The following is a 72089-nucleotide window of genomic DNA, read 5'->3' on the forward strand; positions in this document are numbered from 1 at the left end:
GCACATCGTATCTCTTATCATATCATACCATATAGAATTTTGGGCACACAGCTCATCATAATGGTATGTAAAGATTTGGGCACACAGCACATCATATATTTTATGCATAAATTGGGCACACAGCTCATCACATATATCATGCATAAATTGGCACATAACTCATCATAAATAATACACACCATAGCATAAGGGTTTTCATCATGTATAGATCATAAGTGTGCATAATTAAACATAGAAGCATAGAAATCTCATAATCATGGCATATAATATACATGGAAAACATAATTAGGTTTCTAACCCTAATGTCTTATAGTGGCCAAACCATATAGATTGGGTTTTTTTTTTGGTAAAAACTCCATACCAACATGTGAACCCTAAGTAAGCATCATTTCTTATACCATAAGAAACACCATGAGCAAGTTTAGGTAGAGTTCTAGGATTCTTAAGCTTACAACTTATCATGGCCGAAACTTGTCAAGCATACATTGGGTTAAAAACTATCATTCAAGCTTGTGAACCCTAAACAACTTCCATAGCAAACATATCAAGGAATGACATGAGCATAGTTGAGTTAGGTTCTAAGTTTCCTAGGCCCTTAAACATGAAGTGGCCGAGAGTTATAGGACTTAAAATTAAGGTTCAAGTGTCCTAAAAGCATGAGAACCTTAAACAACTTTCATAGCAAATATTTCAAGGAATAACATGAGCATAGTTGAGTTAGGTTCTAAGTTTCCTAAGCCCTTAATCATGAAGTGGCCGAAACTTGTAGGGCTTAAAACTAGGGTTCACGTGTCCTAAAAGCATGAGAACCTTAAACAACTTTCATAGCAAATATTTCAAGAAACAACATGAGCATAGTTGAGTTAGGTTCTAAGTTTCCTAAGCCCTTGAACATGATGTGGCCGAATGTTATAGGACTTAAAACTAAGGTTCAAGTGTCCTAAAAGCATGAGAACCTTAAACAACTTTCATAGCAAATATTTCAAGGAATAACATGAGCATAGTTGAGTTAGGTTCTAAGTTTCCTAAGCCCTTGAACATGATGTGGCCGAATGTTATAGGACTTAAAACTAAGGTTCAAGTGTCCTAAAAGCATGAGAACCTTAAACAACTTTCATAGCAAATATTTCAAGGAATAACATGAGCATAGTTGAGTTAGGTTCTAAGTTTCCTAAGCCCTTGAACATGATGTGGCCGAATGTTATAGAGCATGTAATTTAATTTCCATGCAACAACAAACATAAGAACATTAAGTTAGTTTCATAACATTTCATCAAGGAGGTCATGAGCATCTTAGACTTGTTTTAAATTCTCCTAAGCTTCAAAACTAAACATGGCCGAACCTTCATGGACATGAAATAGAGTTCAACTTAACATACAATCATGGGCATATCATAATAGTTTCATATCTTATCTTAGGGAGATCATGGCATGCTTAGTTTTAAATTAAAGCTCTCCTAGGCCCTTAGTTCTACCATGGCCAAATACTCATGAATCTAAGTTCTACCAAACATTTTAACATAGAGACATGATATAAATCCTTATCATAAAATACATGTTACAAGAAGAATATCGAGCATATCAAATTTAGATCTTTTCATTCCCTAGGTCCTTCCTTTGGTTTTATCTTGGTTGGAATTCTTCATGATGTTTTCTTAGATTTTTTTTATGTAACCGAATCTTCATAGAACAACAAGAGATATTGTACCACAGGTGAGGGGAACTTACATCCTTTCGCTTGTGGTTTTCCTTAGAGAGAAAAGTGTTCTAGGTGTCAAGGAAGGAGGAAGCTTCTTCTTCTTGTACCTCCTTTTGTTTTCCTTTGCTTGTAAGGGCTAGAACTTGAAGGTTTCTTCTCGGGAATTAGCTTTCTTGGAGAAGAACTTAACTTAGCTATTGGAATGAGGAGAGGGAAGTTTTCTTGGTTCGGTGAAGAATGAAGAAGGAAGAAGGAGGAAGAAGAAAAAGAATTTAATCCCTTGTTTTTCTTCTCTAACCTATTTATCCCTTTGCCAAATGAAACATGTCCTCATTCATTCCCTCATCTCCTCTTTTCCCCCACTCCTTTAATTCTCACGAAAATAGAGAGAGGGAGGGAAGTAGACAATCCCTCTTTTGCTTGCTCCTTTTCTTAACCAAGAGGGAAAGGAAGGTAAGCAACTTGGTTTTCTCTTGCTCTTTTTTTCTTTGTTTTCTTTTCTTCTTTAACTAAATTTTTCATTCCTTTCTATCCAATTATTTCTCCTTATCCTAATGGTTAACATTCATCACTTTATCTCCATCCATTGTGGGAGGTTCAAGGTTCAATCCTTGACCTCACCTCTTCTTATTCTATATTTTCTTTTTGTTTTTATTTTCCTTTTTCTCTTATTCTTTTCTTTTCTTTATGCTCTAAGGAAAATAATATTCATATACCTATCGAATAATTTCGTGGGTGTTACAGTCACATTGGTATAAGCTCTTACATGACTATTATCTACTCTTATTCAATTCATCCTTTGCAAGATAATCCAAGTGAATCCCTTTCTAAGTATTCTTGTTCATAGATTTCAGCACTAAAGTACATCTGGCCAATTCCAGATTCTACATCCGTTAGACATGCATGCTTTAAATCATGGTAATCTTAAAAGGAGAGGGAAAATCAATTTTCTATGAAAGAGAGAGAACTTCCCTTGAACTCTTACAGATCAGAAAATTTCAACTGGATAATTATTAAATGAAGAATTCCCTGAGTTTGAGTATGGAATTGATTTCTTAATACAAGAATAACACTAAATTCTGGATATCTGGTTACTCAGATTCTAGTTTCAGAAATTGGAATTCAAAATAGTTTTTCCTTGAATCATGAAGAGTTAAGCTTAGGAGAGGGTTTCATATATCACTACGTTGACATGAACACAAATCTAATTTGGCACTAACAGATTCTGTTTTGACAAGTTCTATTGACATAATTTTGTTCTCTAGAAATTAGATTCAATTTTGACAAATTTCAGAATTAAAAACATATAAAGTTCACCATCCCTTGATTTCTTAGTATCTTCACCAATTGGCACATATGCATCGAAACCTTCATTTATGAAATTCTTCTTGTGACTGAATCTGTCACAGATTCTAGCAATTTCAGAGTTTCAGAAATCACAAATCAGTACCATCCAAATTGTAGAAGACATGGAAATAAATGAACTCAATTTGTTACTGTGAATGCCAGAGCTCCTCTATTTTTTCTCACTATTTTGAGAGCTGGTGATAAAAAAATTGATACACATTTGATACTGTAGGACCGTTGGGCCGGCTAGGAGGGGGTTGTTGGATATCCTGCTGACACAAAAAGGAAAACAAACCCTCCTCGAACTCTTTAGGCTAACACTTGCATAATTAAGTTAAGCAGATAAATTAAAAGCATAAAGAAAAGCGAGGCACAAAAGATTTACTTGGTTACAACCGATGTGGTTGTTAATCCAAGGAAGATTAAGCTCAATAAAACTCCTTCAGGCGGAGAAGCCTCGTACAGCGTTGAAGTGCAGAAAATAGAAGCTTAGACTAAAAGAGAGTGTGCAAGCACTGGATTTACAATCAGTGAGTTCTGTTTAAGCTTCTGGACCAAGGCTATATTTATAGCCTTGGTCGGGGCGCCTGGATGGGTTCCGGGCGCCCTGGGGGGGATCAAATTTATCCCCCAACGGTTGGATCGAGTCAAAGCTCGATCCTGTGAAAAAGTCCCTTCCGGGCGCCCCGGACAGCTCCGGGCGCCTCGGATAGTTCCGAGCGCCCCGGAGCCAAAAGTCAACCCAGTTGACTTTTGGTCCGTGCTCTCTTCTCTGGTTCAGCTCGCCTCTGGTCCGGGTCTTTCTGCTCCGGCTCCGCTTGCTTGGGTGATCTCTGACATCCGGAATAGGGCTCACCCGAACCCATCTTCCGGTCTTCTCGAGCGTGCTTCCCTCCGGCTTCTCGTCCCTCGGAATTACCGCGTGTCCCTTCTCGTCCACCAGCGTACTCATCCGCAGACTTCGTCCCTCGGTCGCACCCCGTGCCGACCTTCGCGCTAGCTGCGTCTCTTGCTCCCCGAGCAATCTTCCGCTCCGGCTTTCGTACCTCGGAACCACCGCGCGCACTTCCTTCTCGTCCGCCGGTGTACTCTTCCGCAGCACCTCGTCCCTCGGACGCACAGCGTGCCGTCCTTCTCGCTAGCTGCGTCTTCCGCTCGAGTACCTGTGCTCCTAAGCTCCTGCACACTTAGACACAAGGTTAGAAACAACGCAGGACCTAACTTAACTTGTTGATCACACCAAAACAACCTTGGGGTTCCAACAATCTCCCCCTTTTTGGTGTGATCAACCCAAGTTAAGCTAGGGTCAACAATAGATACGAAATTAAACAGTTTATTGCAATAATATGCAACATGATAGAAAAAATTAAATTTCAAACATTCCAAATTTTAATTTTTAATTTTTTCTACCTCACCCTAGACTTATACTTTCCCTTCTCCCCCTTTGATCACAATCAAAATGGGGTACAAACGAAATCTAAGGGTTGACAAAAAAATTTTTTGAAACTATATTTCAATAATTTTCAGGGAAATATTTCTAAGTCAAGACAAATTTCTAAGTCATTCGATATCAAGATTAAGAAGTTTCTAAACAGAAAACTTTATGCAAGAAAATTTCAGAGAATTAATAACATAAAGAGAAATTTTCTATGCATTTATTTATTTATATATTTTATGCTTTAATCAGAAGGTTTAAATTTCCATTTTAATTTATCAGAAATTCTTAAGTCACACTTTTTCAGATTTAACGCAAAAAATATTAAACATGCAACAATTTGTATCATGTTAATTTCTATTATTTTTTGAATTTCAAGTTCACAAAAATATTTCGATAGCATAGATTCTAACTTGATAAAATTTTTCGATGCTATAAAAAATTCTTTCGACAATGTGCAAAGTTCGTTTGAAAGAATATTTTGTAATTTGCAAGAATTTTTTAATAAAAATTCTAATTTGCATAAATTTATTAATAATAGATTTCTTAATCCGAAACACTTTTTCGATGACTCATTTTTTGAATTGCGAAACTCTTTCGAGAAAGTAATTTGTAATTCGAAAAAATATTCGAAGAAAGTTTTTGACATCATTTCTAATTTGCATAATTCTTTCGAAAAAATATTTTGCAATTTACAAAAGTTTTTCGACAAAATTTCTAACTTGCAAAATTCTTTTGTTAAGATATTTTGAAATTCGAAGAACTCTTTCGATAATATTTCAAATTTGCAGGATAAGTTTAACAATTGATTTTCTAATATAAAAAACTCTTTCGATGATTCGCAAAAATTTTCAGGCAATTCTTCGATTGAATCATTCAATTGATCAGAGGTTCGAGTCCATACCTGACTTACCTTGTCAGTAATTGATTCTCCCCCTATCGAGTTGCTTTCTTCCGAAGATTCTCCCCCTTCATCGATCTCGGGATGTACTTCGGTTGTTGTAGTACTTACCTCGATTTCGGACTCTTCTGTCGGTGGCTCGGTGTCTATTGAGGTGTCAGCTTCTGAAGGTTCTTCGTAGAGCTGCAAGAACTTTTCCCAAAGTTCTTTTGCGCTTTCATAATCTGCGACCTTTTTGAAATCTTCCTTTGGTATTACATTCAGAAGATAATATTTTGCTCGCCCATTTGCCATAGACTCCTCACGTTGCTTTTCGCTCCAGAGGCGTAGATCGAGTCTTTCTCCGTTCGTGTTCTTTGGTTCTAAATAACCAAATTTCATTATTAAAGAAATATCAGAATCTGAGTTAAGGTATACCTCCATGTTTTGTTTCCAGATGGAAAACTCCCCCTCGAATGCAGGTGGGTAGTCGCTAGCTCCGGCCATCGTTTTGTTGCTTCAGACGGCGGTTAGTCCTTCTGAGGCGTACTCTGCTCTGATACCACTTGTAGGACCGTTGGGCCGGCTAGGAGGGGGTTGTTGGATATCCTGCTGACACAAAAAGGAAAACAAACCCTCCTCGAACTCTTTAGGCTAACACTTGCATAATTAAGTTAAGCAGATAAATTAAAAGCATAAAGAAAAGCGAGGCACAAAAGATTTACTTGGTTACAACCGATGTGGTTGTTAATCCAAGGAAGATTAAGCTCAATAAAACTCCTTCAGGCGGAGAAGCCTCGTACAGCGTTGAAGTGCAGAAAACAGAAGCTTAGACTAAAAGAGAGTGTGTAAGCACTGGATTTACAATCAGTGAGTTCTGTTTAAGCTTCTGGACCAAGGCTATATTTATAGCCTTGGTCGGGGCGCCTGGATGGGTTCCGGGCGCCCTGGGGGGGATCAAATTTATCCCCCAACGGTTGGATCGAGTCAAAGCTCGATCCTGTGAAAAAGTCCCTTCCGGGCGCCCCGGATGGTTCCGGGCGCCCCGGACAGCTCCGGGCGCCCCGGATAGTTCCGGGCGCCCCGGAGCCAAAAGTCAACCTAGTTGACTTTTGGTCCGTGCTCTCTTCTCTGGTTCAGCTCGCCTCTGGTCCGGGTCTTTCTGCTCCGGCTCCGCTTGCTTGGGTGATCTCTGACATCCGGAATAGGGCTCACCCGAACCCATCTTCCGGTCTTCTCGAGCGTGCTTCCCTCCGGCTTCTCGTCCCTCGGAATTACCGCGTGTCCCTTCTCGTCCACCAGCGTACTCATCCGCAGACTTCGTCCCTCGGTCGTACCCCGTGCCGACCTTCGCGCTAGCTGCGTCTCTTGCTCCCCGAGCAATCTTCCGCTCCGGCTTTCGTACCTCGGAACCACCGCGCGCACTTCCTTCTCGTCCGCCGGTGTACTCTTCCGCAGCACCTCGTCCCTCGGATGCACAGCGTGCCATCCTTCTCGCTAGCTGCGTCTTCCGCTCGAATACCTGTGCTCCTAAGCTCCTGCACACTTAGACACAAGGTTAGAAACAACGCAGGACCTAACTTAACTTGTTGATCACACCAAAACAACCTTGGGGTTCCAACAGATACAACACCTAAAACTGAATTCACTGCATTACTGAACCTAACTTCCAATTACAACCTCCAAAACTTGTTTCTTCATTGCATTCAACTCCTGATTTTTGGTTAGTGAAAGTTGCCTTCACTTTGTAATTTGAAATCCCCACAGAACTGATACCAACAAATTAATTTCTAGCTCACTTTTCAATCTTACACTTTTTTTTCTGTTTCTGTTTTGAGTCTCTAGTTGTTGACTTTATCTTCATTTCTTACAATATAATGTTCCGAATTGAAGTATTCCATCAATTGAAGGGTGCTTACCACTTGAATTTTGAATGTTGATCCATAACAATCAGTTTCCAGTAATTCACAGTTTCTGAGTTTTCTCTTCACTTGTTCCTTATTTCAGCAATTCAAAAATTCAGATATATAGTTCATAGAGGTCACGGTAAGACATCATACCAGTTGTTACTAAAAGTACAAGAGTTCCACTTGAGTTTTTCAATGACTTAGTGCTGCTCCAAAATTTTGGTACTCATTTGATACACATGTAAAATGGAATTCTGTTTCCAGCTTTTCACCTCATTGTTTTAAGTACCAATTACCACTCTTTTCTTCAACTTTTCAGACTAAATGATGCTATGTTCAAGTGCTTCATTAGTGAAATGATACCCACCAATTGAATTTAGAATTCTGGTCCATTTTGATCAGATTTCAATATCAAGTTCTGTTTCAGTTCCGTTTCTGGCTTTCTTGCATTGTTTCAGTAATTCCTAGCTCTAAAATCTGTTATGAAGTTTTTAGAGGTTATGGAAGCAAGAATACCATTTGTTACAGCATAAAACAGAACTTTAACTTGAATTTCACATTGACTTAAAAGCTACTGCTGATTTTCGACACAACATTGATACTAAACTCTTCATGTCCATGTTACTGCAGCCTCAATTTTCTATAGATTCTTGTTTCTACATCTGCAAATTTCTGCCTTTTGCACTAAACCTCTTCTACTTCAGATTTCGGGTCCTTGTTGTAGGTGCAGCGGAGGCCGGCAAGAGGGGGGGTGAATTGCTGAAAAAAAAAATAAAACTACCCTCCTCGTTCTTTCAACTCAATTAATGCAATAGTAAATAAAATAAAGACAGAAATTAAAACAGAAACCGAATTTAACCTGGTTACAACCAAGAGGGTTGTTAATCCAGGGCAGTAAGAAAGCGCACTAAGAAAATTCTCGTTTGCTGAAGGCAGAGAAGCCTTTTACACTCTAATGGCTCAGAACTACTGCTAGGAAATGCTTACAGAGTTGAATGTAGAAGTTATTGTCAATTCCTAGCTCCAGAGGCCTTTAAATAGCCTCTGGAAATATGATCTCGAAGGTCCAAGGTGCCTCCAATAGGGGTCTAAGGCGCCTCCAAAGGGTGAGCGGATAAAACTTTATCCGTAGCTCGAAAGGGTCAGTTTGACCTGTTGAAGGCGCCTTCAACAAGGCTGAAGGCGCCTTCAAGCTGGAGGCGCCTTCAATAAGCCTGAAGGCGCCTCCAAGCTGGCAGATCAAATTCCAGCTTGCTTTCTTCAGCTTCCGACGCTCCGATCTTTTGAGTGATTGCGGCCAACCGGAATAGGGCTCACCCGAACCCAATTCCCGACCTTCTCCTCGAGCAGCCTTCCGTCCCAACTTAACATTCCTCGAACGCCGCACATGCTCTTCACACCCACCGGAGTACTCTTCCGCAGCTCTCTCGTCCTTCGGACGCACCGAGCCCGTCGGCTCCCTTCCCGTACCGTCCTTCTCGCTAGCTGCGTCTTCCGCTCGACTTCCTATGCTCCTAAGCTCCTGCACACTCAGACACAGGGATCAAACACAAAGCAGGACCTAACCAACTTTGTTGATCACATCAAAACTACCACTGGGTCTAACACTTGTAACTGTCCAGAACAAGCAATGTCCAACAAACCAAATTTTTTAAATTCACAATAGATTTTTCAGCATTAGGCTTCCACATGTTACTCCTAAAATTTCTGCTAAAAATAATGCTTTAGATTCAATCAATTCCATAAATTCAGTTCTTCATTAGCATTTAATTGTAGTACATGCAGATTTCAGCTTCATTTCTCATCTTTCTGCAGAATTAGCACATCCACATCTTCTTCCCACATATTTCTCCTAGAGTTTTGAATGTTTCAACATAGTATCAAGTCTTAAAATTCTAAGCAATTGGAGCTTACTCTTGACATGATAAAACTCAAGATATGGATACATTTAGCACAAAACATTTAGAGTCATTCATTAACAACCAAATTTTCAGAATTTTACACCATAAACATCTCCTAAAATCAACCCTTGCTCAACCATTGTCCAAACCTTGATCCATTTTTGGATTGTACAGAATTCATACACCTCCCCCACACTTTATCCTTTGTCCATCATTGAACAATCCAACTCATCAAGATAGTCAACCAAAACCCTCAATGCAATAGAGCTAGCAAAGGTAATCAAAGGTTAAAATACTAGAGGAAGATGTTTAAGAAAATTGTGGGAAGAAAGAATTAGAAATTATGATGAAACAAGAATGCCAAAATTCTTCATTTCCATGTATACATATGCTATTGTGACTTTGAAAAGAAACTAAGCAAGTTCTAGAGTTTCAATTGTTGTAAATGCATAGCACACAAAGAAAATACTAGAGTATAGGCTTAAAGTGGTCCTCACTAGGTAATATTCATGCAATCATGCTCAATTGATTAAAATGGAATCCACCACCACACTAACCAATATCATGCAAGAAAAAGCATCCAATCATGTCATATGACCTAAAATTGATGATCAAATTTAAGAAACTTTTACCATCTTAAAAATATTACTTAGAAAATTCCCATGGAGACTTTTATTCAAAATGACATGCTATATTCTAAACAAAATGCAATGTATGAAAGCAAACACAAATGTAAAATATAAAACTAAAGAAAATTGCCCACAAAGAATTTATTAACAAAGCACGAATTAAAATGCAAAAGGAAACAAAATTGGAACCAACTTCCCTTTAATTCCCGGTGGTTGAAGAAGATTTAGCAAAAGAATCCACGCCGGTAGAGGTGTCATTTGTAACACCCACGAAATATTTAAGCTATACATATGGGTATTCTCTTTTAGAATAAAAGGGAAATGGAAAATAGAACCAAAAAGAAATAAAAAAGAAGGAGAAGTTAAGGCTTGAACCATGAACCCCTCATAATAGATAAAGCTAAATTGGTGTATGATAACCACTAGAGTCATGAATGATATATGGATAGCAAATAATGGAAATTGTAATTAAAAGTAAGAGTATGATTAAGAAAGGGAGCAAGAGAAAATCAAATAGCTTTCCTCCTCTTCCTCTTGGTTAAGAAAAGAAGCAAGCAAAAGACAAAGACAAGTTGTCTTTTTTTTTCCTCCTTCCTTCTTGCTATTTTCATGGGAATCAAGAGGGTGAGAGAATAGAGGAGCCAAGGGGATGAATTGGGACATTTTTTCATCCTCATTGAGAATAAATAGGAATGAGAGAAGAGAAGGGAAAGAAAGTTTGGCTACTTCTTCCTCCTTCTTCTTCCTCCTCCTTCTTTCTCCTTCTTCCTTCTCCACCGAGACCTAAAGCTCTCCCCTCTCTCATTCTGAAATCCAAGCTAAGGTTTTCTTCCTAAGAAAACTAATTCACAAGAAGGAGTCCTCAAGATCTACTTCTTACAAGCAAGAGAAGAAAAAGGGAGAACTAGGAAGAGAAGTTTCTTCTTCCTCTTCACAAGAGTACTTTCTTTTAAGAAAAACTAAGCAAGAAGTTGTAAGTATCCCCTCACCTGTGGTACAAGTAGTTCATGTGTTCTTCCATGAGGTTAGATTGCTTAAAAACCTAGGGTTACTTCTTGAAACTTTCGGCCAAGACATGAATAAAAGACTTAGAGAAGTTTAAGACCTAACTAAGCATGCTCACTATGTTCTTATGATATGTACCCTAGGATAGGAGGTTAGTTAATGTTCTTATGCTTGTATGCTTACTTAAAACTTAGATTCATGTTATTAAACTTTCGGCCAAGGTATGAATAAAAGACCTAGGAAAGCTTAAGACCTAAACTAAACATGCTCACTATGTTCTTATGATATGTACCCTATCATAGGAGATTAGTTTGGTGTTCTTATGCTTGTATGTTGCTTAGAACTTAAATTCATGTTCATAAAGCTTTCGGCCATGATGGAAATAAATGCCTAGGAGAGGTTAAAAATTTAGTCTACCATGCTCATGACTTGCTTTATGATATGGTATGAAGAGTACTTAGTGTTTTCACACTTGTATGTTGATTGGAACCTAAATGCATGCCACCTTAGGGAATTAGGGTTTCGGCCATGATAGAAATGAAGACCTAGAAGTGTTTAAAATTTAATCTATCATTCTCATGACTTTCCTTATGAAATGGTATGAAGATTTCTTAGTGTTTCATGCTTGTATGTTGCTTGGAACCTAGATGTATTCCACCTTAGGGTTTCGGCCATGATGGGATTAAAGACCTAGGAGAGCTTAAAAACTTAGTCTAACATGCTCATGACTTTCCTTATGACATGATATGAAGCTAACTTAGGGTTCTCATGCTTGAATGTTGCTTGTAATCTAGATACATGTCTCTTTAGAGTTTAAGGGTTTCGACCATGATGAGTTTTAGGGTCTAAGAAAGCTTAAAAATCAAATCTAACATGCTCATGATTTTCCTTATGATATGATATGAAGTTAGCTTGATATTCTTATGCTTGTATGTTGTTTAGAACTTAGTTTCATGCTCCTCAAGTTTCGGCCATAACCAAGTTAAAAGACCTAGGAAGCTTAGAACCTAAACTAAACATGCTCATGATGTTCTTTGTGGTATATTATATGGAATTGGTTTAGGGTTCATATGTTTTTATGTTACTTGTAACCTAGATTCATGCTAGGCAAGTTTTGGCCATAACAAGGTTAAAAGACCTAGGAAGCTTAGAACCTAAACTAAACATGATCATGAGGTCCTTTATGATAAGTGTTGTGAAGTTGGTTTAGGGTTCATATGCTTTTATGTTGCTTGTAACCTAGGACAATATCTTGTATGTTTCGGCCCTCCATGGAATTAGGGTTAGAGATCCAATTATGATTTTACTATGTGTCTCACATGCTATGATATGAATTAGGAGATACTAGTTAATGTTTTCCATGCATGATTATGTTCCCTATGATATATTATATGCTCATTTATGTATACTTATGAACCATGCATGATAATGACTCTTATGATGTGTTATATGCTCAAGTAGGCATGCTTTATGATATGACAAGTAATATGCTCATTTATGTATGCTTATGAACCATGCATGATGATGACTCTTATGATGTGCTACATGCTCAAGTATGCATGCTTTATGATATGACAAGTAAAGGCCTAAGAGTTGTTTCCCTATTAGTTGAGACTAAGAGCACTCTTCATGATATGACAAAGATATGATATGCTATGTTATGACATGAACCATGATATGCTATTTTACTTTGTATGGCTTATACCAGGGATGGGCTCCTAAGCGCCCCTAGGTCGATGGTCTATGAAACGAGCATAGTAAAAAGGGATGGGCTCCTTAGTACGCCCCTAGGTCGACGGTCGTAGTACGGGCCTAGTTCCCTAGTAGGTTCGGGACTAGCTACCCCGTCCTAGGGATTGCGCGCATTTATGTTATGTGGTACATAGCCGGGCCCCCCTTATGTTGAGATTGTGTTTAAGTATTATATGATATGTTTTTAAAAGACATCTTACACATGACATGACGCATGTTTTCAAAAGACATCTGCATATACCTTTATGATACGATATGACATGATGCTCTTTTATGATATGATATGGTATGGCCTGATACTCTTTATTTTATGATATGATATGATATGTTATGATGCTCTTTTACAGGATATGATGTTTAGATGATTATGTCTCCATGCTACATGCTTATGTGATTATGCTATGATATATGGTTTTTGTGAGTAGGAAAGGATCTTACTAAGCCTGTATGCTTATAGCTTACTTTCCTTGTACCACAGATAAAGGTAAAGGATGGATAAACTAAAGGAGCAGCAGGAGGGGCAAGAGATGTGTGTGGTGGTGGCTCGGCTAAGAAAAAAAAAGAGACCTGCTTATGTTATTTTATGTTGACATGAACTATGTTTACTTATGTTAATGTTTTGCATGATTATTTAGCACTTATGCATGCTTATGTTAGAAATTGATATCATGACTTCTTAAGTTGAAAATTATGCTCACACGACTATAAATGTGTAGATAATTAATTATTGTGGTTAAAAGAAAAGAAATTAAAAATATACAAATACATACTTCCGCTGCTTAGAAATAGATTTATATGCATGTATGTTTCTCGTAAGTAACCCCGCCACCCAGCAGGTGGAGGGCGGACGTTACATCATTGTGGTTCTACTCAAATTCTTTTTATTCTTCATTTTTCCATTACAAATTCTTTCTGGAGGACGGAGGCGGTTCAGATCAAGTAACCATTTCAAAATCCTATGGCTACTTGCATGATCAAAGAAAAACACCTCCCGTGCACTCACATGATTAGGAGAAAATGAAATGCAATTAGTGTCTAAACCAAATGGATAAAAATGAGTATCACATGATATAAAGTCAAAAATAGGTACCTTAAAGAAGTTTCATGGAAAATCACAAGAAATACTAACCTTATCATGTTGAAAGGTACCTAGAGTGGTGTTTGTTACCTCTTCCTCGTCAAGTAATGGCGCAGGTTCTGGTTCAGGAGAACGTACAACCAAAGGTAGTGATTCTTAGGTACTTGGCTCCATAGCACAAGTCCCTACACTCTCTTCAACATCATCATCAAATCCAGGTGATCCTTGGGGTATTGCTTCCAATAAGCAATCCCCTACACTTAAGTTCTCTTCAGGTAAATTTTCAATTCCTGCATTTTCAACAACATCTAAAGCAACACTATTAGTAGAATCAGAAATTTGAACAACTACATCATCATCACAAATTAAACTAGAAAATTCTTGTGAAGAAATGGGAGTAGGGTCAGGCCTGACAGAATCTCTACTATCCATCTCCTCACTGGCGCTTTGTGTTTGTAACTGGTTGATGGATGATGCAATTTGATCCAATTGTAACTGTATATTTTGAATTTTTGAGAATTGTTGCTCTTGATGCTCACTCATTTATTGCATAATTTCATTGAATTTCCATGTTGACTCTATAAATTGTACTTGAGCATCCTCATACCTGAAATGTGAAAAATCCACCCTATTAGAATTATAGGTATTAGGAAATGACTCATACCTATTTTGCTGTTCCATAGGTGGGTTGTACTGATATTCAGGCTGATAGAACCCAGACTGAGGCTGATAGTAATAACTCTCCCTCCAATCTCTAAAATGTTGATAATATGGATCCATGGTCAAATAGATTTCCTGTTCTTACACTAAAATAATAGCAAATAAGATCAGAAGACTCAGGAACAAATAAAATCAAACGCATGGATATATGAACATGACAACAATCAAAACAATAAAATTTTTAAGTTTTCCAAAATAATGAACAATCCTAAAATTATCAAACACCGCTACAATTTCCCCGGCAACGACGCTAAAATTTGATGAAGCGCAGTCTGTCACACTCACAAATCAAATTAACAATTTATATCCATGAACCCCTTAACTACACAATGATGTTGTAATAACGAGCCCAATGTTAGAGTGTATACTAAAATCCTAGCTTTTATAAACATTTATTTTGAAATAAAGAATCACATTGGTTAAAAAAATGTCTACATTTATGCTAAGGGTAGTTGTTCAATTAATTTATATTGTAGATAACATGGTGTGGGGTGTCACACACAGAAGATCATGTTATCGGTTCTTTATAAATTATAAACAGTAGCTCGCAACTAAGATGGAAAGAAACAAACCATTGGAATAGTCGTAGTGTAATTAGGTGTTAGTTTATCTTGACTGATAAATTACACTAGTACACTTTGAGTGTACTGAGCAAGACCATTTAAGGTAAGTTCTTTTTGTACTGACTTGATAAAATAACAACACCTTAGTTATTATGGAAGTGTGCGCTCTTAATCCTAATATAATAACAAGAACATATATTTAGTATTCATTTCTTTAACTTATCAAAGGGTGATATTTAGCTCGATAAATCAATAGGCCCAATAAGTTGGGAAATGATATTACTTATAGTGTGTGTTGTTGATTATAGAAGGAAACTGTGTCCTAGTAATCTAGGTTGATAATGTCCCCAAGAGGAGCTCATAAAGATTGTCATGTTAAACCCTGCAGGTGGATTTAGTCCGACATAACGATAAGGTTGAGTAGTACTACTCTTGGACTAAGACATTAATTAAAATGAGTTGTTAGTAACTCAATTAGTTAGTGGACATCTGACATCTTAAATACAGGGAGACTAACACACTCATAATAAGAAGGAGCCCAAAATATAATTTGGGATTGGTGCGGTAGTTCAATAATAATTCTTTAGTAGTATGAATTATATTGATGAAATTAAATTGGGTGTTCGAGGCGAGCACGGGAAGCTTAATTTCATCGGGAGACCAAAACCAATTTATCCTCTCAGTCCCTATCATAGCCTCTTGTATATGGAGAATTATACCCACCTATACCCACCTTCTTACCCACTCTTTGGTGACCGGCCAAGCTAGCTTGGAGCCCAAGCTAGGGCCGGCCAAGACCCAAAGATTGAGCCAAATAGAGGGGCCGGCCAATGCTTGGAGCCTAAGCATGGTGTGGCCGGCCCTAAGCAAAATAAAAGGATTTTATTTTAAAATTTTTCTTATGTGGATTCCATGGTTTTAAAAGAAAGTTTAAAATTTAAATCTTTCCTTTTATAGCTTTATACAAAAGATTAACAAAAGATTTGATATCTTTCCTTATTTGTAGATTGATAGGGAGGTTTTAATTTTGATAAATTTTTTCTTTTTTGTAACCATGTTCATGATTTAAAAAGAGAGTTTTAAAATTAAATATTTCCTTTTATAAGTTTCTATAAAAGATTAAGAAAAGATTTGATATCTTTCCTTATTTGTAGATTGAAAGGGGATTTTAATTTTATTGATAACTTTCCTTTATGGAAATCATCCACATATTTTAAAAGAGAGATTTTAATTTAAAGAAATTTCCTTTTATAACCAACCATGAAGGGATAAATTATAAGAGAAATTTTATTTTTTAAAATTTCTGGAAACAAATAAGGAAGTTTTAATTTTGTTTAAAACTTAGCCTATTTTGGAAGCTCTTGAGGTGGCCGACCATATAATTCTAGAAAAGGAATTTGGTTTTAATTAAAATTTTCCTTTCCATGGCAAAGGAATTAAGGAAGTTTTTATTTAAATTTCTTTATTTGCCAAAACCAAGGATTATAAAAGAGGGGGTAGAGGTGCCTTCATGGGTGATAACTCTATTCTATTTTCCTCCCTCTCTTCCTTGGTGGTGGCCGACCCTAGAGATTCTTCTCCTTCTCTTCTCTTCTCTTCTTCTTTAGTGGCCGGTTTCATCCCTCTCTTGGAGCTCTTGTTGGGAGAGAAAGGAGGTTTTGTTTCTTGCATCCCTTGGAACTTGGTGGTGGTGGCCGGACCTCTACTTCTCTTGGAGAATTGGTGGTGACCGAATCTAGCTTGGAGAAGAAGGAGCTTGGTGGTTCTCATCTTGGAAGATTGTTGCCCACACAACGTCTGAGATTAGAAGAGGAATACGGTAGAAGATCAAGAGGTTATTTGCTTACAAAGGAAGGTATAACTAGTAATTGTTTTCCGCATCATACTAGTTTTTCTTTGTATGATTTCCAAACACAAGAGGCATATGATTCTAGAGTTTCATATTTGTTTCGAAGTTATGTTTCTTTTGTTTTGTTTTTCGGATTTGTGATTCGAATGTTCTTTTCGGTTAAACCTAATGTTATTTTAGGAAATTAAATATTGATTTTTTATTAAAGGCTTTGTCAAGGCAGTGGTGGATGATCTCATACCCAAGAAGGCCTAGTGCCTCACCATGTTTGACCTGGGAGCTGATTTTAGAAATAAATATTTAATCAACTTTATAACATAGGTGGATTTGGATCAATAGTGTTAAGTTCCGCTTGCGATCCAAATCTAAACCATTAAGAACAGATAATTTAAATTTTGAATCAATAATGTTAAGTTCCATTTGCGATTCCTAATTTAATTTCTAAAGAACATAATAAGTTGTTTAGGAAAGGTTCGACACTTGTACAAAATTTTTGTATAGTGGAACCGGTACGATCTTCCTAGGACCAACCAACAATTGGTATCAAAGCTAGGGTTTGCCTCTCTGTGTTTGGTTTTCAAATAGATTATGCACATGTCATACATAATTTAGGCAGGATAATAGTAGGATGTGTTAACTTTGTGGTTGTAGGCTCCAACTATTATGGCATATAGATATTGCGTGTGATTGTACCCTTGGACATGTCAAGGGCATTTTCTTGTGTGTGCATGATTATAATATTAAATACAGCAGGAGCTGTATTAGTTATTAGGATTTTACATTTTTGTTTCGATCTAGATTACATTTACATTCCTTTGTGGAATATAGGATCGATATAAGTAAAATTCTATTTTTATCGCGGATCATATCCTTGCGAAGCGTGGTGCTATTGGAGGACCAGAGGCGCAGCAGAAAAGGAAGCTCGATGGACCCGACGACATGGACCCGATGGCGGTGGCTAAAGATGGCAGTAGCCAGGGTTGGAACACACGAAGAATAGTGATGGAAGAAGCCATAATAGTTGGAAAATTAATTTCCATATTTATTGCTTTTATTTACTGTGATGTGCATGTGATGTATGCTAGCATAGGTTAAAATTCCTCACTTCAAAAACTAAGTGGGAGAGGGATTTTTAAATAAATTCCATGGTCTCCATTACTGGTTTGTAAGTGATGCAACAAGCTTGCGTGTTGGCTCTGAGTGCCTCCCTCTACAATGGATGAGTTTGTTGCAGATCACTAGATCAAACTTCCTTTATGGTTGGTTATAGGAAATTATTTAGGAGCATGTGATCTTCTCCAACTGAAGGGGCATAATTCTATTTAATGGACTAAGTATCAAGTAATGGTATACACTTAGACGCATTTAATAGTATCCTCCCCAACGGAGTCATTGCTATTGTTTTGCGGGACCAAAGGAATACCAACTATTAATTTGTCATAAAGCTAGGTGAAACCCTCCTCTTACAAATGTTTGAATTTGTATACGTCTACACTAACGTAGCATGCAAAAGTCACGGTGTTTGAGGTAATTTTGTCATAAAGTTAGGTTGACAAAATAAATTGGGTAAAACCTACTCTTACAAACAAATGAATTTGTATACGTCTACACTAACGTGGCATACAAAATTCATGGCATTTGAGGTAATTTAAGGATGACAAGATAATTAATGGGTAAGACCCTCCTCTTACAAATGTTTGATTTTGTATACGTCCACACTAACCTGGCATACAAAATTCACGGTGTTAGAGGTGTTGGTGAATTTAAATGATATTATTTTGAGGAATCAATATTATTTTAAATTCAAAAGTTTTGACCAAATATTTGATCAAAGGCAAACCAACTATTAATTTTATTTGTCATAAAGTTAGGTTGACAAGATAATAAAATTAATGGATAAATCACAAGGATTTTGAGGTGTTGGTCTTGACCAAATATTTTTGTGATTCTTAGGATTTCAAATGTTTGTCAATCCCCTAGCTGTTATACTATAGAATAGACTTAGTAGTCCCAATTATGATTGAAAACAAAACTTGGACATTAAGGTGGACTGTCCTCTCAGAACTAAAAACAATATAGGTGTATTTTATTCATTAGTTGTAGAAACATGTTTAGTGGTGTTATCTACCGGTACCTGGTGTGTAGATACAGGAGCCACTGATCATGTCTGCAATTCATTGTAGGGTTCCAGAAAACCTGACAACTATATGAAAGGGAAAATACCATCTACATGGGCACCGCTACAAAAGTAGCAATTATTGCAGTGGGAGATATTTATCCTCTGATAGGAATAAAATATGGATATTGAGAAATTATCTTTACGTACCAAGTTTAGAAAGAACTAAATTTTAATTTCCAAAACTATTAAGGATAGATATTCTGTCTATTTTGATGACAAAGTTGTTATCAAGAAAAATAGTGAAGTTATCTGTTCTGGTATGTTGGTTGACAATTTATAATCCAATAACTCCCACGATGCAACAAATGGAAATTAATAACACATTTTCTAACTTTAATAAGAGAAAGCAACCTTCAGAGATGAACCAATCATATCTTTGACATCTAAGGCTATGTTATATTAACTTAAATAGGATTCAAAGGATAATAGCCGATGAACTTTTGGGTTCATTGGTAGTGGAAATATTTCCAACCTGCGAGTCTTACTTGGAAGGAAAAATAACCAAGAAGCTTTTAAGCCTAAGGGGTATTGAGCCAAAGATATATTGGAATTGGTTCATTCTGATTTGTGTGGACCTTTGACTATCCAGGTAAGGTGTTTTCGAATATTTCGTCTATTTTATAGACAACTATTCAAGATACGGGTACATTTACTTGATGCGCCGCAAGTCTAAGTGTTTTGATAAGTTCAAAGAGTACTAGGCTGATGTGGAGTAACATTAAGGTAAAAGTATCAAGACACTGTAGTGAGATTGTAGTGGCAAGTACCTCTTAGGAGAGTTTAGGAGACACTTATCAAAAGTCAGGATTAAATCCCAACTGACTGCACCTGGTACACTCCAACAGAATGGTGTGACAGAAATAAGGTATAGAACTCTTATAGAAATAATTAGATCGATGATGAGTTATTACCGAAATCATTTTAAGGATGTACTCTGGAAACGGAAGTGAACATAGTACTTTCTAAATCAGAACCCTCTACATCCATAGAATTGTAGAATGAGCGTAAGCCTAGTCTAAAGCATATTCGGATTTGGGGTAGTCCAGCACATGTGCTGAAGGGAGACACTGATAAGTTGAAATTAAGAACAAGAGTTCACTTGTTTATGGGTTATCCTAGAGAAACGAAAGGAGGTTTATAGTCCTAAAAATCAGAAGGTCATTGCTAGCACCAATGCCCGATTTTTAGAAAATGACTATGTAATGAACCACAAGTCCATAAGTAAATTTGTTCTTAAGGAAATAATAAAGGACACGTCTAATCTAGTACCAACTGTACAAGATAAGATATCACAGGAAACTGCAACACGTATCACAAATGATACACAATAGGACAAAGTGTCTCGTCGTAGTGGGAGGGTTGTTAGGCAACCTAAAAGATTCATGTTCTGGGAGAGTTTTTGGACTTGATCCCTGGTGAACATGAACCTGATTCCCGGACATATGAGGAAGCACTCCAATATAAAGATGCAGCATCTTGGCAAAGAGTAATGAATACTGAGCTTATAGAACCACCAAATGGTGTAAAAGTCATTGGGTGAAAATAAGTCTACAATAGAAAAGGAGGGATAGACGGGAAGGTGGAAACTTTCAAAGCAAGTCTTGTTGAAAAAGGGAAACATTTTACCAGTAGCCATGCTTAAGTCTATCCGGATTCTTGTATCTATTGTTGCTCATATTGATTATGAGATTTGACAAGTGGATGTCAAGACAACTTTCCTTAATGGAAGTCTTGAAGAAAGCATCCATATAAAGCAATAAGAGGGGTTTATTGTAAAGGGCTAAGAGCATCTAGTATGTAAGCTCAATCGGTCTATGGACTGAAGCAAAAGCTTTAAGATCTTGGAACATCCGTTTTAATAAAATAATCCAGACCTATGGATTTATTCAGTGTACTGATGGGTTTTTGTGTATACAAGAAGTGTGATGGAAACGTGGTGGTATTTCTTGTACTATACGTAGATGACATTTTTGATAGTTGGAAACAATATCAAAGTGTTGTTAGAAGTAAGAGTATGGTTGTCCAAGCAATTCGATATGAAGGACTTTGGAGAATGCGCACATATTCTAGGGATCAAGGGATCACAAGAAAAGAATGTTGTGCTGATCCTGAGCCTCATACAATCCTAACTCGTTTTAGCATACAAGACTCCAAGAAAGGTTTTCTACCTTTTAGACATGGAGTAAACTTTATTTAAAGAGATGTCTTCGAAGACATCAAAGGAGATAGAAGACATGAAGGCAGTTCCTTATGCTTCGGCTATCGGAAGCCTAATGTATGTTATACACGAGATAGGATATCTGTTTTGCTATAGGCATGGTTAGCATATATCAAAGGAATCCAAGACCGGGATGCTGGACTGTTGTAAAACATATATTAAAGTACCTTAGAGGGACTATAGATTATATGCTAGTTTACAAGGCAGATAATTTGATCCCTGTGGGTTACACGGATTTTGACTTCCAATCAGATAGGGACAATAGTAAATTGACCTCATGGTTTTGTATTTACTTTAGGAGGTGAAGCCATAACTATGGAGGAGTGTTAAGCATAGATGCTTTTCTGGACTCCACCATAGAAGCTGAGTATGTGGCAGCCTCTGAGGCACCCATAGAAGTTATATGGCTCAGAAAATTTTTGATGGACTTAGACATGATTTCTGGTTTGTCCAAAGATTATTACGATTTATTGTAATAATAGTGGTGCAGTAGCAAACTCGAAGAAATCATAAGTCTATAAGGCAAGTAAACACAATAGAGCATAAGTACCACCTAATACGAGACATCGTATAACGAGGAGAAATTATTGTCGCCTAGATTGCATCAGATGATAACCTGAGAGATCCTTTCACTAAGGCCCTTCTGGCGAAAGATTTTGATCGGCAAGTGGAGGGGGATGGGAATCAGATGTATGGCAGCAAATATGGCAGCTTAGTCTTTTAGTATAAGTGGGAGATTGTTAGAGTGTATACTAAAAGTCTAGCTTTTGTAAATATTTATTTTGAAATAAAGAATCACATTGGTCAAAAAAATGTCTACATTTATGTTAAGAGTAGTTGTTCAATTAATTTATATTGTAGATAACATGGTGTGTGGTGTCACACACAAAATATCATGTTATCGATTCTTTATAAATTATAAACAGTAGCTCGCGACTAAGATGGAAAGGAACAAACCATTGGAATAGTCGTAGTGTAATTAGGTGTTAATTTATCTTGACTGATAAATTACACTAGTACACTTTGAGTGTACTGAGCAGGACCATTTAAGGTAAGTTCTTTTTGTAATGACTTGATAAAAGAACAACACCTTAGTTATTATGGAAGTGTGTGCTCTTAATCCTAATATAATAACAAGAACATATATTTAGTATTCATTTTTTTGACTTATCAAAGGGTGAGATTTAGCTCGATAAATCAATAGGCCCGATAAGTTGGGAAATGATATTACTTATAGTGTGTGTTGTTGATTATAGAAGGAAACTGTGTCCTAGTAATCTAGGTTGATAATGTCCCCAAGAGGAGCTCATAAAGATTGTCATGTTAAACCCTGCAGGTAGATTTAGTCCGACATGACGATAAAGTTGAGTGGTACTACTCTTGGACTAAGACATTAATTAAAATAAGTTGTCAGTAACTCAATTAGTTAGTGGACATCCGACATCTTAAACACAGGGAGACTAACACACTCATAATAAGAAAGAGCCCAAAATGTAATTTTGGATTGGTGCGTTAGTTCAATAATAATTCTTTAGTGGTATGAATTATTATTGATGAAATTAAGTTGAGTGTTCGGGGCGAACACAAGAAGCTTAATTTCATCGGGAGACCAAAATCAATTCATCCTCTCGGTCCCTATCGTAGCCTCTTGTATATGGAGAATTATACCCACCTATATCCACCTTCTTACCCACTCTTTGGTGGCCGGCCAAGCTAGCTTGGAGCCCAAGCTAGGGCCGACGAAGACCCAAAGATTGAGCCAAATAGAGGGGCCGACCAATGCTTGGAGCCCAAGCATGGTGTGGCCGGCCCTAAGCAAAATAAAAGGATTTTTATTTTAAAATTTTTCTTATGTGGATTCTATGGTTTTAAAAGAAAGTTTAAAATTTAAATCTTTCCTTTTATAGCTTTATACAAAAGATTAAGAAAAGATTTGATATCTTTCCTTATTTGTAGATTGATAGGAAGATGTTAATTTTGATAAAACTTTTCTTTTTTGTAACCATGTTCATGATTTAAAAAGAGAGTTTTAAAATTAAATATTTCCTTTTATAAGTTTCTACAAAAGATTAAGAAAAGATTTGATATCTTTCCTTATTTGTAAATTGAAAGGAGATTTTAATTTTATTGATAACTTTCCTTTTTGGAAATCATCCACATGTTTTAAAAGAGAGATTTTAATTTAAAGAAATTTGCTTTTATAACCAACCATGAAGGGATAAATTATTAGAAAAATTTTATTTTTTAAAATTTCTAGAAACAAATAAGGAAGTTTTAATTTTGTTTAAAACTTAGCCTATTTTGGAAGCTTTTGAGGTGGCCGGTCATATAATTCTAGAAAAGGAATTTGGTTTTAATTAAAATTTTCCTTTTCATGGCAAAGGAATTAAGGAAGTTTTAATTTAAATTTCCTTATTTGCCAAAACCAAGGATTATAAAAGAGGGGGTAGAGGTGCCTTCATAGGTGATAACTCTATTCTATTTTCCTCCCTCTCTTCCTTGGTGGTGGTCGGCCCTAGAGATTCTTCTCCTTCTCTTCTCTTCTCTTCTTCTTTAGTGGCCGATTTCATCCCTCTCTTGGAGCTCTTGTTGGTGGCCGGCTCAAGCTAGGAGAAGAAGGAGAGAAAGGAGGTTTTGTTTCTTGCATCCCTTGGAGCTTGGTGGTGGTGGTCAGACCTCTAGTTCTCTTGGAGAATTGGTGGTGGCCGAATCTAGCTTGGAGAAGAAGGAGCTTGGTGGTTCTCATCTCGGAAGATCATTGTCCACACAACATCCGAGATTAGAAGAGGAATACGGTAGAAGATCAAGAGGTTATTTGCTTACAAAGGAAGGTATAACTAGTAATTGTTTTCCGCATCATACTAGTTTTTCTTCGTATGATTTCCAAACACAAGAGGCATATGATTCTAGAGTTTCGGATTTGTTTTGAAGTTATGTTTCTTTTGTTTTGTTTTTCGGATTTGTAATTTGATTGTTCTTTTCGGTTAAACCTAATGTTATTTTAGAAAATTAAATATTGAATTTCTATTAAAGGCTTTGTCAAGGCAGTGGTGGATGATCCCATACCCAAGAAGGTCTAGTGTCTCGCCATGTTTAACCTTGGAGCTGATTTTAGAAATAAATATTTAATCAACTTTATAACATAGGTGGATTTGGATCAATAGTGTTAACTTCCGCTTGCGATCCAAATCTAAACCATTAAGGACAAATAAGTTAAATTTGGAATCAATAATGTTAAGTTCCGTTTGCGATTCCTAATTTAATTTTTAAAGAACACAATAGGTTGTTTAGGAAAGGTTCGACACTTGTACAAAATTTTTGTACAGTGGAACCGGTACAATCTTCCTAGGACCAACCAACACCCAGGATCGAATCTCTCGAGGAACTAACGGTAGGATGTAATCTTGGATTGTATGTTATTCCTATTTTTGGGGTTTTAATATATATAAATGGGGGTTTTAGCTTTGAATTTAAATCCAACAAATGAAAAGCATAGCAAATAAGAAACTAATCTAATGCATAATTGAAATCTACATAGGTGTCAATGATTAATCCATATGCATTGTCACACTACGTATTGCTTTCACCATCAACACAACTAACTAAGCAATGAAATAATAATATTCAAATAAAATCTAATCTCAAGCATTGAATAAAGTGAGCAATGAAATAACAAGACATAAGATAAATCTGATCTAAAGCTTAATTCAAAACCTAACTTAGAAATTAAACTCTTAACAATTAACTATGCATCAAACAAGAATTATGCTAACAAGAAACCAAAATTGGAATTACAGAAACTCAAACAAAATGAGATTGCAATGAAATGAATCGGATCTAAAGACCTGAGTAGATTCAAAGACAGATTAAAAGAAAACAAAACAAAACATTCTATAATCCACAATCCTTCCTCTCTGTCGCGAAGCAGAGACTGAATCTGGGAATGCCCGTCAACAACCGACGGTGGAGTTCTGGACATCCAGCTCTCTCAAGTGATGTTCATAGCTTTCAGGGAACACCCATATAGCTCGCAACAACCTGAGCTTACCAACAATCAAAGAATAGAGGAAATATTACAGAATCATCTGAATCAGGAATCGCAAGGGGAAATCGGCGATGGAATATAATCAGAATTGCTAGGGAACGCCATCTGGCACCTTCGTTGGATGATGGCAAACCCAGATCGGGGAACGCCCTCAAACCTTGGCTCGGATGGAATCGCTGGAATCAGAACCACGAACGGGGAACCCCCTCAATTCACTCCTCGCTTCTTGCTTGCTGGATGTCGGTCGGTTCAAAGCTTGTCGCCAATGAAGAAGTTAGGTTTTCAGATCTGGAAGTGGAATGGGAGCTGCGGCGTCGCTGAAGAAGAATCGGTGAACAGTGCGTAAATCGCAAGGAACCGAGCTCAGGGAAGCACTGTAGTTTCTCGCGCAATTTAAATTAACCTCACATCTGATCGGATGGTCCAGACTAATTCAGGGCTCGATCAACAATTAGAACATCTCAGATCTGGATCAAAGCTTCTAGATCTTCATCAACGGCTGTGATGTGCTTCCTCTGGGCTTAGATGGACCAGATTCTTGATAGATGGCTCAGATCTCTCCGATCTTCAATGGACGGTCCAAATCGCTCCAAAGCTTGATCGTCTTGTTTAGCCCTAGATTTGAGCCCCAAATGTGGTCTGATTTGATCTGGTCCATGACCTTTTTGATGCCTACAAAATAATAATCAAATATTAGCATCAAATACCATGATTATAGGCTAATTTATAATTAAGTTCAAGATCAAATGTAATTATGTAAAATGTGATGTAACTATGATTTAAACCTATGAAATCAACATCAAACCATGCATATATGAATCAAAATAATATAGTAAAATCATGGTTATCAAAGATCACACTCTCTTAAATAATTTCCTATAATCATCCATTAAGGAAGTTTGATCTAGTGATCCGCAAACAAACTCATCCGATGTGGAGGAAGGCACTCAGAGCCAATACGCAAGTTTGAATGCATCACTTACAAACCAGTAATGGAGACCGTGGAATTTAAATAAAATTCCTCTCCCACTTAGTTATTTAGAGACGAGGAATTTTAACATTCACACTAGCACACAAACACAAGCACACACAGCATAAAAGGCAATAAATAAGAAAAATAATTTTCCAACTATTATGACCTCATCCAATGCTGTCCTCCGTATGCCACCAACCCTAGCCGCCACTAAAGGGTTTACGTCGTCGCATCCATCATGCTTCCTTTTCCGCTACGCCTCCGGTTCTCAATTAGTGCTACGCCTCCGGTGCTCAATTAGTGCCACGCCTCTCAAGGATACGATCCGCGATAAAAATAAAATTTTACATTTATCGATCCTATATTCCACGAAGGAATGTACATGTAATCTAGATCGAACAGAATGTAAAATCTTAATAACTAATACAAATCCTGCTGTATTTAATAATTACAATCATGCACACACATAAAATGCACTCGACATGTTCGAGGGTCCAATCACACACAATCACAATAGGTCATAATAGTTGGAGTCTGCAACCACAGAGTTAATCTATTTGCACATCCTACTATTATCCTGCCTAAACTTATGTATGAAAAGTGCATAATTAACTGAAAACCAAACACATAGAGACAAAAAACCTAGCTCTGATCCAATTGTTGGTAGCTACTCGGAACACCGTTCTGTTTCCCCTGTACAAAAATTTGTACAAACACAGAACTTAACCTAGCTACCCATGTGCTCTACTGAAGTTAAACTTGGATTGCAAACAATACTTAACATTATTAATCCAAGTTGCTCTTCAGAAGTTAAACTTGGATTGGAAACGATACTTAACATTTTTACTCTAAGTTTAACCAAAGTGATCTTCCTAAGTTAAACCATATTACAGAAACTGATTAAATATCTATTTCAAAGATTGGCTTCCAGGTTAAACATGGCGAGGCACTAAGCCTTCTTGGTTATGGGATCATCCACCACTTCCTAGACAAAGCCTTTCAAAGAAATTAGATATTTAACTTCTTATAGTAACCCTAGGTTTAACTACAGAGACCACAATAGAAACACAAGATCGAAACGCAAAATTGAAATACAAAATCGATAGCACGAAATCAAAACATAAAATCTCTAGCCTCTTGTGTTGGTGTTTCAGAATCCATGCAAAGAAAACTAACTAATTAATTCAAAGCGGAAACCATTAATTAGTTATACCTTTCTTTGTAGTTAAAAACCTCTTGATCTTCTGTTGTATTCCTCTCCTCCTCTTGGACGTTGTGTGGGCAACGATCTACCAAGATGGAATACACCTGAACCACTTCTTCTCCTCCAAGACTCTCGAGCCACCAAGGGATGCCAAAATAGGAAACTCCTTCTCTTCTTCTTCCCCTCCAAGCAACCGGCCACCTAGGTACTTCTTGTCTTCTCCTTCTTCTTCTTCAAGCTCCGGCCTTAGAAGGAAGAAAAGGAGGAAGAAGGGAATATAGATACCGCCGGCTTTAAGGGAAGAGAGAAGGAGAGGGCCAACCACAAGCAAGGAGAAGAGGAGAATAATAATATGTGTTACACCATAAGGCATCACTTCCTCTTCTTTTATAATCCTTGGTCATGGCAAAAAAGGAAAGTTTAAAATATAATTAAAACTTCCTTATTTGTGGCCTCCCTTTAAAAAAGGAAATTTTGACAACAATTAAAATCTCTCTTTTCTAAATTTCCTATTGTACATGGCAATAAAGGAAAGTTTTAAAATTAATCTCTCTCTTTTAAATAATGTAGACATCTACAAAAAAAAAGGAAAGATTATAATTAAAACTTCTCTTTTAAATCATGGTTATAGAAAGTTTTATCAAATTAAAATCTCTCTTTTAAGGAAAGATTTTAAAATTTAAAACTCTCTTTTAAAACCATGTGGATGGCTATAAAAGGAAAGATTAAAATCTTCCATTTTAATTCCTTGTGGATGCTAAAAAGAAAAATTTTAAACAAAATTAAAACTTCCTTTTAATCCATTAATGGTCAGCTATCCAAGGGTCAACAAAAAAGGAAAAATTTAAAATTAAAATCTTTCTTTTAAATCCTTTTATGGATAGCTATAAAAGGAAAGATTTTAAAAATAAAATATCTCTTTTAATTCCTTGTAGATGGCTATAAAAGGAAAGTTTTAAAACAAAAATTAAAACTCCCTTTTAATTTATGTGTGGTCGGCCACATCTTGGACACCAAGATGTGCTTGGGGTCGGCCACCTCTTGAGCTCCAAATAATGCTTGGCCGGCCCCTTGCAAGCAAGGCTTGGTCGGCCCATTACTTGAGTAAGAAGTGAACTTGGGTGGATACGAAGGCTTTATAGAGGCTACAACAGTGACCGAGAGGAGAAATTGGTTTTGGTCTCCTAATGAGCTTGAGCTTCCTGTGTTCGCCTTGAACACCCAACTTAAGTTCATCAATAATAACTCATACCACTAAAGAGTTATTATTGAACTACCGCACTAATCCCAAATTACATTATGGGCTCCTTCTTATCATGAGTGCATTAATCTCCCTTTGTTTAAGATATCGAATGTCTATTAATTAAATGAGTTATTGACAACTCACTTAATTAATATCTAGCTCCAAGAGTAGTGCCACTCAACTTCATTGTCATGTCGGACTAAGTCCACCTATAGGGTTTACATGACAATCCTTATGAGCTCCTCAAGGGGACATCATCAACCTAGATTACTAGGACACAGTTTCCTTCTATAATCAACAACACACCATATAAATAATATTATTTCCCAACTTATCGGGTCTATTGATTCAACGAGCTAAATCTCACCCATTGATAAATCAAAGAAATAAATACTAAGTATATGTGTTTGTTATTATATCGGGATTAAGAGTACACACATCCATAATAACAGTGGTTTTGTTCTTTTATATAGTCAGTATAAAAAGAAACAACCTCAAATGGTTCTGCTCAATACACACATAGTGTAATAGTGTAACTTTATAGTCAAGATAAACTAATACCAAATTACACTAAAACCATTCCAATGGTTTGTCCCAATTCATCTTGGTTGTGAGCTACTATTTATAATTTATAAGAAACTGATAACATAATCTTCTGTGTGGTACCACACATCATGTTATCTACAATATAAATTAAATGGACAACTACATTTAACATAAATGCAAACATTTGACCAATGTGATTCTTATATTCATACAAAAAGCTAGGCTTTAAGTATACATCCCAACAACCTTCTCCTTCCTTTCCACACTTTTGGCCACCAAAGAATGTAAAGAGAAGAGGTCTCCTTCTTCTTTTTCTTCTCCACCAAGCAACCGGCCACCAAGTGCTTCTTCTCTTCTTCTTCTTCTCCTTCAAGCCATGACCACCAAGGTGAGATGGGCACCAGCCCTAGAGGGAAGAAATGGAAGAAGTGGGGCATCGACCTAAAGAGAGAAAGAGAGAAGAAAAGGGACGGCCACCAAGAGAATAAAAGAGAGAGAGCTTAGGTTGTGTTTTAGGGAGCACCTCCTCCACTTTTATAATCTTTGCTAGCAGCTAAAAAGGAAAGTTTTAAATAAAATTTTCCTTTTATTTGCTATTGTGGATGGTTACAAAAAAGGAAAGATTTTAACAAAATTAAAATCTCTCTTTTAAACCATTATAAATAGCTATAAAAGAAAATATTATAACAAAACTTTGTTTTAACAAAATCTTCCTTTTATTCCTATAATGATTGGTTACAAAAAAGAAAAGATTTTAACAAAATTAAAATTTTTCTTTTAAACCATTGTAGATAACTACAAAAAAAGAAAGATTTTAACAAAATTAAAATCTCTCTTTTAATCCTTTATAAAAAGCTATAAAAGGAAAGATTTTAACAAAATTTTGTTTTAAATAAAAAACTTCCTTTTCTCTTCTATTATGGTCGGCCCCATGCTTGGGCACCGAGCAAGGCTTGGCCGGCCCACATCTTGGGCACCAAGCAAGGCTTGGCCGACCCCTTGCTTGGGCACCAAGCAAGGATGTGGCCGGCCCCTCTCTTGGGTAGGAAGGAAAATCAAAATGGGTGAATGTGAGGCTTTATAGAGGCTATAGCAGGGATCGAGAGGAAGAATTAGTTTTGGCCTCTAGATGAGCTTGAGCTTCCTGTGTTCAACCCGAACACCTAACTCAAGTTCATCAATAATAACTCATACCACTAAAGAGTTATTATTGAACTACCACATCAATCCCATATTACATTGTGGGCTCCTTATCATAAGTGTGTTTATCTCCCTATGTTTAAGATATCGAATGTTCATTAATTAAATGAGTTATTGACAACTCACTTAATTAACATCTAACTCCTAGAGTAGTACCACTCAATTTCATTGTCATGTCGGAACTAAGTCCACCTGCAGGATTTACATGACAATCCTTATGAGCTCCTCAAGAGGACATCATCATCCTAATAAATAGGACACAGTTTCCTTATATAATCAACAACACATCATATAAATAATATTATTTCTCAACTTATCGGGCCTATTGATTTAACAAATAAATCTCACCCTTTGATAAATTAAAGAAATAAATATTAAGTGCATGTGCTTGTTATTATATCAGGATTAAGAGTGCACACATCCATAATAAAAGAGATTCTGTTCTTTTATGTAGTCAGTATAAAAGGAACAACCTCAAATGGTCCTGCTCTATACACACATAGTGTACTAATGTAATTTTATAGTCAAGATAAATTAGTACCAAATTATACTACAACCATTCCAATGGTTTGTCCCAATCCATCTTGGTTGTGAGATTCTATTTATAATTTATAAGGAACTGATAACATGATCTTCTGTGTGACACCACACACCATGTTATCTACAATATAAATTAAATGAACAACTGTATTTAACTAAATACAGACATTTGACCAATGTGATTCTCATTTCAAAATAAATATTTATACAAAAAACTAGGCTTCTAGTATACATTCTAACATAGAGATTGTATGCTGGTTTACCAGGCAGATGATTTGTTCCCTGTAGGTTACACGGATTCGAACTTCCAATCAGATAGGGACAATAGTAAGTCAACCTTAGGGTATGTGTTTACTTTGGAAGGTGGAGCCATAACATAGAGAAGTGTTAAGCAGAAATGTGTTTCGGACTCTACCATGGAAGCTGAGTATGTGGCAGCCTCTGAGGCAGCTGATCCGGCGGTAAAAATCCGGGACCCCATAAGAAGGAGTCAACGCTGAGGGGAGGTCAAAGGGTCCAGGGGCTCACCGGAAAAGGGCGGGCCGACCGGACTCGGAAGAAAGGGAAATCTAATAGTAAAAGGCACCCTGGTAGGGACCAGGGTTCCGACGCTCAAATGAAACAGTGCATAATGACCGAGCGGAAGAAGGTGCCGCCCGGACGGCGCAAAGAATCAAGGCCGTCCGGACGACGTTCATCGCCCGCCCGGCAGGCCGGGCGCCCCAGTCAGGCGGTGGGTAAAAGACGGGGACATCTTCTGACAGCCGTCAAGTTGTATGGCTGTGCCATACTTCTAGCCTGACAACGGGTGGTCTTGCCGTCCCATCAAAGAACATGCTCAGACTGTAGCAGTATGATGTCAGGTAAGCTCTCTGACAAGTGCATACCATGGTATGGGTTGCTGACACGTATGCACCTCGAGGGGCGTGCACCAGTTCCTTCTCCGTCCTATATAAAGAGGCTATTACTTCGCCAAAGGTACGCATGATACAAATTTGGCAGCCACTTTCTCCACAACTTACCTGACTTGAGCGTCGGAGGGTCGTCGCCGGGAACCCCTTCCCGGCTAGACTCTTGTGCAGGATCGCCGGAGCTTCGTTCGGCTAGCCGGAGATTCACTTCATCGACTAGGAGCGTGCCACGTGCCCAGCGTCCTTTGGTTCAACGATTCGGACAGGATCAGCAGCCAAAGAAGCTGTATGGCTTAGAAACTTCTTAATGGACTTAGATGTGATTCCTGGTTTACCCAAAATTATCATAATTTATTGTGATAATAGTGGTGCAGTAGCAAACTCGAAGGAATCACGAGCCCATAAGGCAAGTAAACACATTGAGCACAAGTACCACCTGATACGAGACATTATAAAATGAGGAGAAGTTATTGTCGCCAAGATTGCATCAGCAGATAACCTGACAGATCTATTCACTAAGGCCCTTCCGGTGAGAGCTTTTGATGGGCATGTTGAGGGGATTGGAATCAGATGTATGGCATCATAGTCTTTTAGTATAAGTGGGGGATTGTTGGGATATATACTATAAGCCTAGCTTTTGTATGAACACCTGTTTTGAAATATTTTGAAATGAGAATCACTTTGGTCAAATGTCTACATTTTATATTTTTATATATGTTGATGCAGTTGTCCATTTAATTTATATTGTTGATAATATGGTGTGTGGTGTCACACAGAAGATCATGTTATCAATTTCTTATAAATTGTAAATAGTAGCTCACAACCAAAATGGATAGGGACAAACCATTGGAATGGTTGTAGTGTAATTTGGTATTATTCCGTCTTGACCATAAAATTATACTAGTACACTATGTGTATATTGAGCAGGACCATTTGAGGTTGTTTAATTTATACTGGCTGCATAAAAGAACAGAACCTCTATTATTATGGATATGCGTACTCTTAATCCCAATATAATAACAAACATATATACTTAGTATTTATTTCTTTAACTTATCAATGGGTGAGATTTATTCATTAAATCAATAGGTCCGATAAGTTGGGAGATAGTACCATTTATATAGTGTGTTGTTGTTTATAAAAGGAAACTGTGTCCTATTTATTTAGGTTGATGATGTCCCCTTGAGGAGCTCATAAGGATTATCATGTAAACCCTGCAGGTGGACTTAGTCCGACATGATAATAAAGTTGAGTGGTACTACTCTTGGAGTCAGATGTTAATTAAGTGAGTTGTTAGTAACTCATTTAATTAATAGACATTCGATATCTTAAACACAGAGAGATTAACGCACTCATGATAAGTAGGAGCCCATATTGTAATATGGAATTGGTGCGGTAGTTCAATAATGATCCTTTAGTGGTATGTGTTATTATTGATGAACTTGAGTTGGGTGTTCGAGTCAAACACATGAAGCTTAAGTCTATCAAGAAGTCAAAACTAATTCCTCCTCTCAGTCCCTGTTGTAGCCTCTATAAAGCCTCACATTCACCCATTTTAGTTTTGCTTCCTACCTAAGAAAGGGGTCAGCCACATCCTTGCTTGGTGCCCAAGCAAGGGGCCGACCAAACCTTGCTTGTTGTCCAAGCATAGGGCCGACCACATCCTTGCTTGGTGCCCAAGAAAGGGGGCGGCCAAGCCTTGCTTGTTGCCTAAGCATAGGGCCAGCCAAGCCTTGCTTGGTGCCCAAGCAAGGGGTCGGCCACAATAAAAGAAAAAAAAAGGAAAAAAAAGTTATTAAAAGGGAGATTTTTTTCTCTCAACAGAATTCTAAAAAATCTGTTAATTTTTCTCCTTTTGTATCTGGCGCCAAGGGTTATAAAAGGAGAGGAGGTTGTGCCACAAAAACATCAAGTAAGAAGTGATAAGTTTTTCTCCACAACCAAAACCCTTTCCTTTTCTTTCCTCTAGGGTCGGCACCCAAAACCCCTCCCCTTCTTTCCTCTGGGGTCGGCGCCCCATCCCTTTCTTCCTCCCTTTCTTCCCTCTAGGGCTGGCACCCCATCTCCTCTTGGTGGCCGGGGCTTGGAGGAGTAGAAGAAGAAGAGAAGAAGCATCTAGGTGGTGGAGGTTTGGAGGAAAAGAAGAAGAAGGAGGTGCTCTCTTTTGCTTTGCATTCTTTGGTGGTAGGCGGCTTGGAAAGGAAGAAGAGATTCGGGTGTTTTGTCTTGGTAGATTGTCGCCCACACGACGTCCAAGAAGAGGAGAGGAATATGGCAGAAGATCAAGAGGTCTTTAGCTACGAAGAAAGGTACAACTAATTCTTTAATTCCGCTACGTAATTGGCTTTATTTTCTTCGTGTCGATTTTGGATATCGATTTTGAATAACAATACAAGAGACCAACGATCTTGTACTTCGATCAAGGTGCATTTTGATCAATCAAGAACTTGCTTGATTAATCAAACACATGTCTGATCGAGCATGCGAGTTGCTAGGAAAGGTTTTGTGCCTGTATAAATTTTGTACATGGGATTTACACAAAATAGAATTCCCAGCGCCAACAAGAATGTCTCTGCAAGATCTTTTTGGCGATGGCAGTCAACTGGGACTTATACCAGTCAACTGATATGGTCTAAAAATATTTTTCAGCATTAGAAAATGACCAAAAGAGTGGTGAACATGTATGTAATCTTATGGGGGATTAATACATGATGTTTATGGTCATTAGAGGTTAAAGAGTCTAATAATTGGGATATTATTGGAGCTATTTTTTCATGTATGGAAAATGGGAAGAAGTTTATGTTTAAGTGGGAAACCTACATACCTTTGCAAGAAATCCTAACTCAAGGGGGAGCTTAAATGAAGGGGGAGTGGTTTCTCATTTATTTGCAAAGGGGGAGAAGTTTTCCTTTTGCGAGGGAGCTTAGGTGAAGGAGGAGTCTAGGATTAGGTTCCATGATTTATCCATGAGTTGACTTGTATATTTAGTTACATATGTATTGGCTATATTGTTTCGCTAACTTAAACAGATTGTCAAACATCAAAAAGGAAGAAATTGTTGGAGCAATCTGGGGACCCTAAGTTTTGATGTTTGGGTAAAGGTTTAGTTAGGTTTATTATTATATTTGATATGCATTGTGAGTGTGTAGGATACAGGTACAACAAGGAAAGTTCAAGTGTGATCTTGGCAAAGAAGGAAAGTCCAAAGATGAGTCTTGATGGTGTAAGTCCAAGCATGTAGTCTTGGCAACGTAAGTCCAAGTGTGACTTGGCAATGGATAAAGTCCCGGAGGTGTGACCTCTTGGCAAAGGAAGACCCGACAACAATGACAATGCCGATGGAAGCTCCAGAAGGCAAGTTGTGAAGGATGGGGAGGCATCCGAGGGATGCAAGGATGATGGAGGCTAGAAGGCTAAGTCTAGGTTGGTCGGCCGAGGACGAGTGCTGAGTGAATATACTCAGGGGTTAAATTTTAGGATTAGGGTTTTACTGTAGTGTTACTGTAGCAGTACTGTAGTGGTATTGTAGTAGTACTGTAGCAGTCGACTGGTGTTTTCATCAGTCGACTGGTAGCCGATCGTTGGCTTGTAACGGTCAAATTTCACTTAGGACCAGTCGACTGGTGGTTATACCAGTCAACTGGTGGCGGGGAAAACAGTAGGTGTTTTCCTCCCGAGCTCTATTAAATAGAGCTCGGGGTGCTTGGCCAAGGTTGACGAAATTAGTAGTGGTTAACCTTAATTAGAGTCTCCAGGTGTCCAAGTGATCTAGCGTGCTTGTATGAGGTTGTGGCGAGGTTTCTCCACCCACAAGGAGCTACGCGAGCTAGCCGGAAGTTCTCCGGGGAATTATCCACTGACGGATCATGATCGTCCATCTTACAGACAGTCATGGAGTAGGAGTTTTATCTCCGAACCATGTTAAATCTGTAGGGTCTTTCGGGCCGCAAAAACCGCTTTTTGTGTTGCGAAAACCCCGAAATCTCATGCCACCGGATCCGTGCGAATATTAAATTTTTCATGTACGTGTTTTCTAATCCTAGATCTACTTTAGATCTACATGTTTAGGAGTTTATACCTTTGATGCGAAGCCCTTCGCTTATCCCGCTCATCCAAGAAGATGTCGGATCTCAAGGGTGTCAAGTGAACACCCCTCTATGTGTATCCACACAAACAATTAGGTGGAGAGGAAACCTTAGAGTGTGCTAGCACTCTTTGAGGGTTTCGGCCAAGGAGGAGGAGAGGGAGAGAAGAAGAAGCAAGGACGAATAATAATGATCTATTATGAAAATAAGAGTAAAAAATGGCTTAAGTATTTTCATCTAATGAAAATACTTAATGCTCATTAACACCATTAATGAGCCTCATTAATGAGCCTTAATGAATATTTAATGAATATTCGTTTTTCATTAAATGGCTATTTTGAAACTCATTCAAAATTTGAATCTAAAATTCAAATTGAATTCCATTTATCATTGAATTCAAAATTCAATGAATATCATCATTAAGCCTCACTTGAGTCTAACTCAAGTCTAGCCTCACCTGAGTCTAACTCAAGTCTAACTCAATCAAGTCTTACTCAATTAATCTAATTTGGATTACTCTTAATCCAATTCGGTTCATCACATGAACCTAATCCTCTTGGTTCATCATATGAACCGAATCTCCATCTAATTGTCCTTTGTGTGTGACCCTATAGGTTCTTGTAACGTTGGCAATGCTCCTAAACTCATTTAGAAGCATAAGTAATGAGCAGTATCTAGCAACACATCATTACTACCCAAGTTACAAGAATGTTGAGATCCAACATCACCTTGTGACTACTAATTGTGACTCTTCATAATATATGACAATGTCCTTCTATTCTTGACATCTAGATTGATCAATGTGAGGCATAGACCGTGTCATCCTCTAATCAATCTAAATCTTGAACTCCAAGTAGACTCACTCTAAACAAATGAGCTCAATATCTCATATTGACTCATTTGGGCATGACCATGCACTTAGTGGTCTCACTCTATCAAGAATAATGATGTCACTCCCGTCATATAGGAGGGATAGATCCCATCTACATCACTCACATCTCTCCGCATAATTTGTTACATACCCAATAATCACCTTTATAGTCCACCCAGTTACGGGTGACGTTTGACGAAGCCAAAGTATACAACTCCTTATGTAGGGAACCATGGTGACTTCAGGTCCAAGGACTAGTAGTCATACTAATAGCCACATGAGAAAGTATATGACACTCATATAACGATCCATGATACTTTCTCATGGCAGGTCATTCAGTATACATTCTCCAATGCATACCCATGTGTCAACTTGATATCTCTATATCCATGACTTGTGAGATCAAGTCATCGAGTTGACCTACATGCTAGTCTCATCGTATTAACATTGTCCCTGAATGTTAATACTTGACTAGGAATGATTAAGAGTAGCGTTCCCTATATCATCTCACTATCGATTCAACTAATCGATTGATATAGGTAAGAACCTTCTACTCAAGGACGCTATTATACTTAGTTATTTGGCACCAATACAAGTAAGTATAATAACCAAAATAAAAGCCTTTATATATATATATAGGAATATGATACAATGAGTCCATACAATAATCATCATATGATTGACTCTAGGGCTCTATCTAACAATCTCCCACTAGCACTAGTGCCAATCAGTGTAGGCTCTAAGGACCAATGATCTAGTGTGACCATCATGCTTTCTCTGTGCCAAAGCCTTGGTCAAGGGATCATCGATGTTAGCCTCTGTGGGTACTTTGCAAATCTTCACATCTCCTCTATCGATGATCTCTTGAATGAGATGAAAGCGTCGTAGTATGTGTTTGGTCCGCTGGTGTGAGTGAGGTTCCTTAGCCTGTGCAATTGCTCCATTGTTGTCACAATAGAGCTCTATCGGATCGGCTATGCTAGGAACCACCCCAAGCTCAGTAATGAAATTACGGATCCAAACTGCCTCCTTTGCTGCTTCTGATGCAACAATATACTCGACCTCTGTTGTAGAATCAGCGACTGTGTCCTGCTTCGAACTCTTCCAGCTCACAGCACCACCATTTATACAAAACACGAACCCAGACTGCGATCGATAATCATCCTGGTCAGTTTGGAAGCTAGCATCACTGTAACCCTTTACAGCTAGCTCGTCATCGCCTTCATATATCAAGAAATATTCTTTAGTCCTTCTCAAGTACTTAAGAATATTCTTGACCGCTATCCAGTGACTTTCACCTGGATCTGACTGGTATCTGCTCGTCATGCTCAAAGCATACGAGACATCAGGACGAGTATATAGCATGACGTACATGATAGATCTTATGGTTGAAGCATAAGGGATCTGATCCATGCGGTCTCTCTCCTCTCTAGAAGAGGGACCTTGAGTCTTCGAAAGACTCACACCATGTGACATCGACAGAAATCCCTTCTTGGAGTTCTGCATGGCAAACCGTAGTAATACCTTGTCAATATATGTACTCTGACTTAGGCCAAGCAATCTCCTAGATCTATCTCTATAGATCTTTATGCCTAGAATGCGGGATGCTTCACCTAAGTCCTTCATTGAGAAACAAGTCCCTAGCCAAGTCTTTACAGACTGCAGCAAAGGGATGTCATTCCCAATGAGTAGTATGTCATCCACATACAATACAAGGAAGACAATGTTGGTTAGTCCTAGGAAAACGTACTGGTTCCACTGTACAAAATTTTTTGTACAAATGTCGAACCTTTCCTTAAATAACCTATTGTGTTCTTTATAAGTTAAATTAGGAATCGCAGACGAAACTTAACATCATTGATTCCAAATTTAACTTATCTGTTCTTAATGGTTTAGATTTGAATCGCAAGCGGAACTTAACACTATTGATTCAAGTCCACCTATGTTATTAATTCTATTAAATATTAATTTCCCAAATTGACTTCCAGGACTGCATGGCGGGGCACATGGTCTTCTTGGATATGGGAGCAACCACCACCGCCTAGACAAAGCCTTTTAAGGAAAGCTAATATTTAATTTCCTTAAATAACTCTGGGTTAACCAAAAAGAACAATCGAATCACAAATTTGAAAACAAAGAAAACACAAACTCGAAAAACTAATTTGAAAAACTAGATCTAATGCCTCTTGTGTTTGGAATTCATACAAAGAAAAATAAACTAGCATGATGCAGAAAATAAATACTAGTAATACCTTTCTTTGTGAACTTTAATGACCTCTTGATCTTCTACCGTATTCCTCTTCTAACCTCGGACGTTGTGTGGGCAACGATCTTCCGAGATAAGAACCACCAAGCACCTTCTTCTTCCTTCTAGGTTTCGACCACCAAGAGTCCTTCTTGATGGATAGGTTCGGCCACCACCAATGCTCCAAGGGATGCTAGAGACTAGGCTTCCTTTCTCTCCTTCTTCTCCTTGCTTGATCCTGTAACGCCCGCCCTTCCACTGCTTACGAAGGACGGGGTTACTTGAAACATACATACATGCATATATGGCAGCGGAAGTAAATAAATAAAAACTAATAATCATGTTATCATAGAAGCATGTCCATTATCATAAAGCATATATCAAAAACATGTCATGTGAACAATGTAATCATGTATCATATTAACATGTGAACATGCTAGCATTCATAACTTGATTTAACATCTACTACTTGCTACGTGATACATGATATTTTACTTAACTAGAGCATAAAGCATACTAACATGGAACATGAAAACAAAAGTTCATAATGAGTATAAACCATCAAGTATCATCCATCAAAAGCATTATGTAGCAAAATAGGATCACATGCAAAGCTTTAAAACATATAAGCATAAAGCAGATCTATTCCACCATGCCACTGCCACACACATCTTTGCCCTTCCTACTGCTCCCTTTTAGTTTAACCATTCTTTTCCCTTTTCTGCAGTACAAGGAAAATTAAACTATAAGCACATAGGCTTAGTAAGACCCTTTCCTACTCATAAAAACATAAATCATGCATTTAAACATAAAGTAGTGACATGTTCATTTAACCAACATCTAGATATAAAATTTGCACGCTAGCATAAAGTGGTGTCATACTCATTTAACAAATCATAACATAGCATGTGAGAGCATAAACATAAAGTAGTAGTATGATCATCTAGGTATCATAGACACATTTTCAAAAATCATCTCACTAAAGCATAAAGAAAACCATTTAGCATGAAATAAGTATATGCAAGATGTCCTTTTGAAAACATGTATCATGAAATGAGTATATGCAAGATGTCCTTTTGAAAACATATATCATATACGTACTTAAACATAATCTCAACATGAGGGCCCGGCTTTTTACCACATACATGAATTTGCGCACATTCTAAATAGATCCAAGGTAGCTAATCTCGAACCTATTAGGAACTAGGCCCGTTTCCTTGACCATCGACCTAGGGGCAACTTAGGAGCCCATCCCTTACTAGGCCAGTTTCTTTGACCATCGACCTAGGGGCAACTTAGGAGCCCATCCCCGGTACAAGCCTTACAAAAGTAAAATAGCATATCATGTTTCTTATCATATCATGGCATATCATATTTCTTATCATATCATGGCATATCATGTTCTTGTCATATCATGAAGAGTGCTCTTAATCCCAACTTAAGGGAAGCATCTCTTAGGCTTTTCATCATACATAAGCCTTGCATAAGCATAACATGATGACAGAAAGTGCACATAACATATAGCATATCATAGAGAAAACATAACATGATGGCATAAGTGCACATAACATATAACATATCATAGAGAAAGCATAACATGATGGCATAATTGTACATAACATATAACATGGTGACATAAAATCCATATCACATCATAAAGAGTCATTATCATGCGTGGTTGGGTTTTGAACTTCCTACAAACCCTAAATCATAACTTGGCCGAAACATATAAGCATGAGTCATAGATTTTCAAGCAACATAAAAACATGGGATCAATAACCTAAGTTCTCATAATACTTAACATAACATGTAAGACCTTTAAAAACCCTAGGTAGCTCCCCAACCTCATTTTTCTTGTCTTGGCCGAAACTTGTGAGCATGAATCTTAGGTTTTTAAGCAACATAAAAACATGGGATCAATAACCTAAGTTCTCATAATACTTAACATAACATGTGAGACCTTTAATAACCCTAGGTAGCTCCTTAACCTCATTTTTCTTGTCTTGGCCGAAACATGTAAGCATGATTCTAGTTTTCTTTCAACAACTCAAAGCATGAAACTTTTACACCATACATAGTATAGCAAGTGAGACTCTTAGTAGGCATAAATGAGGTTCTAACCCTAATGTTCAAATCTTGGCCGAAACCTCTAGAAGCATGATTCTAAATTTTAATGCAACATAAGGCATGGAACTTAAACTAATAATATATAGAAGATCATACATCATGAGGAAGCATAAGCAAACATAATTTAGGTCTAAAAACTTTCTCTAAACCTTTTCATTTCTTTTGGCCGAAACCTAAAGGTAAGACTCTAGGTTTTTAATGCAACATAAGGCATGGAAACTTAAACTAACATTATATAGAAAGTCATACATCATGAGGAAGCATAAGCAAACATAATTTAGGTCTAAAAACTTTCTATAAACCTTTTCATTTCTTTTGGCCGAAACCTAAAGGTAAGACTCTAGGTTTTTAATGCAACATAAGGCATGGAAACTTAAACTAACATTATATATAAAGTCATACATCATGAGGAAGCATAAGCAAGCATAGTATAGGTCTAACAACTTCCTCTAAGGCCTTTATTTCTTCTTGGCCGAAACCCTAAAAGCATAGTTCCAAGTTTTTCTTTCTTTTTTTTTTTACAACATGAAGCATGAAAGCTCTTAGTAACCATTGATAACCTCTTAACTTTATCTTGGCCGAAACTTTACAAGGTAAGACCCTAGGTTTTTCAAGCAACCTTTAAGCAATAAGCATACGAAAGCTACTTGTACTGCAGGTGAGGGAATACTTACATCCTTTCGCTAAGGAAAAGTACCCTTGCTTGAGAAGTTTTCCTAGGAAGAAGACCCCTTAGCTTGGTTTCGGCAATGAAGAAGATGGGCTTGGGATTTCGGTGGGAGAAGGAAGGAGGAGGAAGGAAGAAGAAAAAATGAAGTTTTCCTTTCCTTTCTCTTATTTATGCTAAATGAAGGAAGAAGGCAAAACCATCTTCTCATTGGGAAGGAAGAAGGAAACTCAAACTTTTCCTTCTAAGTGAAGGGGGCATTCACTTTCACCACCCTTAACTACAATCTCCCTTCTCTTCCTAACAGCACACCCCTACTAGGGCTACTGGTTATCACATACAACCACCTACCAAGAGGTTCAAGGTTCAAACCTTGGTCATGCCTCTTTTTTTATTCTTTTTGCTCTTTATTTTTTTTTTGAAAAGTCTACAAAAAGCCCATTTTAATCATGCAATAATTTATATAAAATTGCTAGGGATCCTATGGGTGTTACAATCCCCCATACCTCTTAAAAGTTCATCCTCGAACTTAGAATAACTCTGGGTACTTTTGTTTCCTATCGTAACTCATAACTTAACTTACTAGGGTTGGGATATTGTCGATAGCGACCTCAAGGTGATATGGCATGGGACTTCCTGCTGAGTGCGTCGACCACTTTGTTTGCTTTTCCCAGATGATAAAATATCTCGCAACCATAGTCCTTGACTAGCTTGAGCCATCTGCGTTGTCTCATATTTAGGTCCTTCTGTGTGAAGAAATATTTCAGACTCTGGTGATCTGTATAAATCCTACACTGAGCTCCATATAGATAATGCCTCCATATTTTGAGAGCAAAGACCATGGCTGCTAGCTCTAGATCATGAGTGGGATAATTTCTTTCATGTTCCTTGAGTTGCCTAGAGGCATAGGCAATGACCTTGCCGTTCTACATGAGTACAGCTCCGAGTTCTAGTCTGGAAGCGTCACTGTACATATCGAAACTTTCGCTACTTTCCGGAAGAGTGAGGATTGGAGCACTAGTCAGTCTCCTTTTCAATTCTGTGAAACTCTTCTCGCAATCATCTGTCCATTCGTACTTCTTGTTCTTCCTGGTGTTCTGCTTTAACTCTCTGGCAAGTCAGGCAGGTACTGACATACTGAGCCACATCCCTTTTCATACCGAACCACCAGAATTTCCTTTTCAGGTCTTGGTACATCTTGGTGGATCCAGGATGCATTGCATAGGGTGTTGCGTGAGCTTCCTCAAATATACTTTTTCGTAACTCTGGATCATCGGGAATACATAAACGATCTCTAAGGTATAGTACTCCGTTGTCAGTGATACGAAATCCCTCATCCTTTCCTTCTAGAACCTCTTGCTTGATCCTTTGGAGGCTTGAGTCACGGGCTTGCTTGTCTAATATATCATCGAACAGCGTCGGTGCTATTATCAGGGTAGAGAGTCGCTCGGACATAATTTTGACCCCATAACCCATACTTTCCATTCGATTTCCAACAAATTCAAACATCGGTTCTGCTTCCGGCCGAAAAACCACTTTTCTTTTATGGCACTCTATGGAAGCACCGTACTTGCTCAGGAAATCCATGCCCAATATAACATCATAATCCTGCATGTCGAGCACTATCAGATCACAATAGAGCTCTCTGTCTGCGATTTTGATAGGTGCGGCTCGTAGAACATGAGTAGATGGCATCACTTCTCCCAAGGGCAGGGTCGTTAAGAACTTGCAATCTAAAGCTTGTGGTGGTATGTCTATCTTCCTTGTGAAAGGTGTAGAGACGAACGAGTGTGTTGCCCTAGTATCAAATAATACAGTAGCATGCTGACTGAAAATAAATATCTGGCCTGTGACAACTGCAGAAGCATTCGCCACGTCTTCCTTGGTGAGGGAGAAAATCCTAGCATTCGTTGTAACTGGCGGGGCTTCCAATCTCCCTTGGCTTATTGAAGTCTCTTCTATAGCAGTTTTGCATCTGGCGTAGCTGTGGGGGAGCACCCCTGTTCTGGATATACTGCTGAGGAGGTGTTTGAACCTGGGTAGGGCAGTCTCTGGCTCTATGCCCTTCCAGGCCACAATCGTAGCACCTATTTGTGCCTATATGACATATTCCAGGATGCTTCTTCCCACATATGGTACACTGAGGGTACATAAGTTGCTTGTTCGCTGGACCACCCTTAGTGTCGTTCCATTGCTTCCTCTTGCCACTGTGGTTTCCTTTCCAGCTGGCTCTGGTGCTTTGAGATTTTTGTCCTCTGGACTGGGCTTGACTCTTACCCTCGTTCAACGCCTTCAAGTAGTGTTCGGTGATCAGGGCACTGCTGATTAGCTCTTCTGCGGTCTGCGGTCTGCGGTCTATTAACTCCGCCGGCCACATTCAGAGCTATCTCGGGTCTGAGCATCTTCAGCATGAGTCTGACCCTTTCTCTTTCTGTACTGACCAGCTCTGGGCATAGGCGCGCTAGTCAGTTGAATCTTTTCACAGCTTCATTAACTGATAGGTCACCTTACCGGAACTCGGTGAACTCGTCGTAGTGCTTGTTTGTCACACGAATGTGAAGAATTCTTACAAGGTAAGACCCTAGGTTTTTCAAGCAACCTTTAAGCAAGGTAAGACCCTAGGTTCTTAACCTCTTAACTTTATCTTGGCCGAAACTTTACAAGGTAAGACCCTAGGTTTTTCAAGCAACCTTTAAGCAATAAGCATACGAAAGCTACTTGTACTGCAGGTGAGGGAATACTTACATCCTTTCGCTAAGGAAAAGTACCCTTGCTTGAGAAGTTTTCCTAGGAAGAAGACCCCTTAGCTTGGTTTCGGCAATGAAGAAGATGGGCTTGGGATTTCGGTGGGAGAAGGAAGGAGGAGGAAGGAAGAAGAAAAAATGAAGTTTTCCTTTCCTTTCTCTTATTTATGCTAAATGAAGGAAGAAGGCAAAACCATCTTCTCATTGGGAAGGAAGAAGGAAACTCAAACTTTTCCTTCTAAGTGAAGGGGGCATTCACTTTCACCACCCTTAACTACAATCTCCCTTCTCTTCCTAACAGCACACCCCTACTGGGGCTACTGGTTATCACATACAACCACCTACCAAGAGGTTCAAGGTTCAAACCTTGGTCATGCCTCTTTTTTTATTCTTTTTGCTCTTTATTTTTTTTTTTGAAAAGTCTACATAAAGATCATTTTAATCATGCAATAATATTTATAAAATTACTAGAGATCCTATGGGTGTTACAGATCCAGCCATCAAAACAACTCCACCAATGAAGAGGTTTCGGCCACAAGAAAGGGAAGAGAGAAAGAGGAGGGGTCAGCCACATCCAAGGAGAAAAAGAGAGGAGAAAAATAGAATAGAGGTTATCTCTCATGAAGGCACCTCTACCCCCTCTTTTATATTCCTTGGTCTTGGTAAATAAGGAAATTTTAATAAAAACTTCCTTAATTCCTTTGCCATGAAAAAGAAAATTTAATTGATTTAAAATCAATTTTCTTTTCTCAAACCATATGGTCGGCCACTATTCTAATCCCAATCAAGGAAAATTTAATTCACACAAGAATTAAAACTTCCTAATTTGTTTCCGAAAATTTATAAAAATTTCTCCAATAATTTTTCCCTTCATGGTGATTTGTAAAATGGAAATTTTATAAATTAAAATCTTTCTTTTAAACATGTGGATGATTTCCAAAAAGGAAAGTTATCTCTAAAAATTAAAATCTCCTTTTAATCTACAAATAAGGAAAGATATCAAATCTTTTCTTAATTTTTTGTAGAAACTAATAAAAGAGAATATTTAATTTTTAAACTCTCTTTTAAATCATGAACATGGTTAAAAAAGGAAAGTTTTCTCAAAATTAAAATCTACCTTTAAATATACAAATAAGGAAAGATTTCAAATATTTTCTTAATCTTTTGTAGAAAGCTATAAAAGGAAAGATTTAAATTTTAAACTCTCTTTTAAAACCATGGAATCCGCATAAGAAAAATTTTAAAAAATAAAATTACTTTTTATTTAATAGGGTCGGCCACCTCATGAACCCATGAACCTTGCCTTTGGCTGGCCCTAGCTTGGACTCCAAGCTAGCTTGGTCGGCCCCTATAGGATGGGTAAGAAGGTGGGTATAGGTGGATATAGTACTCTATAATTAAGAGGCTACGATAGGGACCGAGAGAAGGAATTGGTTTTGGTCTCCCGATGAAATTAAGCATCCCGTGTTCGCCCCGAACACACAACTTAATTTTATCAATAATAATTCATTCCACTAGAGAACTATTATTGAACTACCGCACCAATCCCAAATTACATTTTGGGCTCCTTCTTATTATGAGTGTGTTAGTCTCCCTGTGTTTAAGATATCAAATGTCCATTAATTAAACGAGTTACTGACAACTCACTTAATTAATATCTAATTCCAAGAGCAGTACCACTCAACTTTATCGTCATGTCGGACTAAGTCCACCTGCAGGGTTTAACATGACAAACCTTATGAGCTCCTCTTGGGGACATTATCAACCTAGATCACTAGGACACAGTTTCCTTTTATAATCAACAACACACACTATAAATGATATCATTTCCCAACTTATCAGGCTTATTGATTTATCGAACTAAATCTCACCCATTGATAAATTAAAGAAATAAATATCAAATATATGTGCTTGTTATTATATTAGGATTAAGAGCACACACTTCCATAATAACTGAGGTCTTTGTTCCTTTATAAAGTCAGTATAAAAAGAAACGACCTCTAATGGTCCTACTCAATACACTCTAAGTGTACTAGTGTAATTATATAGTTAAGATAAACTAATAACTAATTACACTATGACCTTCCAATGGTTTGTTCCTTTCCATCTTGGTCGTGAGCTACTGTTTATAATTTATAAAGAACCGACAACATGATCTTCTGTGTGTGACACCACACACCATGTTGTCTACTATATAAATTATTTAAACAAATTACATTTAACAAATAAATGTAGATATTTAACCATTGTGATTCTTTATTTCTAAATAAATGTTTATACAAAAGCTAGACTTTTAGTATACACTCTAACAATCTCCCACTTATACTAAAAGACTATGCTGCCATAAATGCTACCATACATCTGATTCCCAACCTTTCAACATGCCCATCAAAAGTTCTTGCCTTAAGGACCTTAGTGAAAGGATCTATAGGTCATCACCTGATGCAATCTAGGCGGCAACAACTTCTCCTCGTTTATACGATTTCTCGTATTAGGTGGTACTTGTGCTCTATTGTGTTTACTTGCCTTATGGACTCATGGTTTCTTCGAGTTTGTTATTGCACCACTATTATTACAATAAATTGTAATAATCTTTGAACAAACCAAAAATCATATCTAAGTCCATCTTGAGGTTACTGAGTCATTCAGCTTCTATGGCTGCCTCTGAGGCTGCCACATGCTCAACTTCCATAGTGGAGTCTGAAAAGCACCTATGCTTAACATTCCTCCATGACTTTACCTCCTAAAGTAAACACAAAACTCCGAGGTCGAATTACTATTGTCCTTATCTGATTGGAGGTCAAAATCCGTGTAACCCACAGGGATCAAATCATCTGCTTAGTAATCTAGCATATAATCCCTAGTCCTTCTCAGGTACTTCAATATATGTTTTACGGCAGTCTAGTGTCCCGATCCTGAGTTACTTCGATATCTGCTAACTATGCATTGGGCAAAACGGATATCCGATCTCGTGCATAGCATACATTAGCCTTCCGATAGCCGAAGCATAAGGAACTGCTTTCATTTCCTCTATTTCCTTTGATATCTTCGGAGACATCTCTTTAGATAAAACTACTCCATGCTGAAAAGGTAAGAAACCTTTCTTGGAGTTTTGCATGCTTAAAACGAGCAAGGATTGTTTTGATATATGAAGCTTGGGATAAGTAAAATATATTCTTTTCTTGTGATCCCTTTGATCCCAAGAATATATGCATTCTCCCAAGTCCTTCATATTGAATTGTTTGGACAACCATACCCTTACTTCTGACAACACTTTGATATTGTTTCCAACTACCAAAAATGTTATCTACGTATAGTACAAGAAATACCACCACGTTTCCATCACACTTCTTATATTACACAAGACTTATCAGGTCACTGAATAAATCCATAGGTTTGGATTACTTCATTAGACCAGATGTCCAAGACCTTGAAGCTTTGCTTCAGTCCATAGACTGATTTGAGCTTGCACACAAGATGCTCTTTGCCTTTTGCAATAACCCCCACTGGTTGCTTTTATGGATGCTTTCTCCAAGACTTTCATTAAGGAAAGCTGTCTTGACATCCACTTGCCAAATAGATAAAAGAATCCGGATAGACTTTAGCATGACTACCGGTAAAAAGTTTCCCTTTTTCAACAAGCCTTGCTTTGAAAGTATATACCTTCCCGTCTGTTCTTCCTTTTTTATAGTAGACCTAATGGCTTTTACACCATTTGGTGATTTTTCAAGCTCCCAGACTTTATTAGAATACATATATTCTAATTCTTTATTCATTGCTCTTTGCCAAGATGTTACATCTTTATCTTGGAGCGCTTCGTCATATGTCCATGGATTAGGTTCATGTTCACCAGGGTTCTGGTCCAAAGACTCTCCCAAAACATGAATCTTTCAGGTTACCTAACAACCCTCCCACTACGACGAGGCACTTTCTACAATTGTGTATCATCTGTGATACGTGTTACAATTTCTTTGTAATATTTCATCTTGTACAGTTGGTACTAGATTAGACGTGCCCTTTATTATTTCCTTAAGAACAAATTTTCTTATGGGCTTTGGTTCATTACATAGTCCTCTTAAAAATCGGGCATTGGTGCTAACAATGACTTTTTGATTTTAAGGACTATAAACCTCCTTTCGTTTTTCTTAGGATAACGCACAAACAAGTGAACTCCTATCCAACTTCTCAGTGTCTCCCTTCAGCACATGTGCTGGCCTACCCCAAATCCGAATATGCTTCAGATTAGGCTTACGCCTATTCTGCGATTCTATGGGAGTAGAGAGTTCTGACTTAAAAGGTACTACGTTCACTTCCGTTTCCAGAGTATATCCTTAAAACGAATTTGGTAATTTTGAATAACTCATCATCGATCTAATCTTTTCCATAAGAGTCCTATACCTTCTTTCTACTACACCATTCTGTTAGGGTGTACCAGGTGTAGTTAGTTGGGATTGAATCCCTACTTCTGATAAGTGACTCCTAAATTCTCCTAAGAAGTACTCGCCACTAAGATCTTACCATAGTGACTTGATACTTTTACTTTGAGATTTCTCCGCATCAGCCTTGTACTCTTTGAACTAATCAAAGCACTTAGTCTTGCAGCGCATCAAGTAAATGTATATATATCTTGAATAGTTGTCTATAAAATAGATGAAATATTTGAACCTACCTCTTGTCTGGATAGTCATAGGACCACACAAATCAGAATGAATCAATTCCAACACATCCTTGGCTCTATACCCTTTAGACTTAAAAGCTTCTTGGTTATTTTTCCTTCCAAGTAAGACCCGCAGGATTGGAAAGATTTCCACTACCAATGAACCCAAGAGTTCATTGGTTTTTATCCTTTGAATCCTACTCAAGTTAATATAACCTAGCCTTAGACTGCCAAGGATGTGATTAGTTTATTTTCGAAGGTTGCTTTCTCTTATTAAAGCTAGAAGATGTGTTACTAATTTCCATTTATTGCATTGTAGGAGTTATTGGATTTATAAATTGTCAACCAACGTACCAGAACAGATATCTTTCCTATTTTCTTGATAACAACTTTGTTATCAAAATAAACACAATATCTATTCTTTAATAGTTTAGAAACTGCAATCAGGTCCTTTCAAAACTTAGTACATAAAGACAATTTCTAAAAATCCATATTTTATTCCTATCATAGGATAAGCATCTCCCACTGCAACAGTTACCACTTTTGCAGCAATGCCCATGTAGACGGTGACTTCCCCTTCATATAGTTATCGGGTTTCCTGGAACCTCTGCAATGAATTGCAGATATGATCAGTGGCTCCCGTATCTACACACCAGGTATCGGTAGATAACACACTAATTATGTATTAACTAATGAATTAAATACACTTATTTTGTTCTTAGTTCTAAGAGGGCAGTCTACCTAAATGTCCAAGTCCTATTTCGAATCATTACAATTGGGACTACTAAGTCTATTCTATAGTATAACAACTAGGGGATTGACAAACATTTTAAATCCTAAGAATCACAAAAATATTTGGTCAAGACCAACACCTTAAAATCCCCATGAATTTTGTATGCCACGATAGTGTGGACGTATACAAAATCAAAGAGGAGATTTTATCCGTTAATTTTATTATCTCGTCATCCTAACTTTATGACAAATAAAATTAATAGTTGGTCTTGTTGGTTGCTACTCGAAAAACCTAGAGGTTCCACTGTACAAAAATTTTGTACAAAGGTCTGAACCTTTTCCTAGCTACCATGTGTTCTTTTAAATTAAATTTTGGATCGCCTGCGGAACTTAACACGTTTGATCCAAAACTTAATCTATTTGTTCTTTTAGGTTTTGACTTGGATCTCCTGCGGAACTTAACACGTTCGACCCAAGTCACCTTAAGTTATTAATTCCATTAAATATTAATTTTCATAATTGGTTCTCAGTACTGACGTGGCGAGGCACATGGCCTTCTTGGATATGGGAGCAACCACCACCGACTAGACAAAACCTTTTATGGAAAGCTAATATTTAATTTCCTAAAATAACTTTAGGTTAACCGAAAAGAACAATCAAATCACAAGGAAAAGAAAAACAAAAGAACACTATATCGAAAACAAATTCGAAACTCTAGAATCGTATGTCTCTTGTATTTAGTATTATTTCCAAAAATAACTAGTATGATGCGGAAAGAAAAAATACTAGTTATACCTTTTAGAAAAACCTCTTGATCTTCTACTGTATTCCTCTTCTAACCTCGGACGTTGTGTGGGCAACGATCTTCCGAGATGAGAACCACCTTTCCACCTTCCTTCTTTCTTCTAGATTTCGGCCACAATAAACTCCTCCAAGGATGAAGAATTTCGGCCACCACCAATGCTCCAAGGGATGCTAGAGACGAGGCTTGCTTTCTCTCCTTCTTCTCCTTCCTTGATCCGGCCACAAACAAAAGCTCCACCAAGAGATGAGTTTCGGCCAACAAGAGGAGAGGAGAGAAATAGGGCCGGCCACCAAAACCAAAGAGGAGAGGAAAGAAAAAGAATAGAAGTTCACCTCTTGAAGGCTCCTCTACCTCCTCTTTTATAATCCTTAGTTTTGGAAAATAAGGAAATTTTAATAAAAACTTCCTTAATTCTTTTGCCATGAAAAGGAAAAATTTATTTAATTAAAAATAATTTTTCTTCTCACAATTATAATGGCCGGCCACACCTATTCTCCAAGCAAATAAAAATTTTAAACACAAATTAAAACTTCCTTATTTGCTTCCGGAAATTTTTTAAAAAATTTCTCCAATAATTTTATTCCCTTCATGATTGGTAAAAAGGAAATTTTATAAATTAAATCTTTCTTTAAACATGTGGATAATTTCCGGAAAGGTATCTCGAAAAATTAAAATCTCTTTTCAATCTACAAATAAGGAAAGATATCAAATCTTTTCTTAATCTTTTGTAGAAACTAATAAAAGAGAATTATTAATTTTTAAACTTTCTTTTAAATCATGAACATGGTTAAAAAGGAAAGTTTTTACCAAAATTAAAATCAACCTTTTAATCTACAAATAAGGAAAGAGATTTAGCTCTTCTCTTAATCTTTTGTAGAATCTTATAAAAGGAAAGATTTAAATTTTTAAACTCTCTTTTAAATCATGTTATCCACATTAGAAAAATTTTAAAAATAAAAACCTTTTATTTTAATTTGGGCCGGCCACACCAAGCTTGAACCCAAGCTAGGGCCGGCCACCTTGAAGCACCCATGAACCAAACTTTGGCCGGCCCTAGCTTGGTCTCCAAGCTAGCTTGGCCGGCCCCTATGGGATGGGTAAGAAGGTGGGTATAGGTGGGTATAGTACTCTATAATTAAGAGGCTACGATAGGGACCGAGAGGAGGAATTGGTTTTGGTCTCTCGATAAAATTAAGCATCCCGTGTTCGCCCCGAACACACAACTTAATTTTATCAATAATAATTCATTCCACTAGAGAACTATTATTGAACTACCGCACCAATCCCAAATTACATTTTGGGCTCCTTCTTATTATGAGTGTGTTAGTCTCCCTATGTTTAAGATGTCGAATGTCCACTAATTAAGTGAGTTACTGACAACTCATTTAATTAATATCTTAGTCCAAGAGTAGTACCACTCAACCTTATCGTCATGTCGGACTAAGTCCACCTGCAGGGTTTAACATGACAATAATTATGAGCTCCTCTTGGGGGCATTCTCAACCTAGATTAATAGGACACAGTTTCCTTCTATAATCAACAACACACACTATAAGTAATATCATTTCCCAACTTATCGGGCTTATTGATTTATCGAACTAAATCTCACCCATTGATAAATTAAAGAAATAAATATCAAATATATGTGCTTGTTATTATATTAGGATTAAGAGCACACACTTCCATAATAACTGAGGTCTTTGTTCCTTTATAAAGTCAGTATAAAAGAAACGACCTCTAATGGTCCTACTCAATACACTCTTAGTGTACTAGTGTAATTATATAGTTAAGATAAACTAACACCTAATTACACTACGACCTTCCAATGGTTTGTTCCTTTCCATCATGGTCGTGAGCTACTGTTTATAATTTATAAGGTACTGATAACATGATCCTCTGTGTGTGACACCACACACCATATTATCTACAATATAAATTAATTGAACAACTACATTTATCATAAATGTAGTCATTTGACCAATGTGATTCTTATTTCTAGATAAATGTTTATACCAAAAGCTAGGCTTTTAGTATACATCCTAACAGGTCTATCAAATATTTGGTCAAAAACTTTGAATTTGAAATAATATTGATTCCTCAAAATAATATCATTTAAATTCACCAACACCTCAAACACCGTGAATTTTGCATGCCACGATAGTGTGGACGTATACAAATTCAAACATTTGTAAGAGAAGGGTTTTACCCATTAATTATCTTGTCAATAAGTCTTTATGACAAATAAAATTACCTCAAATACCGTGAATTTTGTATACCACGATAGTGTGGACGTATACAAAACCAAACATTTGTAAGAGGAGTTTTTCCCATTAATTTTATTTTTTTGTCAACCTGACAAATAAAATTACCTCATACACCGTGAATTTTGTATGCCACGTTAGTGTGGACGTATACAAAAACCCGACATTTGTAAGAGGGGGTTTTAATTTTAGGATATCATTTCCCAACTTATCGGGCTTATTGATTTATCGAACTAAATCTCACCCATTGATAAATTAAAGAAATAAATATCAAATATATGTGCTTGTTATTATATTAGGATTAAGAGCACACACTTCCATAATAATTGAGGTCTTTATTCCTTTATAAAGTCAGTATAAAAAGAAACGACCTCTAATGGTCCTACTCAATACACTCTAAGTGTACTAGTGTAATTATATAGTTAAGATAAACTAATACCTAATTACACTACGACCTTCCAATAGTTTGTTCCTTTCCATCTTGGTTGTGAGCTACTGTTTATAATTTATAAAGAACCGACAACATGATCTTCTGTGTGTGACACCACACACCGTGTTGTCTACTATATAAATTATTTGAACAAATTATATGTAACAAATAAATGTAGATATTTGACCATTGTGATTCTTTATTTCTAAATAAATGTTTATACAAAAGATAGGCTTTTAGTATACACTCTAATAGACAACTGTGCTCCCTACAACCTTCTTGTAGACACAAGGTTCATCTTCATTCTTGATGAAACCAAACTGTTTGATTGCATCATCAAACCGAAGATTCCAGCTCCGAGAAGCTTGCTTTAGTCCATAAATAGACCTATGCAGCTTGCATACTTTGCCAGTATGTTGTGGATCTACAAAACCCTCAGGTTGTGTCATGTACACATCCTCGAGCAGGTTTCCATTCAGAAATACAGTTTTGACATCCATCTGCCAGATCTCATAATCATGGTACGCTACAATAGCAAGCATGATCTGAATGGACTTAAACATTGCTACTGGAGAAAAGGTTTCATCATAGTCAATACCATGAATTTGCTTGAAACCTTTAGCTACCAAACGACCCATATATATAAGTCCATCCATGTCAGTCTTTCTCTTAAAGACCCACTTACACCCAATGAGTTTCACCCCTTCAGGTGGATCAACCAAAGTCCATACTTGGTTGGTGTACATGGATTCCATTTCGGATCTCATGGCTTCTAGCCATGACTCAGAATCTGGTCTCATCACAGCTTCTTGATAAGAGGTAGGCTCATCCTCAATGAGCACAACGTCATCATGGTCAGACAAGAGAAATGAATATCTCTCAGGCTGATGACGTACCCTATCAGACCTGCGAAGAGGTAGGTCTACTTGAACTGGTTGTTGTTCCTCAACTCCTTGTGGGACAACATCATCCACAACACTTTGTGGTTCCAGTTCAACTTCCATCGAGGCTTCAGAGCTATGGTCAATATCTTGAACTTCTTCAAGATCAAACGCACTCCCACTAGTTTTTCTAGAAACAAAATCCCTTTCTAGAAATACCCCAGTCTTATCCACAACTACTTTGTGTTGACTGGGAATGTAGAAGTAATATCCCTTAGTTTTCTTGGGATATCCAATAAAATAGCACTTATCGGATTTGAGTCCCAGTTTATCTGAGACTTGACGTCGAACGTAATCCTCATAACCCCAAATCCTCATAAAAGACACCTGGGGATCTCTCCCAGTCCATATCCTATATGGTGTCTTTATCACAGTCTTGGATGGAACTCGGTTGAGTATGAAGGCTGTTGTGTCTAGAGCATATCCCCAAAGAGACATAGGAAGATCTGTGTGACTCATCATAGATCGCACCATATCTAATAGGGTACGATTCCTCCTTTCGGATACATCATTCCTGTAACGACCCACCCTTCTTACTACTACTCGCTAAGGGCGACCGTTACCTAACTACTACTCTACTTACTAGTGTCACTAACGCTATTATTAGCAATACTTAGATTTATCACGGTTCAGAGGAATTCCTACCGAAAAATTTTGGCAGAATCTCCCCTGTACCGGTGACCAAATCCATAGTACATAAGATATATACGCAGCCACAGGCGGCTGGAACTCATTTTTCACAACCACGCAGTTATAAAAACAACAGTAAAGACAACCAACTATATCACTCCACAAATAATTAAAGTGACTAAATGCATATGCGGAAATAAACTCAACTACAATCTCACAAACTTCATAATAGTGTTAAAGAAAAGAACTAAAGCATAAACTCTAATCAAATAGGTCCTGCAGGTTTGATAACACTCTCTGGATCTCTCCATAGTCGCAGTCATCACACACCTTCATCACCACCACCATCCTGTCGTCTCCCTTCATATCTTAGCTTTTCCTTTATCTGCAGTAGGAGGAAAGGAAAAAGATCTATAAGCGAAAACGCTTAGTAAGTACTAATCTATCTCACAAAAACTCGAAGTGCATAAAAGCAATGCAATAAACTGAAATGCTAAAGCAAAGCTGCATGTACTCATGGTATACAGAAATAAAACTGAATACTAAACATGCTCACTAACTGACAGGAAAGTAATGAAACAACTACTGTAAGCTTAGAATTAAAGAACTAAACTTTTATTGATTCTAAGCATAAACTTGTTTCATGTTCTTATATCTTTACACCAGAAATTAATCTTTTAATTTCTCTTTTACTTCTTCTTCTTTTCTTTTTTTTTTCTTATGCTAGAAATTAATCTTTTAATTTCTCTTTCACTTTCTTCTTCTTGTTCTTCTTTTCTTCTTTGGGCCCAGGCTTAGTACCATCTTTGTTTTGCGCGCTCTCTAATAGTGACTGGGGTAGCGAGCCTCCAGCCCTATGAGGATAAAGACCTCGGTCTTACCAGGGCCAAGACCTCGGAATTGGTCACCTGGATTTGTTTAACGACAACCTCGGAAGTCGGGTACTAGCCTCTTATTTTAATTTACTTGTTATCTCTTTTTAACTAGACTTTAGTCTTTTTCTTGACTTATACTTCTCATACTCTTTTATTAGAGTTTATTAGAGTCCTGTAAATGTATTTAACAGGTATAAGATTACAATTAACTAAGCATGCTATATACAAATACACTAGGGAAATCAGTTTGAACCCTCTAGCATGTTATAAAACCAAATCAAGGAGAGTGACTTTGAACTTACTAATCATGCCATATAAAAGAGCAAAGGAAAGTGATTTTAGGCTTTCTAAACATGCTGTAAAAACAGATTTAACTACTAGGCATGCAATGGAATCAAGTTAAGCATACTGTCAAGATCAAGCTGTGAAAGTAAAACACATTCAACTACTGCTCATGCTTAAATCTATAGCAAAGAAATAGGACATGAAGTCCGATCATGCATGTTCAATAGCAAAGGGAAAAACTAAACAATACTGCTCAAGTTTTACTAATAGAAAAATTAGCAATCTGCTCATTGTTATAAAACTCTACTGCTGTGAAAAGAAGTTTTCATGCCCGGTTGCTGGAAATAAACAAGTTTAGGGCTGCATATCAAAAGGATACCACTCCTACTTAGTAAACCAGCAAGAAGAAGAGTCTAAAGCTGATCTGAAATCTAGGGGCTGTTCTTGTTCGGATCTTAGCAAGAAATCTGCAGCTGAAATGCTAAACTAAGCCACGAAAGTATCTAACTAATTCATGCTCATTGCTTGGCAACAAAACTAAATTCCAAGGATACATATACATAATCCGGAAATGGCATCTCCACAAAGCATGGAAGAATTGAAGAATTCAACCTACCTAGCACTACATGGCACATAACATCTCATGTTCATTGTGACAGCAAGGAGAGAAAATTGAGCAACGACACTAACCATGGCAATTCCACACAATCAGGAACAAAACTTAAGAAATCTCCTCCTTCTATTTCCCCAACCCTTCTCTTACGGCAGTATCATCAAACAAAAACCCAATCCTCCCTCAAAGAGCTCACGGCAGCAATCAAAAGATCTCAAAATCCATACCACTTCAATTCCAAAAGCCAAGAAATCAAAGTAATACTCGGAACTACTCCTACTGCAGGTGAGTAGTACTTACACTTGCTTTTAGGACTTACAACCGAAAGGAGGCAACTAGGGCTTCGGGAGAAGCTTGAAATCTCGGCTCCTCTTCACGTTTCCGAGCTCCCCTCGTCGAGGTGATCACGCACGGTGAAGACCGGCAAAATAGGGCCTTTCGCCGGTGCCGGAGACAAAGCCCTAATACGACTTCGTTTCGCCCGAGCAGAGAGGAATCGCGCGGCGTGAGGAGAAGAGAAGGAGTTAGGGTTCGGGTAAAAGAAATTAACCCTTTATAACCTAGGTTTTATTTCTGATCCTTACTATAACTTAAATACATCTCGCTTCATACTTGATTAACAAAACACGCGTAGCCCAGTTGGTTGGCTGTGTTCGGTTAAGTCCGATTCGGCCGGAGGTCTTGGGTTTGAGTCTCACCTTCCACAAATTTTTGGTCAAAACTTCTTTCTTTTTGTAACCATACTAACCGACCTCCAAAAATTACATAAAAATACTCTAAAAATTTCTAAAAACCTCTAGAATATTTTAAAAGCATTTCCAAATATTTTTATGGACATTTGGAACTCGAAATCAGGAAAATTGGGTCGTTACAATCCCCCATACCTTATAAAAAGTTCGTCCTCGAACTTAGAATAGCTCTAGATACTTCTGTCTCATATTGTCCTCCCGCTCACAAGTGATTTCCTCGTGCTTCTGGTTCTGCCAGACGACCTTCACTAGTGGTACTTCTTTGTTTCTCAATCTCTTGATTGCTCTGTCCACTATCTGTGTAGGTCTACTCTCATAACTAAGATCCTCTTGGATCTGCACTTACTGAGGCTGAATCACTTGGCTCGGGTCATGGAGACACTTCTTTAGCATGGAGACATGAAATACATTGTGTATTGCTGACATGTCTTGTGATAAGTCCAGCCTGTAAGCTACTTTCCCAATCCTCTCTATGATCAGGTAAGGTCCAACATAGCGAGGACCTAATTTGCCCTTCTTGCCAAATCTCATCACTCCATTCATAGGAGCGACCTTGAGGAAGACTGAATCTCCTACTTGGAATTCCAATGGCCTACGGCGTGTGTCAACATAACTCTTCTGTCTACTCTGGGCAGTCTCAATTCTCTGTCTGATTTTCTGGATCGCCTGAGTGGTCTCATCTATCAGCTCTGTCTGAATACCCAGCTTTACTTCCATTTCTTTTCTCTCTCCTGCTTCTTGCCAGCATATGGGTGATCTGCATTTCCTGCCATATAGTGCCTCATAAGGTGCCATCTTGATGGTGGCCTGATAGCTATTGTTGTAGGCGAATTCAGCTAAGCACAAATACTTGCACCAACTTCCCTTGAAATCCAGCGCACAAGCTCTGAGAATATCTTCTAAAATCTGATTCACTCGTTCTGTCTGTCCATCAGTCTGTGGATGGAAAGCTGTGCTAAACTTGAGTTTGGTGCCTAGTGCATTCTGAACGCACTCCCAAAAGTGTGAGGTGAAGCGCTCATCTCTATCAGAAACGATAGATTTAGGAACTCCATGAAGTCTGACTACCTCTTTAACATATAGCTGGGCCAACTGCTCTATAGAGTGGGACACCTTGATGGCTAGGGAATGAGCAGACTCGGTCAATCGGTCTACTATTACCCATATTGCGTCATATCCCTTTGTAGTTCTTGGAAGACCTGTTATGAAGTCCATGGATATATCTTCCCATTTCCATTCTGGTATTGGAAGAGGCTAAAGAACTCCTCCTGGTCTCTGGTGTTCTGCTTTGACTCTCTGGCATGTCAAGTAGGTACTGACATATTTAGCAACGTCTCTTTTGAGTCCTGACCACCAGAACCTCTGTTTCACATCTTGGTACGTCTTGGGAGAACCAGGATGCATGGAGTATGGGGTGCTATGAGCTTCTTCTAAAGTCTTCTTTCTCAGTTCTTCATCATTGGGCACGCAAATGCGACTCCCCTGATAAAGAATCCCGCTATCTGTTACTCGAAACTCTGATTTGTCTTCTTTCTGTATCCCTTGCTTGATCTTCTGAATGTCTGGATCTTCACTTTGCTTTCTCTGTATGTTCTCAAGCAAGGTAGACTCTAAGGTCAATGCAGAGAGTTGCCCTTCAATAATTTCAAGTCCGGAATCTGACAACTCCTTCTGCAGTGGCAGGGCTAATGATGACAGAGACATCAGGGATGCACTGGACTTTCTGCTTAGTGCATCTGCCACTTTGTTAGCTTTGCCTGGCTGGTAGAGAATTTCACAGTCGTAATCTTTAACCAACTCCAGCCACCTGCGCTGTCTCATGTTTAAGTCCTTCTGAGTGAAGAAGTACTTAAGACTCTGATGATCTATGAAGATTCTACACTGAACTCCATACAAATAATGTCGCCAGAGTTTAAGTGCAAAAACCACAGCTGCCAGCTCAAGATCATGAGTAGGGTAGTTCTTCTCATAATCTTTGAGTTGTCTGGAAGCATAAGCTATGACTTTTCCTTCTTGCATAAGTACAGCTCCTAAGCCCATCTTGGAAGCATCACTGTAGATGTCGAAACTCTTGTCACTCTGTGGAACAGTCAGAATGGGAGTACTGATCAATCTCTTCTTTAGCTCTTGGAAACTCTGCTCACATTTATCTGACCATTCGAATCTCTTGTTCTTTCTGGTGAGGGTTGTTAGCGGAGAGGCTATCCTGGAAAAGTCCTCCACGAACTTCCTGTAGTACCCAGCTAAACCAAGGAAGCTTCTGATCTCTCTGACGTTCTTGGGTCTACTCCAGTTGTTGACCGCTTCCACTTTGGCTGGATCCACTTGAATACCTTCTTTAGAAATAATGTGACCTAAAAACGCCACCTGATTTAACCAGAACTCGCACTTTGAGAATTTAGCATAAAGCTGCTTTTGCTGAAGAGTCTGCAGTACCATCCTCAAGTGCGTGTCATGCTCCTCTGGGGTCCTTGAATAGACCAGAATGTCGTCGATGAATACGATGAAAAATTTATCAAGATATTCTCTGAACACTCTGTTCATTATGTCCATGAAGACCGCAGGTACATTAATCACTCCAAAGGCATGACTACAAACTCGTAGTGCTCGTATCTAGTCCTGAACGCCGTTCTGGGTATATCTCTTTCTTTCACCTTCAGCTGATGGTACCCAGAGCGTAGGTCTATCTTTGAGAACACTATTGCTCCTCTTTACTGATCAAATAAGTCATCAATCCTGGGAAGGGGGTACTTGTTCTTGATCGTCACTTGATTCAGAGCTCTGTAATCTATGCACATCCGCATAGATCCATCTTTCTTCTTGACAAACAACACAGGAGCTCCCGGGGTGAATGAGTAGGGCGGATGAAACCCTTGTCAAGTAGCTCCTGAAAGTGTTCTTGTAACTCTTTTAACTCTGCTGGAGACATTCGGTACGGAGCCTTTGAAATTGGGCTGGCGTCATGAACCAATTCAATTTCAAACTCCACTTCCCTGTTGGGAGGTAGTCCAGGTAACTCTTCTAAAAATACCTATGGATATTCACAGACTACCCGAATATCTTCCTGCTTGGGTCTTTCTTATTCTTTCTTCTATCCTGCTCACTTGCCTAGGATTTCTGACTTCCTGCTGACTTGTCCTCTATCTTCACTGGCTTGTGCTGCGCTCATTGTGCTTTGATGTTGTTCAAATAGTGCTCACTAATGCCCTGCTGACCAACTCTTTACCAATCTATGGTCGGTGAGTTTCACTACTCACATTAGGTGTTATTTCTGGTCTCAGCATTAGGAGCATCAGTCTGACTTGTTCTTTCACTGTACTTACTATCTCTAGGCAAAGGTGAGCTAGCCTGTTAAATCTTTTAACCGCATCTTCTACTGGTAGGTCACCTTGTCTGAATTCCATAAGCCCCTCATACTGTTTATTGGTGATCCGTTGACGGAAGACTTCTTCGTAAAACTCTGTCTCGAAGTCAACCCAGCTCATCTGGTTGGCTGCTTTCTTACTCTTAACTCGCTCACATCCCATACAAGCACCTCCGGATAGGCAGAAAGAGGCACACTTACCCTTCTCGACTTCTGGTCAGTCAAGAAGCTCCATTGTGCTCTCAAGTGTCTTGAACCAAGCCTGGGCATCCCAGGGCTCAGTCGTGCCTGAGAAGCTTTCTGGTTTCAGCTTCAGCCACTGGATGAGGTATGCTTCTTGTCTTCTAGGTGTTGTGGCGACTTCTAGGGCAACCGATAGGACTTCAGTCACCATTGGGGTCTCCACATTAATGGTTGGGGGAGTGGGAGGAGCTGGCTTCTGATTGGCCATTAGATTGGCAATCACTTGTTGCTGCTCGCTACTTGTCTCTGAAGTTGAGTAACAACTTCAGAGAGAATAGGCCCAGGGGTTATGGGCTCTTCGTTCTCCTGAACTCGGTCCTCAGTACGGACGATACGGGGACGTCCTATTCTTGACATCTAATTATGCAGAGGAAAAAGACTAAATAGCTTCTCTAACCCTTCTAATCATATATATATATGAATAAAGAAAAGGGAAACAAAATCTTCTATCTTACTTAAGCATTCAAAAACAAATACTCTATACTGCAGTTAATAATAAGGGAAGCAGAATAAAGAAAGAATTTAAATACTTTCTTACTTGGAGACCGCAAGGATGATGCTGATGTGTGTGTGATGCTGGAGAATGGAAACTGCTCTGATACCAACTGTAACGACCCACCCTTCTTACTACTACTCGCTAAGGGCGACCGTTACCTAACTACTACTCTACTTACTAGTGTCACTAACGCTATTATTAGCAATACTTAGATTTATCACGGTTCAGAGGAATTCCTACCGAAAAATTTTGGCAGAATCTCCCCTGTACCGATGACCAAATCCATAGTACATAAGATATATACGCAGCCACAGGCGGCTGGAACTCATTTTTCACAACCACGCAGTTATAAAAACAACAGTAAAGACAACCAACTATATCACTCCACAAATAATTAAAGTGACTAAATGCATATGCGGAAATAAACTCAACTACAATCTCACAAACTTCATAATAGTGTTAAAGAAAAGAACTAAAGCATAAACTCTAATCAAATAGGTCCTGCAGGTTTGATAACACTCTCTGGATCTCTCCATAGTCGCAGTCATCACACACCTTCATCACCACCACCATCCTGTCGTCTCCCTTCATATCTTAGCTTTTCCTTTATCTGCAGTAGGAGGAAGGGAAAAAAGATCTATAAGCGAAAACGCTTAGTAAGTACTAATCTATCTCACAAAAACTCGAAGTGCATAAAAGCAATGCAATAATACTGAAACTGAAATGCTAAAGCAAAGCTGCATGTACTCATGGTATACAGAAATAAAACTGAATACTAAACATGCTCACTAACTAACAGGAAAGTAATGAAACAACTACTGTAAGCTTAGAATTAAAGAACTAAACTTTTATTGTTCTAAGCATAAACTTGTTTCATGTTCTTATATCTTTACACCAGAAATTAATCTTTTAATTTCTCTTTTACTTTCTTCTTCTTTTCTTTTTCTTTTCTTATGCTAGAAATTAATCTTTTAATTTCTCTTTCACTTTCTTCTTCTTGTTCTTCTTTTCTTCTTTGGGCCCAGGCTTAGTACCATCTTTGTTTTGCGCGCTCTCTAATAGTGACTGGGGTAGCGAGCCTCCAGCCCTATGAGGATAAAGACCTCGGTCTTACCAGGGCCAAGACCTCGGAATTGGTCACCTGGATTTGTTTAACGACAACCTCGGAAGTCGGGTACTAGCCTCTTATTTTAATTTACTTGTTATCCCTTTTTAACTAGACTTTAGTCTTTTTCTTGACTTATACTTCTCATACTCTTTTATTAGAGTTTATTAGAGTCCTGTAAATGTATTTAACAGGTATAAGATTACAATTAACTAAGCATGCTATATACAAATACACTAGGGAAATCAGTTTGAACCCTCTAGCATGTTATAAAACCAAATCAAGGAGAGTGACTTTGAACTTACTAATCATGCCATATAAAAGAGCAAAGGAAAGTGATTTTAGGCTTTCTAAACATGCTGTAAAAACAGATTTAACTACTAGGCATGCAATGGAATCAAGTTAAGCATACTGTGAAGATCAAGCTGTGAAAGTAAAACACATTCAACTACTGCTCATGCTTAAATCTATAGCAAAGAAATAGGACATGAAGTCCGATCATGCATGTTCAATAGCAAAGGGAAAAACTAAACAATACTGCTCAAGTTTTACTAATAGAAAAATTAGCAATCTGCTCATTGGAATAAAACTCTACTGCTGTGAAAAGAAGTTTTCATGCCCGGTTGCTGGAAATAAACAAGTTTAGGGCTGCATATCAAAAGGATACCACTCCTACTTAGTAAACCAGCAAGAAAAAGAGTCTAAAGATGATCTGAATCTAGGGGCTGTTCTTGTTCGGATCTTAGCAAGAAATCTGCAGCTGAAATGCTAAACTAAGCCACGAAAGTATCTAACTAATTCATGCTCATTGCTTGGCAACAAAACTAAATTCCAAGGATACATATACATAATCCGGAAATGGCATCTCCACAAAGCATGGAAGAATTGAAGAATTCAACCTACCTAGCACTACACGGCACATAACATCTCATGTTCATTATGACAGCAAGGAGAGAAAATTGAGCAACGACACTAACCATGGCAATTCCACACAATCAGGAACAAAACTTAAGAAATCTCCTCCTTCTATTTCCCCAACCCTTCTCTTACGGCAGTATCATCAAATAAAAACCCAATCCTCCCTCAAAGAGCTCACGGCAGCAATCAAAAGATCTCAAAATCCATACCACTTCAATTCCAAAAGCCAAGAAATCAAAGTAATACTCGGAACTACTCCTACTGCAGGTGAGTAGTACTTACACTTGCTTTTAGGACTTACAACCGAAAGGAGGCAACTAGGGCTTCGGGAGAAGCTTGAAATCTCGGCTCCTCTTCACGTTTCCGAGCTCCCCTCGTCGAGGTGATCACGCACGGTGAAGACCGGCCAAAAAGGGCCTTTCGCCGGTGTCGGAGACAAAGCCCTAATACGGCTTCGTTTCGCCCGAGCAGAGAGGAATCGCGCGGCGTGAGGAGAAGAGAAGGAGTTAGGGTTCGGGTAAAAGAAATTAACCCTTTATAACCTAGGTTTTATTTCTGATCCTTACTATAACTTAAATACATCTCGCTTCATACTTGATTAACAAAACACGCGTAGCCCAGTTGGTTGGCTGTGTTCGGTTAAGTCCGATTCGGCCGGAGGTCTTGGGTTCGAGTCTCACCTTCCACAAATTTTTGGTCAAAACTTCTTTCTTTTTGTAACCATACTAAACGACCTCCAAAAATTGCATAAAAATACTCTAAAAATTTCTAAAAACCTCTAGAATATTTTAAAAGCATTTCCAAATATTTTTATGGACATTTGGAACTCGAAATCAAGAAAATTGGGTCGTTACAATTCCACTATGGTGTTCCAGGAGGAGTGAGTTGGGATAGAATCTCACACTCAACTAGATAGTCACAAAACTCATGGCTAAGGTATTCACCACCTCAATTTGATCGAAGTATCTTAATACTCTTGTTAAGCTGGTTTTGCACTTCATTCTTGAATTCTTTGAACTTTTCAAAGGATTCAGACTTATGTGTCATCTGATACACATAACCATATCTACTGAAGTCATCAGTAAATGTAATGAAGTACCTATAACCACCTCTAGCAGCTACATTGAAAGGTCCACATACATCACTATGTATAAGTCCTAACAAGTCAGTCGTTCTCTCGCTGTGTCCACTAAAGGGAGTCTTGGTCATCTTGCCCAGTAGGCATGACTCACATGTCTCATATGATTCAAAATCAAATGAGTCCAGCGAACCATCTTTATGGAGCTGGGATAAGCGTTTGTCATTTATATGACCTAAGCGATAGTGACAGAGATAGGTTTGGTTCATTTCATTTGATTTGAACCTTTTGGTATTTATGTTATAGATGGGGTTTTCTAAGTCTAGAATATAAAGTCTGTTAATCAGAGGTGCACTACAATAGAACATATCATTTAAATAAACTGAACATCATTTGTACTTTATTATAAATGAAAAGTCTTTCTTGTCCAAACAAGAAACTGATATAATGTTCTTAGTAAGAGCAGGCACATAATAACAATCATCTAATTCTAGTACAAGCCCAGAGGGCAGAGATAGAGAATAAGTCCCTACAGCAACAGCAGTAACCCGTGCTCCATTGCCTACGCGTAGGTCCACCTCGCCCTTCGTCAATGCTCTGCTATTTCTCAGCGCCTGCACATTAGTACAAATGTGAGAAGCATATCCGGTATATAATACCCATAATGAAGAAATAGATAGATTGACTTCTATAACATATATACCTGAAGTGGAAGTCTCACTTCTCTTTTTCTTAAGATCTTCCAAGTACACTTTGCAGTTCTTCTTCTAGTGCCTGGTCTGACTGCAGTGGAAGCAAGTAGCATCCTTGGCAACCCCTCCTTTGGGTTTCAATGCCTTGCCTTTGCCCTTAGCTTGGGACTTTCCCTTGTCTTTAGGCTTGCCCTTGCCTTTGTGCCTTTGCACCATCAGAATGGAGTTAGGCTTAACCTTCTTAAGGTTGAGCTCAACAGTTCTCAACATGCTAAGCAGCTTGGGCAGTGACTTATCAATTTCGTTCATGTTGTAATTCATGACAAATTGACTGTAGCTCTCTGGCAAGGACTGCAAGATCAAGTCAGTGGTCAGCTCTTGGCCAAGGGGAAATCCCAACCTTTGTAGGTTTTCTATGTACCCAATCATCTTGAGTACATATGGACCTACGGGAGTCCCGTCTTGCATCTTGCACTGAAACAGTGCCTTAGAGATCTCGAATCTCTCGTGTCTTGCTTGTCCTTGATATAGTTGACGAAGATGTTCAACCATATCATAAGCACCCATCAACTCGTGTTGCTTCTGAAGCTCAGAGTTCATGGTCGCGAGCATGAGACAAGACACATCTAATGCGTCATCTTGATGCTTCTTGTAAGCATCTCGGTCAGCTCGCGTAGCAGTGGCAGGAGGTGCCTCAGGAATGGGCTGCTCCAGGACATACAATTTTCGTTCCTGTGTGAGAACTATTCTCAGATTCCTGTACCAGTCCAGGAAGTTAGCTCCATTGAGCTTGTCCTTATCGAGGACAGAACGCGGGAGAAGGAGTTCGTGTTTGACGACATGACAATCTACAACAGAAAAATACAGAAAATAAATATCATATTCCAATTATCATTTAATTAGGTCTTTAATTAAATGATGCTCCCACTGAATTATAGAACTTTTGTATAATCAAGTCAGGGATGTGGTCAAACCACACTTACTAGATTCTAATCAACTAGCTATAATTTTGTGGGACAAGATCCACATCATACTACGTCTTGAGTTAGCTTTGGCTAAATCGCCCAAGACTTAGTATGATTGGTAGGTAACTAATTACCAATTATATCTCTATGCAACTCTTGTTTATAGGATCAAGATCCGCATGTATATTAAAACTTGAGTTAGCTTTGGCTAAATCGCCCAAGATTTAATATAAATGTGTTTTTGTCCTATCTTCCAACTATTGGATAATGCCTATAGTTAAATCCGATTTAACTAGTTATACTCAATCAAATTGAGTTTGTTGTCACCCATGTGTTGATAGGCGGGACCAAGATTGTCCCTCCGCACCCTACCAAGATAATATGCATTGCTCTGCTTTGGCAGATTCAACAACAACATGTGATCGAGGTAGTGATGGGTATCACGACATGATAGGCATTTTGAGTTGACATGATTTAGATCTAATCTAATCGTTAATGTGTATCATATACGCGATTTAGATCTAATCTAATAGTGGTGCATCATATACGCAATTTAGATCTAATCTAATCGTTAAGACATTAATTAATTACTCTACTCTAGCATGCATCACATACACACATACAAGAAATTAATTAAATTATGATTAGTCATGACCCTACTACGATCTTCTCAAGCCAATGAGAAGATCGGATGGTCAACCTAGGGTCAACAGCTTCTCCAAGCTCCTCACTTTGACCACCATGTGTTGCTCGCACCCTCCTCGTAACTCCTCCTCGAGTGGACCTTCCACCGCTTCAATTTTTTGTACATTACAAATTTGAAACTCGAGTTACATTTGAGTCTAAACTATTTACAATAGGAATATAAAATAAAGGAAGGCACAACGCGCAGGTCGTGATTATATACAACATGCACAAACACACAAAATGACACGCGGGCTATATTATGAATTACAACACATTTTGTCCAATCTTATTGGGTATTTGGGCCATGACCATCACAAAAATTATACATAATTCTAAATTATGTAATTTCCATAATTTCTGTAATTTTACTACTGATTTTTACGATTTTAAGAGTCGCAACTTCCTGACGGTCCCGTATAGCGATTTTCGGGCGCGATCGCTGGACAATGCCCCTTGCGGGGTTAGGGGCAGTGCCCCTTCTCACGATATGAGTCTCACGAGTGTCCTATGACGATCTTACAGCGCCTTGACCCGCTGTCCCAAAATATTTTGGACGAGACCTTGCCGTTTCGGAAGGTGTTTCTCGGTAGTCGAAGCCTACAAGTGTTCAAACACTTGTTGCTTCGCTTCTACGAGAAAAATACCCATAAAATACATAAAAATCGTAGATTTACAGAAACTTACAGATCTATAATTTTTCATAAAAATTAAAATAAAAACAAGTTCATGTTCGTACGTGGCTCTGATACCACTGTAGTGTCTTTCGGGCCGCAAAAACCACTTTTTGCGTTGCGGAAACCCCGAAATCCCATGCCACCGGATCCGTGCGAATATTAAATTTTTCATGTACGTGTTTTCTAATCCTAGATCTACTTTAGATCTACATGTTTAGGAGTTTATACCTTTGATGCGAAGCCCTTCGCTTATCTCGCTCATCCAAGAAGATGCCGGATCTCAAGGGTGTCAAGTGAACACCCCTCTATGTTGTAGGACCGTTAGATTCAATAGAGGGGGGGGTGAATATCGATTCGAAAAGTCGAGTAAAAATACGCAGCAGAAAAGTAAATGAACACAGTTGTTTTTACTTCGTTCGGAGCCTGTGACGACTCCTACTCGAAGGCCAGTGGTCCTTGACCACTTTCATTGGGCAATCACTAGCAATTCGAATATAATTACAAGATGAATACAGGAAATGCTAATGAAACAAAGTAATACCGACAAGGAAATTAACTAAAAACCGAAGGAGCACTTTGTCGGAGCTTTGTTGGCGTCGCAGCAGAGCAGCAGGACCAGCAGTAGAAGAGTTCTCAGATTGATGATTGATTTGAAGCTCCTGCCTGGGGCTTCTTTTATATGTTGCTTCCGGGCGCCTGGAATGTGACGTAGCTGCACAAACCGTGATGCTCCACGTGGCGACGACTCGGCTGGATATAATTTGCCTTCCGGGCGCCCGGACCTCCGGGCGCCCGGATCCCCTCCGGGTGCCCGGACCACCTTGTTCCAGAAAACTCCCTTTTCCTGCAAAACAAAGTTAGTCCGAGGCAATATATACCCTGCAACATTGATTATTAGCACATTTATAATAGTATGAATTAGCACAAGTTAGTATGACTTAGATTCCGTCTTTCCGAGACCGGAATCTAGTCACGATCTCGACTTAGATATCCGAAATGGATCTAAGCCGGATCGACGCCTAATGTTCCCTTCCCGGGAACACGTCCTCGCAGTCACTCCCCTCCAGTGACTTACCTCACTTACCTGCCAGACGTCCGGTCAGCCCTTCGACCCGTCTGGACTTCTCGCCAGCTATCCAGTCAGCCCGTCGACCTAGCTGGACTTCTCGCCAAGCGTCCGGTCAGCCCGTCGACCCGCTTGGACTTCTCGCCAGCTATCCGGTCAGCCCGTCGACCTAGCTGGACTTCGTGCCAGACATCCGGTCAGCCCGTCGACCTGTCTGGACTTCTCTTGCACACTCGATCAAAGTGTCAGATAACAACAAAACTAACTTAACCTATTTGTCATTCATCAAAACCTGGGTTAAATCGTTAGTGCTAACCGCACCAACAATCTCCCCTTTTTTGATGGAATGACAACCTGGTTAAGTTAGTGAAAACATATGCAAGAAACAACATGCATTTATGTGGTTTTAAAGTTAGTCTGTATTTTCAAATTGGTAAAGTTAGTCTGTATTTTCAAAATTGATTTAGCTAACTTAACCACCTAACCCTCCCCCTTTGGCATTCATCAAAAAATAAGCAGGGGTAAACAAGCATAGTGTAGAGTAATAAAAAGTTTAGTTCAAAAATTCAAAGATACTGATAAAAGTACAATTTTTAACAGCAAGTTAAAAAAATAGTCAAGTTGACTTGGGGGAGTTTAAAGTTTTGAAAACTTGTTTAAAGCATTAGCTTTTAGCTTTTAGAAAAATTGCTAAGTTTAGATAGTCTAATTTTCAAACATAAGTGTATAAGGTCTAAATTTCAAGATCAAGTTTAAATTTTCAAAACAAGTTTCAACTTTGAAACGCTTTTCAAACATAAGTTTTCAAAACCAAAATTCCAAAACTAAGTTTGAAAAATCTATTTTTCAAAACTGATTGAAATTTATTTTTCAACACTAAGTTTGTAAAAGATTCAATTTTCAAAATTAAGGAAAATGATTTTGAGAAGCTTAGTTTGTAAACTTAAGTTTTGAAAAATCTAATTTCCACAATTTTCAATAACAACGAAATTTTTTTTTTTAAAACTAATTTTTATAAAATTTAACTTTCAAATCAAATTGTCAAAATTAAGTAAAATCAAATTTTAAGAACTAGATTCTGGACAATTTTCAAAGTAAAGTTAAATTAAATTTAAATCTTTACTTTTAGTTTTCAAAGGAGTTTGGTAAAAGTAAGATCATATTTTTAGAATGTTTTTGTAAAATTTGTTTTCCAAAATCAAATTTTCAAAGTTTAAAAGTACTAGTTTCAAAACCATGGTTTAAAATACTTGAAAAGTTCAGTTTTCAAAGACTAAGTAAACAGGATAAAAAGTTTGTGATTTAAAAAAATTTCACAATTTTAAACAAGTTGTTTTTAAACTTTGATTTTCAAAATTAAGTTTAAAATTCAATTTGGAAAACTAAAGTAGTTTTATTTCTCCCCCTGAATTTGATACTCCTTTAATTTATTACTCTCCTTTAATTTATTAAATTTTCTAGGGGATTTAAAAAGAAAAAATTGAACCTCCCCCTGAATTGGTTACTCCCCTTAATTTAATATCTCTCCCTTAAGTTAATACTAAGGTTTGGTTGTGTTAAATTTTAAAAGCCCTAACACATTTGTCTAATTTAGTAACACTTATATTATTATCTCTGTATCCTTGGTATAACTGTTTATTTGAATTTGATTAATCAATTATTAATTAATTTTATATTGCGCTTAACTTTAGTTTAAGGTTAAATAAGATAAGATTTTATTAATTCAATAACAGTTAAACATTATCAATAATTTATTGATTAGTTTTAACTTGATTTAATAATTTAATACTTAGTGAAATAATTTAAATTTCATATTACCTGATTGAGTTGGTCAATAAAAGTGTTAGTTATAATTATTATTATTATTATTTTTCTTTATTTTTTTTTAAAGGGATTTCTAAAACAGCATTTAAAAGGAATTTAAAATGATTTTTATAATGTGTATTATGTCAATTAACATACGTTTGATTCAGTTTTGATTTTAAATTTAAATTAATATTAGTGGTTAATTTAAGTTTAAGTTTAATTTTAAGTTTAAGTTAAAAATTTTAAATTTTTAATTTAAGTTTTAATTTTCAGTTAGGTTAAATTAAGTTGAAAAGTAATGTTTAAATTAAGTTTTAAGTTAAAATAATTTTTAAGTTAAAATAATTTTTATGTTAAAATAATTTTTTAAAATAACAATATTTTTTAAAAGGTTTTAAATGAATTTTTAAAGTTTTTAAATGATTTTTAAAAGAGATTTTAAAATAATTTTTAAAATGTTTTAAAATAATTTTTAAAAGAATTTTTTAAAGTTTTTAAAATGATTTTTAAAAGAGTTTTTAAAATAATTTTTAAAATAATTTTTTAAAGTTTTTAAAATAATTTTTAAAATGTTTTAAAATAATTTTTAAAAGAATTTTTTAAAGTTTCTAAAATGATTTTTAAAAGAGTTTTTAAAATAATTTTTAAAATAATTTTTTAAAGTTTTTAAAATGATTTTTAAAAGAGTTTTTAAAATAATTTTTAAAAGAATTTTTTAAAGTTTTTAAAATGATTTTTAAAAGAGTTTTTAAAATAATTTTTAAAATGTTTTAAAATAATTTTTAAAAGAAATTTTTAAAGTTTCTAAAATGATTTTTAAAATAATTTTTAAAAGAATTTTTTTAAGTTTTTAAAATGATTTTTAAAAGATTTTTTTAAATAATTTTTTAAAGTTTTTAAAATGATTTTTAAAAGAGTTTTTTTTTTAAATAGTTTTTAAGGAGTTTTTAAAGAATTTTTAAAGAGTTTTTTAAAATAGTTTTTAAAGAGTTTTTAAAGAATTTTTAAAATAGTTTTTTAAAATAGTTTTTAAAGAGTTTTTAAAGAATTTTTAAAATAATTTTTAAAGAAGTTTTTTAAAAATAATTTTTAAAGAATTTTTAAAATAGTTTTTAAAGAATTTTTAAAATAATTTTTAAAGAATTTTTAAAATAGTTTTTAAAGAAAAATAGATTTTAAAGAGTTTTTAAAATAATTTTTAAAGAATTTTTAAAATAGTTTTTAAAGAGTTTTTAAAATAGTTTTTAAAGAGTTTTTAAAATAATTTTTAAAGAATTTTTAAAATAGTTTTTAAAGAATTTTTAAAATCGTTTTTATTGAGTTTTTAAAGAATTTTTAAAATAATTTTTAAAATAGTTTTTATTGAGTTTTTAAAGAATTTTTAAAATAATTTTTAAAGAATTTTTAAAATAATTTTTAAAGAAGTTTTAAAATAGTTTTTAAAGAATTTTTAA

Source organism: Zingiber officinale, chromosome 10A (assembly GCF_018446385.1).
Source record: "Zingiber officinale cultivar Zhangliang chromosome 10A, Zo_v1.1, whole genome shotgun sequence".
In the NCBI taxonomy this organism is placed as follows: Eukaryota; Viridiplantae; Streptophyta; class Magnoliopsida; order Zingiberales; family Zingiberaceae; genus Zingiber; species Zingiber officinale.